General features: G+C 34.7%; 4 protein-coding genes across 4 annotated transcripts; all 4 read right to left on the bottom strand.

The window, feature by feature from the left end:
• Positions 1–12,736: 12,736 nt before the first annotated feature.
• LOC123543082 (zinc finger protein 782-like) lies at positions 12,737–18,025 on the bottom strand. The gene is made up of 2 exons (XM_053530877.1): positions 17,484–18,025; positions 12,737–14,846 (listed from the first exon to the last, which is right to left on the bottom strand). The coding sequence occupies exon 2, from the start codon at positions 14,625–14,627 to the stop codon at positions 13,740–13,742; it is 888 nt and encodes a 295-aa protein (XP_053386852.1). The 5' UTR covers positions 14,628–14,846; positions 17,484–18,025; the 3' UTR covers positions 12,737–13,739.
• Positions 18,026–20,858: 2,833 nt separating this feature from the next.
• LOC123542863 (zinc finger protein 665-like) lies at positions 20,859–27,885 on the bottom strand. Its single transcript, XM_053530876.1, has 2 exons — positions 27,747–27,885; positions 20,859–23,545 (listed from the first exon to the last, which is right to left on the bottom strand). The coding sequence occupies exon 2, from the start codon at positions 22,897–22,899 to the stop codon at positions 21,496–21,498; it is 1,404 nt and encodes a 467-aa protein (XP_053386851.1). The 5' UTR covers positions 22,900–23,545; positions 27,747–27,885; the 3' UTR covers positions 20,859–21,495.
• Positions 27,886–33,695: 5,810 nt separating this feature from the next.
• LOC128551304 (zinc finger protein 227-like) lies at positions 33,696–34,463 on the bottom strand. Its single transcript, XM_053532117.1, has one exon. It carries the CDS (start codon positions 34,461–34,463, stop codon positions 33,696–33,698), a length of 768 nt encoding a protein of 255 aa, XP_053388092.1.
• An 8,855-nt stretch (positions 34,464–43,318) lies between these two features.
• Positions 43,319–46,281, bottom strand: LOC123542860 (zinc finger protein 600-like). Its single transcript, XM_045328884.2, has one exon. It carries the CDS (start codon positions 46,118–46,120, stop codon positions 44,933–44,935), a length of 1,188 nt encoding a protein of 395 aa, XP_045184819.2. The 5' UTR covers positions 46,121–46,281; the 3' UTR covers positions 43,319–44,932.
• Between the last annotated feature and the right edge of the window lie 25,808 nt (positions 46,282–72,089).

A 72,089-nucleotide genomic window follows, 5' to 3' on the forward strand; every position in this document is an offset into this window, starting at 1 on the left:
ACATGTTTTCTAACACTGAAAAATATATAAAATGAATTATACATGCTTAGACGAAAACAAATACGTTTACCTAGGCTACGGCACTAGTAAAAAAATCTGCGGCCATTATTTAACGCACTTGTACCACCGAATGCATGTGAACTTGCCTTATAAACTGCTTTGCTAATTTCAGTAAGACAGTATGTTCAATGGATGTGTGAAATAGGTTTCTTTGTATGCTGATGTTATTTACCTATCACTTTTTAATCACTTCCACTGTGAACTTGTAAAACTTTCTGCAAGATATTTAGCGGAAAGCTCTATTCAGAAATTCATAACTTCAATAAAACGTCTGACGATATGAAATGTCAAAATCGTAAAATATTAAAGTCCTACGTTTACTTAGAACTAGGTACAACTTACGATTTAAACAATATACTGTGAAATCATTTAAATTCGCTGGCATGAAATTTCACGCAAACGTGAAGAAGGACTTTTTCACGCGGGCTTTAATTCGCGCATTTTCAATTTTAGAAAGGAAAAAATATAATAAAAAATAATAATAGCGTGGTCTTAAATTCGCACATCAGTCCTAGCGCGAAATATGTGAAAATTCGTACTACGCGAATAAAAATGATTTCACAGTATACTGAAGTACTGGTTGGGAGCCAGTTTCCAGACACATTTTCATAATTTTCGACTCCATTATCAGTCAGGGGTGTAACTGTTTCAAGTTATCACAGTTTATAACCCATTTGAGTTATTGCGTTTACTTTCATAACTTGTTTCAGTTATCATAAAATATTACAAAGCCCGCCTGTGTCAAATTCTCATTTTGAATGTGACTAATGCAATCATTTCCTGAATCCTTGGCCTTTTATCTTTCCAGCTATGCAGTAATTTTTTTTACGCAAGGCTGATAAAGTCATACACAAATCGTTTTAAAGATATAAAACTCTTAACATCCTATTATGCTCATCAGGTCATGATCAGACTAAAAGAGAATTTGATTAACCACAGTTTGCTACTAATTACACTTTAAAGGTCACTTTGTGAGAACAGTAAAAAGGCTTTTTTTGAATAACTTACCTGGGTTATCTATATTTTATAACTACTACAGGTTATAAAATGCTTGAGAAAGTAACTGAAATAGGTTACATAACTTAAAACGGTTACACCCCTGACTGATTATTCCCTAAAAAAATATTTGACATAAATGAAGCCCACACTGCACAAAGTTCAGCTCCTTCCGCATCCGATATTGAAATCAGCATCGCATTGTGATGTAAAATATGGGTTCCATGAGGTCTCAAATGGGGTCACTAAAAGAAGTCATTTTCCCTGTGAGGTAAACCAGCAAATGGACAAAGATTTTGGCTATGTTTTGCTGTTATTTTGATATCGAGATTTGTAATTAAACTATTTATAAATACACATTTATTTATCATGTTTACTATTAATCTCTCCAAAAATGCACATGAAACTTAACCCGACGTTCGATAGCAGCTACAAAAGCAATCGATGTTGAATGTAAGAAGTTGAATTTCATCTAACACAAATTCTTGATCATTCCAATAGATATAGAATAAAATTAGTGCAAAAATCTACAGCCCTGTATTTAATGTAACTATTAATGTGAAATTAAAAGTAGCACATGTTATCAGCAGACAATCACTATGTAGTTAAATTATTTCTTCCCCACTTTATACCTTGGCAAGTGTAAACTACTGCGCATGCACAATGCTATCTTCATGCCTCGTTAAGACAGACTGTCACAGAGAGTGGTTTTGTAATCATCGGGTTTAACGCCTTTTTCAACAATTTTTCAGTCATATAAATGACGACACAGGTGAAGTATCATCATAAAACTTAACATTATACAGCCATGTAATATACTGGCTTGTTGTAGACATGAAGAACAAACATCTAAATGATCTGGATGAAACAATTTAATTACGTGAGTAACAACGGAAAAATTATAAAGGTGGCAGGGGAGCAGTTTCGTAGTTTTGCCCCCGGTCGATTTTCTGTATAAACAGGACTGGGTAGATATAAAGGCATATCTATCTTACAGGGCTCCAGATAAGATGCGTATTAGCGTAAATTACGCTTTGAAATAATGCATATACGCATGTGCGATCATTTTTAAGCGTATAAAAACGTATAAGAAATTACAGAAACTCCTGCAATGACTTTTTACTAGCGTAAACAAACTCTGAATCATCTAAAGTCTTTACGTAACAAAGCACGGTCAGCATTAATTCTCCCACACGAAACGTACACACGCATTGAATGGTACTTTATAAGTTAAACTATATTATATACCCAATGCATTCGTAAGTCAAATAGTTGGGAAACAATATTGATGGTACGATAGTGTATTCTAAAGCGGTGAGATTGTAAAAAGTGAACAAACACTACGCATCTTTAAACCAACAAGAACGATCATTAAAACATATTTAAAGCTATATTGAGTATTCTATTGGATTCAGTAGCGGTATTGTAAGCCAGAGTAAACCAAGGGAGAACAAAAAGCAAAAAATTGAATGCTGAATTGAAACTGAACTGCAAACAAAATTCATGGGTGTTACACCAAATTAATAAATATGTTATAAAACCGTTTTCTTTTTTTTTACATTTACAAATTTTCAGGAGTAAAATTACTCCTAGTAAATTTCAGATTTTACCATTTTACTCATTCACAAAAATTATGATGAGTAAATACTCATAGGCCAACAAAATTATCTGGAGCCCTGAAGACTTACTGGTTATTTATCATTATTAATTCTTTAATATATCTGGGGAATGAGGAACGGTTAATGATTCTACATGGCGGGTGTTTTAAAATTCCTAGCTCCGTATTTCCAGTTGAGGCTAAAACATAAACATCAGAACAAAAAGACGGCCAGATGCTCGGCTGTCATCCACCCACATTTTTTCAAGTGAAAATTAGGGAAATAAAGTGGTGGTTGGCAGACACATTCCACACCACCTGGATATGCATCTATGTTCGCACTATACATATATGCTTAGCTATGAAATTGGATTTAAAAATATAAAATGGATGAATGGCAGAGTTCAAAGTGAGGCCCGGTTAGGCTAATTTTGGTCTATAAAATTTGGGTGATTTCACTACATCTGGCATGGAAAGCGACAGGCGCATAGGACCGGAGAGTCGTTTTTATGTAGTCTATACAAACAGCTATAAAAATAAATAGATCGGCAACTTGAAAGGCATATATAGAGCAAATCTCGCCAACATCCCGTGACAACTGAATGAGATCTCATTGTAAGCGTCTGCTGATCACGATTGATCAAGTCGGCAAACACTTTTAAGCAAGGTTACTTTCAGATCGTTCGTTTATAATGATAATGGTGCTTTTTAAATGTCATTAGTATTTTCTACATGGGGAAGGAATGAATTTATGACTGGAAGTCTGAGAAATCAACAGTTTTCGTTTGAAAAAGAAGACTTGATTAGGTTTATTACGTGCCGGGCGTACCGCCAGTTTTATATTTCATCAAGCGGCTGTTGATTTGATCACGATTGATCAAGTTGGGAAACGCTTTGAAATAAGATAACGCTCTACACGAGATGACGCGGGATTATCCCCAGTTGCCATTCTGTGTATTTTTAGTTCTTTGGTCTATCTATAGTCTATCTATAGTATCTGCAATGGTCCATAGTAGTTTCAAAGAAAAATAAGCAAAAACGAGATTTCTATGGATATTTCAACACTGGTACCCACACGTCAATGTGGAATTCGCAAATCTGCACTCCCCTGCCACCAAAGCAGACATTACACGTGTCCGGAAATTGGTCCTGTCCGGAAACCTACTCCCAACCAGTACACAAACGAAATCAGAAGCAGACAGAAAAGAATATCACATTTTATTGGTACTCAGCAATAATTGAAATGTAAAAAAAATGTAATAAAAAATGGTGAAAAAACTTACTGAAAATACTGCTGAAAAGTCTAATACAATTATAGAGTACAAATGGCGTGTTTTATCTAAGGGAATAAACTGTCGTGAAAAGGAACGGTTGCCGACGCCTAAATTTAACAAAAAAGTTAAAACGTCTTATGGGCCTTGACTTGATTAATAAACTAAACTAAACTAAACATATACAGTACATGGAGTTTTGAAATAAAGTTTAGGCTAGAAAATTAACAAATCTAATATTGTTTTAGTACAAACGTTCTCTTTATGATAGAGTTATAGGTTATTAGCTTTGTATCGGGAAATATGCACGAGTTCTTCAGCGGAAATATTGCGGGACTTTAGGAGAACATGTGCATATTTCCCGATGCAAAGATAATAACCTTTTTATTACATACACATTTACACGTATGAATATTATGTAAATGTCATAAATATGCACAAATTATTACATATTCGTTTCTATTCCTCGTTAAGTTACACTTGTACCGGAAACGTCAATATTTTTCCATACACTGACGCCTGAATTTCATATCGGGTGCGTGACGTAATTCAGTGTGTGTTGTTGCACTATTTTCTTCTATTTAGTTCAGTATTGTCAATTCTATTCAGGATATTGAACATATATATGATATTTACATAACATTTATACGTGTACATGCGCGTATGTAATAAAAAGGTTATTATCTTTGCATCGGGAAATATGCACTTGTTCTTCAGCTCCTAATGTCGCGCAATATTTCCGCTGAAGAACTCGTGCATATTTCCCGATGCAAAGCTAATAACCTATAATTATTTACTGTCCAGTGACAGTCGGAAATCGACGGTTGGGTGAAAGATGTAAATGAAGATAGAAACGCAAACAGAAATGTACCTGCCTGGAAATAGTAATCCACAATGAATTGAAGATATTTTGAACACTTAAGCTTATAGAGACGTTATTTTATATATGACACACCATCTATTATAGTATCAGTTAAGTAATAATAAGAGAGATAAAGATAAAGTTAAAGTTATCAAACCATTTTAAATAAGTATAATTCTAAGTAAAAGAGGTCATTGTTCATGAAAAATTGGTGCCAGAGTTATGGACCTTTTGTCATATGATGTGGGTGATAAGGTGGAACAACTATTTTAAGTTTGAATCAAATCCATTTATACAGTCCTTCCAAAATATCTGAGGAGGTTACTATAAAATCTAGCAGGGGGTTTATTAGCTAGGCAAGGGAAATAATCTGTATGTACTGTTAATATCCCATAAATCTCCATGGCCTGCTGTGCTGACTGACATTGCCAGCTATTTGACCTTATCTTACATAATATGACTGACCACTTGATTTATGCTTTTTCATTGAGTATTTTATGAAATACTTCATGGAATTACACGCCTCAGCACGTGTATCATTGAAGGTTCCATGTTCACTGCCGTTTGAATACATCTGCGGATGTCTCTAAATTGTTTTTTTTTTTGTACTTTTAGCATGTGTAAAATTTTAATGTTGAGTTCTGCCCAATCCGGGGCTAGAGGGCGTGGACGGTAGCGTACATTTCCACTACCGAATCAAACCGAGCCTGCAGCATTTTCGTTTTTGTTGTGTTGAGCGACCTGTGGACTTTCCACTTTTTCTATTTTACATTCATAGAGGATATTACATGAGTGTCTTTTCATATTGAATTTATTAAGCGAGTTGAATAAAAAAATTATCAATTTTGTTCAACGAGTTTAATAAATTCAATGTGGAAAATCACAAATGTAGTATTCTTTTTATCACATGTTAGCCTTTTTTGTCGAAACATCAAAAAATTGACTTTCCTTTACTATATAAACAAGACAATTTGACCGGTGTCGCATATACCTTAAAGAACGTCGACGTCAAAGCTTTATTACAGATGAATGTTTCGTATCACATTTTCCAATTTTACAGTGATATTGTGAAACATGATACAATACCAAATGTCTTACAAAGTTTCATCAAGAAATGTTCAGTTTTAAGAAAGATATGGACAGTTTACTGAGGTCACCTCCTGTCGATTTATATGCCCAGACTCAGTCCCTGTCGTCGTCAGATTGCATTTTTGTGTGTGAAAATTTCAGTTATCTGCATTTGATTTCACTTGGAAGCTAAAATACGATTCATTCCGTAAAAAATAGAAATAAGGTCTAATAATTTTGATCATTCTCTAACATTACAGAGATAAAAATGATCCCTTTTGGTCCAAAAGCTCAGATAAAAATGGGCACACCTGTTAAAAAAAGAGGCCAAAATTTAACAAAAAACCAAATGTCACGCTTATTTTTGCACGAAAACGTCTTTCTACATCATTTACAACTGTTACAGAATTGTGGCCATTTACATTACCTGTGATGGCTTCCGACGAACGTCATGTTTTAGCTCTATTATAGATTAGAGACCACCAATTGTTTTCCCATAGACTTACATTGTAACATTATGCCGTGTACGGCCTTCCATACATCGAAACATGTATATCTAATTACAAGTTTTTCAAGAACTATCTTAGTTCTACCAAAATATCGGACGAAAAACGTATGAATAGTGATACTTTATTTAAGTAATTTTCGTGTGAATGAGACCCCTGTTTACATCATTGACATGGCGGGAGAAATTCGTTTGATAAAACGTTTTTTCAATACACCAAAGCTCTTTGAATACACATAAAATTTTGTCAAAATGTATAATAAAATACTGTAAATGCAGTGAAAATAGATCAGTTTTGAAAAAATAATCACTTCCTGGGTTTGTTTACATGACTGACCAATCCGAACTCACAGACGTTACCTTATTCCCAGGTATACACTTACCTCATTCCCAGTAAGTTCCCTGTACTTTTTTGAATTGGTGGTCTCTGACCTACACTAGTGTATTATCATTTTTATTTAATGCCTTTATTACGCTCCCGCGACGTCAGACATGTGATAAATCTTGTTACAGAACTGGGAATGTTTTTTTTTTGTTTTTTTCTAACAGGTTATTAATAAATAGTATATTTTTTTGAATTTATCAATTATATTCTTGAAACAAAATGTATCTAGCTAAACAATTGGCATTATAGTTATTTTCGAGGAAGTTTTTTTTATTTAATAAAAAGTCAAACTAAGAAAATATTAGTCTCTACCCGTTTCACCAGAGGTAATAATAGTTTTACTTGTAACTTCCATCCGTCTGTCTGTCCATGCTTTACTACTTTGGTACTTATGTTGCCACAGGAGACAATACATAACAGTAAATGCAATTAATTCCCTAATTCTTAATTTTATTATGTGACTAAAACTTCTGTTAGGTGGCTTAAAGTCCGTCCGCCAGAACGTCCGTCTAATTGTTTCAGTAAGTGTACAAAAATGGATAATACAATAGCTTGAACTTGTTTGATGAAACTTTCTATATTTAATATGAAGAAAAAACAACAACAACAAAAAAACAAGTGATAAGTTTTAATGCATGTCATTTTTTTGCAGATTTTGAGCCCAGTTATACAAATGTAAGAATATTCTGAAATGACATAAAAAGTATATGGTAGGGTATTTCAACTTGCTATACTGACAGGAGGAACGTCATTTGATTTTTGAAATTTTTGTGCCTTGTTGTGAGAAAAATTTGATAAAACAGCTCTTGCAATATAAAAAAAGCATTTAAGGAAGATCAATTAAGAGGCCTTTGTTAACCGATGGGTACATATGCAAGGCATTTAATCATTCCTGTGGGAAAATTTTGAATATTGATAAAGGATCATCGATAATTGTAAAAGAGTTTTGGTTGTATATAGATAGGGGATATTGAGAAGATAATTTGGGGCCTCCGTGGCCGAGTGGTTAGAGTCGTTGACTTGAGTGGTTAGAGTCGTTGACTTCGAACCATTTGCCCCTCATCGATGTGGGTTCGAAACCTCATTTGGGGCGTAGAATTCTTCACGTGAGGAAGCCATCCAGCTGGCTTACGGAAGGTCGGTGGTTCTACCCAGGTGCCCGCTCGTGATGAAATAGTGCACGGAGGGGCACCTGGGGTCTTCCTCCACCATTAAAGCTGGAAAGTCGCCATATGACATAAAATTGTGTCGGTGCGACGTTAAACCCAACAAAATAAATAAATAAATAAATGAGAAGATAATTTCATTTTAAGCTCCACGTTCCTAAGAATAAGGAAAGCTTTCTTCTCATCTGAGTGTCGGCATCGTGTCGATGAAATGTTTTGGTTAAAGTTATGCATGCAAGTTCATATCTCCAATACTGCTGCAGGTATTGGATTTGAAACTTCACATATGTCTTCGCTGTCATTATGTCAGGTCACTGGCCAAGTCCTATAACTGTAACCTGTATATTGGCAGATTTATGCCCCTTTTAAATACCTTACCACGGGTGGTGGGGAGTTATAGGAATGGTCTCCGTCCGTTCGTAACACGTCGACCCGTGTCCACTCCATACCTAGAAGGATTTTCATAAAACTTTGGTCAAATGATCACATCATCAAGGCGATGTGCAGAACACATGAGTCAGTCATATCGGCTCAAGGTCAATGTCACAACTCAAGTTCATAGGTTTTAGCCTTCCATTTCGTGTCCGCTCTTTATCTTCTACACCCCCTGAAGGAATTTTATAAAACTTGGGTCAAAATGATCACCTTACCAAGACCATGCGCAGAACCTACGATCGAGTCAGCCATGCCGGCTCTAGGTCAAGGTCATAACTTAGGGTCAAAGGACCTTCCATTTTGTGTCTCTGCTCTGTATCTCCTTAACCCCTTTAAGGATTTTCATGAAACTTGGGTCAAATGATCACCTCATTAAGGCGATATACAGATCTCATGAGTCAGCCATGTTGGCCTAAGGTCAAGGTCAAAACACGGGGTCAAGGTTTGAGCCTTCCATTTGGTGTCCCCTCTGTATCTCATAATCATCTTGAAGGTTTCATATGAAACTTGGGTCAAACGACCACCTATCCACGACGATGTGCAGAACCCATGAGTCAGCCATGCCGGCTCAACGTCAAGGTCACAACTTAGGGTCAGATGTTTGAGCCGTCCATTTTGTGTCCACTAGCTGGAAGGATTTTCGCCAAACTTGAGTCAAATGATCACCTCATCAAGTACTCATGAGTCAGCCATGTCAACTCACGGTCAATGTTTGAGCTCTATATCTCCTAAACTCCTTGAAGGAGTTTCATGAAACTTGGGTCAAATGATCACCTCATCAAGTACTCATGAGTCAGCCATGTCAACTCACGGTCAATGTTTGAGCTCTATATCTCCTAAACTCCTTGAAGGAGTTTCATGAAACTTTGGTCAAATGATCACCTCATCAAGTACTCATGAGTCAGCCATGTCAACTCACGGTCAATGTTTGAGCTCTATATCTCCTAAACTCCTTGAAGGAGATTCATGAAACTTGGGTCAAATGATCACCTCATCAAGTACTCATGAGTCAGCCATGTCAACTCACGGTCAAGGTTTGAGCTCTATATTTCCTAAACTTCTTGAAGGAGTTTCATGAAACTTTGGTCAAATGATCACCTTATCAACACGATGTGAAGAATTTATGAGTCAGCCATGTCAGTTCAAGGTCAAAGTCACAACTTAAGGTCAAAGGTTTACCCTTTCACTATCCATAACAGTGGTAGGGGATCAAGCTGTCTTTCAGACTTCCTTGTTATACTTAGAAAATTAATTCAGGTTTAAGTTTTGTGTGCCAGTACATATCTCTGTGACTACTAAAGATATTCACACAATCATGTCTTCGGTGTCATTACGTCCCATAACTCTGACCTACACTTTACCAGAATTATGTCCTTTTTTGTACTTAGAAGGTGAAAGTTTTGCATGCAAGTACGTATCTCTGTAACTACTAAAGATACTTTCAGTACTGCAATATTTACATACTGATGAGAGTATGTTCCAACAGCCACCAGTTTTATGACATGACGTAACTTTTAACAGCTTTCAAAGAAAATGCTGGAAGAGCAACTAGTATCATATTGCAGTTTTTAACTTAGTGTCTAATCAAATAATATTGGTATTTAACGCATACAAGAACATAGTAATTAATGCTGTAATTTGTCTATAAATGTTTCTTCTCTACTTGTTTGCCTTTTGTTGATCCCTAATATAAAACAATATCTTGAAATGATTGTTTTGTTTGTTCAAGGTCCAGTAACACTTAGAATTAATTTACAGAACATTATATTTGTTGTTAATAGTTTAGAAATAAAACTGTTTCATTTTACTATAAAACATGAGACCATGCACTTTTCTGCGACAGTTTAGTTGTTTCTACACTGAAAACAGTTAACAAAAGACATTTCTCTCTTTTTTGCAATATCATTGAAAAAACACTGTGCTATATTTCTGTAGTATAGTTTCAACTTGAAAAGCAACACTAGATTTTTGTGAGAAAATAAAGGCCAATTTCATCAGAAAGGTAACTTTCTTGATAAAAGAAATGCTACTTGTAATTATTACATCCAAAGTGTTACTGGGCCTTATAACTTTCTTACCGTAACTCCAATATGGACTGCTAAATGTTTCTTTTAAAAGTGATAAAGATAAATTTGTTTGCATATTTTTCTTGAAGCAATGCAATAAAACCCATATACCTAATATTCATTTCAACATTCAAAGGCTGACCGTGGAGAAGGGAGCTGGTAATTTGATAGTGCCAATCTAAAGATGCTATCTGTAACTCTCTGGCATTCAATGCTATTATAATTTCAAGCCTATCATTAACCCTCTGATCAGAAATTCTGGGAGAAATTGAAATCGGACATTTTAGTTGGAGTGTATATAGTAATAGCTGAGATAGAGTGAGACTGCACCAAATTTTTAACATGAAATTCAAGCAAAAAGGGGGATAATTCATGAAATATTGGTGCCAGAGTTAAGGCGCTTGTGCCACAGGATGTGAGTGATGATGTGGAACAACTATTTAAAGTTTAAATAAAATTCATTTAGTTATATTAAACAGAGATAGAGTGAACGTGCACAAAAACTTTAACCTGAAAATTTATGTCAAATGGGGGATAATTTATGAAAAATTGGTTCCAGAGTTAGGGACCTTGTGTCATATGAGATCGATGATCATGTGAAACAACTATTTTTAATTATCACAGAAAAATGGCAACCATTAGAAAGACATGTCCACAAAAAGGTGCAATTTTAATCGAACGTGACCTGTATTTTATGGTGTTACACATGTGTATTACAATTGATCTAAATCTGCCAAGCCTTTTGTGATATATTGTCCATCAACCATGAATTTGACAAATTTTATGTTGGAAAGAGGTCATAACTACACATAAAATTGGTGGTTTGTAGCCAAAGTCGAACTTTACCTGTACTTTATGATGTTACACATGTGTACCAAAATCATTTAAATATATCAGAACTCACTGAAGTGTTTAATGACTCAAATGGTGGATGGATATTGCACAATAGCTCAGGCTGTGTTAAAAAAATTCAAATAATAAGAGAGGTGCAGGTAAAGTGTATCAAAACGCTTTATAAGTATAATTCTAAGCCAAAAAAGGGGGCACTATTCAGGAAATATTGGTGCAAGAGTTATGCTCCTTAAATTGTGTCATATGATGTGGGTGATAATGTGGAACAACTACTTCAAGTTTGAAACAAATGCATGTATTTCGTAATAGCTGAGTAAAATTGCATCAAAATTAACCTTAATTAAATTCTAAGTAAAATGGTGCATAATTCATGAAAATTTGCTTGTGTCACAGGATATGGGTGCTAAGGTGGAATATCTATATTAAGTTTGAATCAAATCCAGTTTGTAATAACTGAGATATAGTGAAAATGCATCAAGATTAACCTTAAAATCTAAGCAAAAGAGGGATAATTCATGACAAATTGGTGTCAGAGTTATGTGTCTCATTATGTAGGTGATAAGGTGGAACATCTATGTTAAGTTTGAATCAAATCCATTTAGTAATAACTGAGATATAGATTTCGGGACGGGACGCGAGGGGATGGGGGCGGGGAGTGGGGCGGAACGTTACGCGACAAAACTGACTCCTATATAGCCATCCCCTCAAGCATGTTTGGTGGGGGTTTAAAGAGAAAGTGCATCAAAAGTTTAACCAAAGTATGGACTTGGAAGGACGCCGATGCCGGGTCTAGTAGGACAGCTCTCCATACTCCGTAAAAATGTTGAGATGAGCAAAAACACGTTTTGGAAACAGCTTAAAAGCTTAGGGCATAGCAACAAGAACAAGAACTGTCGGAGGACCGCAACGTTCGAGTATTCAACAGCTTTGTCGTTTGAATGAATACTCAAGTCGAAAAAGGGGCATTCTTCTGTGAAAATAGGAATCAGGGTTATGGAACCTGCACAGATTTTAACAGCTCAAGATAGTGGACAAGTGCGTGAAGTTGCAATCCATTCCCATCAGTGGGTACTGAGATACCAGCTTACATATAAGAATTTAAGCAAAACCTGCTAAGTTGAAAAAGAGGCATATTTTTTTTAAATGCATTGTAGAATTATTGAACCTTTGCACTGAATCATGACAGTGAACAAATGTGTGAAGTTTCAATCCTTTCCCATTAGTGGATACTGAGATACCAGCTTACATGCAAAAACTTAACCAAAAACTGCTAAGTCGAAAAAGGGGCATAATTTAAAAAAAAAAAACATGCAAAGTAGAGTTATGGGACCTGAAAAGTGCACGTCAGATCATGACAGTGAACAAGTGTGTGAAGTTTTAATCCATTCCCATTACAGTGTGTCCAATCACGTGATCGCGCTACATCATTTTGAGCTCGAAAGTAAAAGTGGAAAGGTAAACAAAAATTATAAATCAGGGCGTGAGCTTTTTAATTCAATATATTGTGTTAATATCATGCATATGATTCGAAACCTATTTGAAAGTGCTACTCCCGGTTCTACAATTGACCCACCCAAACCTTCTCGTTTTAACGCTGTTCATGTTCAATTGACTTGCAGTGAGACACCTCAGAGCGCACAATGTCGAAAGTGGTTGGATACAATGCATTAGTGGATACTGAGATACCAGCTTAGATACAAAGACTTTAACAAAAACTTTCCAAGTCGAAAAGGGGGCATATTTTGTAAAAAAAGATCAAAATAGAGTCATGGAACGTGTGCAATGTAAGTTAGTTTATCACAGTGAATATGTGTGTGAACTAGATGTTAATACACAACAGAGCCGGGCCGGGAGGTGATATTCGGCCCGGAAAACGAAATAAGATAAATGAATAGGATTGCAATGAAAAGTGTTTGGTGTTCTGCTAATATAATTGTTGGTTATTATGATTCTGCGATAAGCAACAGTTTACAGTCGGGGAACTTTCCCGTTTGGGGAAGTTGGGGATTCCCCTTTTCACTTTCCCGATCGGGAAATATTGATTGAAAAATTTCCCGATCGGGAAAGAAAATGCCCAGTTTTTCCTTCTTCCCATGTATGTTGTTTCACATGCCTCTTTAATGTATATTTTGATTACATGCATAATCACAAACATCATTTATAAAGCGTTTATCTCCTGTATATAGTTTCATATGTCTATTCAGATGATTGCCGTCGTTCACAATCATTACATTAAAGCATTTTTCTCCTGTATGTATTACCATACGCTTCTTCAGATCTCTGACATTTTAAACGCATAATCACAATAACTACATTTAAAGCGTTTCTCTCCTATATGTATTAAATGCTACCGCATGTCTCTTCAGATAGCTTCTTGCATCACACGAACAATTACAAATAATACATTCATAATATTTATTTTCAGTTTGTGTTGTCACTTGTGATTTCTGATGAACGGTGTGGACCTGAAGTGCTTTCATCCTACATGCTTTCCAATGTGTGTCTTCAGACTACCTTTTGTCTTAAAGGCAGAACCGCAGATATCACAGTTATACAATCTGTCTCCTATATGTGTTCTTATATGCACTTTAAGCTCATTCATTGTATAAAATGCATAATCACAAATATCACATTTGAAATTTCTATTTCCAGTGTGTTTCAGTATATGTATTTGCAAATTATGTCTATGGTTACATGCATAATTACACAGCCCACATTTAAAGCATTTCTCTCCTGTGTGTTTTCTCATATGTATCTTAAGAGTATACTTCTGACTACATGCATAATCACAAATATCACATTTGAAATTTCTATTTCCAGTGTGTTTCAGTATATGTTTCTGCAAATTATGTCTATGGTTACATGCATAATTACACAGCTCACATTTAAAGCATTTCTCTCCTGTGTGTTTTCTCATATGTATCTTAAGAGTATACTTCTGACTACATGCATAATCACAAACATTGCATTTAAAGCGTTTCTCTCTAGTATGTTTTGCCATATGCCTCTTCAGTTTAATGCTATAGTGACATGCACAAACATTACATTTCAAGTGGTGTTCTCCTGTATGTTTTCTCATATGAGTCTTCAGACTATCTTTTCGATTACTTGCATAATCACAAATACTACATTTAAAAGATTTTTCTCCAGTATGTATTCTCACGTGTCTTTTCAGACTTCCGCTTGCATTAGATGCAAAACTACAAGCGTCACATTTAAAGCTTTTCTCTACTTTAAGCATTCTCATATTGTCATTGGTTTCTGCTGGAATATACCATGCATAATCATTTGCATCACTTTTCATATACTTCTTTCCTGTATGTATTGACAGGTTTCTCTTTAGATTAAGACGCATACTATTCATGTTTTAAAGTAGTTCACCCCCTTTGTTATGTGTTAAATGAAATAACTGTATGTAATATCAATATGTTTTCGAAACATATTTCACACCTGTAAAAAACAAATCTCTTTAGTACGGTTTTCTTCTGAATATTAATATCAGCACGTGATACTTCACTCTACCCTACATTATCCTTATGCTGGTGAATACGAAAGCTGGCATCCAATAAACGTCTGCATAGATCTGCAATAGATCAAATAGTACAGAATATTACAAATATATTTTTTATCAAAATAGCTAGGAAGAAACCATTATCATAATTCAAGCACACACATGGAAATTCAACAAATACGCACTTACACAATTTTTTTAGACTTTTTCACAGAAATTATAACTCAATCATTATTTAATGTGCATACTAATATCACAGAATTCATACTTAAAATTATTAATAACAAAACATACTGTGAACGTCGTGTGTTTTCTTTCTCTATGGATGGGGAGTCAACATTTTGGCCTGTAAAGACACAAAAACAAAAACTTGATAAATAAACTATCGAAGTATGAAAAACTTCAGGCGTAAACCATCAAGAATCTATTTTCAAGTGCAATTCAAAAATACATTGCCGAATTACATAAATATGATATGGAAAGATGCATGAATATTATGGCAAGACGAATGCAATAAAATTTCCTGTAAAGGCACTAAAACAGAACAGTGATAAATAAATTATCGAGAAAGAAAAAACTTCAGGCGCAAGCCATCAAAAACCTAATTCCAAGTGTGCATGCGTGTAATTACATCCGGCAAAAAAATAAAAAATTGAGGCCCCGCATGCAAATCTTGTTAAGACCAAGTGTTAGGAAATGTGGGATGGATGAATGAAATGAAAATGATATAGGAATTCATATAGGATCGGGCTGTCTAGAAAAGATACAAAATAATACCACATAACTTGAGACATTTCATACAATATACACAAGGAACGAGGACAGTACAACACATTGACACAATACTGATATTTAATGGTTTTGGACCTCGTGACCCTAAACAGCCTGAGCTAAAAGGTTATGCGCATACTGTACAAGTTTCGTAAAGATGTATAACTGTAAGACAGATTTTTCAAAACCAGTAAAAAAAATGGGGGGAATCCCGTCTGATATGCAAGAAAAAAACATCTCACACCCCGGGTTGTAAGATGAATCTCGTGCTTTTAATGACGTTTTACGAACTACATATATTATTTCATTGAAATAAAAAAAAGAATAAATATCCAATGCCTTGACAGCTCCTCTTGTTCCTGACAGCACATTTCTCGATTCAAAACATGTTAATTTACTAAAATTCATAACGTTACGCTCCAACTTATAAAATAAAACCAGAACTAAACATTGTAATTGGTCTTTGAAACGTCACTACGTCTTTCCTGTTTACGGACCTTGATTTCCCGCTTTTTGAAAAAAAAAAGCCGTTCGTTGGTTTTTTGTCACTGGTTATAGGTGCAGATGGGAATATCCGGCTCTCCAATTGACAGAATCTTATAATCTGTTAATATTTTATGTTAAAAAAATTGACTTGCATACACGTTTATAAGAGTACAATACCCGCAAAAACATAATTTTCAACTGGTACTCAGGTATTCAAAATAGTGATGATTGTTGCTTGTTACTTGTTCAACTAAATTCAAGTTCTATAAAAGTCTGACTTTCAAAAGTATAATGAATTCCAAGTAGAATAAAAAAAAAAAACCATCCCATACACACTCAGCGCCTTTAAATTCACCATTTATCCCTTTTGATACATTTGCATTATTGTGTATAAATTTCTTTATAAATGGCATTGCTTTTTCAAGGGGACAACTTTCTTTTGTGAACATCTTAAGAATTCGGTCGCATGGGACAGTACGTAAAACATTGAAGTAGGTTCTCGGTAAAGATGTTGCACTTTTCCGAAATATTTATGTGTTTTGCTGATATACCTTTTTACATATATGTAGCAGGCCGATTAAAGTATAAAATATTATGTGCATTTTCCTTGAAATCACAAGATTCAGTTATGTTTTGAAAAATTAACCTGACCCAAGAATTTTCGGTCTAATAATAGTACTTGTACATTTATCTTGAATAGTTTTATTAAAATCAATTGAAATAGGTTGCAGGAAATATTCTTCTATTTCTTTAGTATGCACCATAAAAGACTTAAGGTGAAGAAGGTGTAATTCAGCGACGTCTGGCGGAACGCCAAACGTTACGCTTCGCTTCGCAACGTCGCGTCATTACGTTCTATTAAGAAACGAAATGGCGACGAGCGATGCGGGAGGGCGATACACCGGAAGTTTATTTATTCTTTTTTTTTTTCATTCTTTGTTTCATTTAAATTGATTGTTGACGACGCTTAGCTCAATAGGTAGAGCGCAGATCTACGGACAGTATCGGGATCGTGAGTTCAATCCTCGGGCGGGGCGTATATGCTCTCTGTGACGGTTTGATACGATACGTTGTGTCTGAAATCAGTCGCCCTCCATCTCTGAATCATGTGGGAAAGTTGTTAATTACTTGCGTAGAACAGGTTTGTGTAGCGCATATTTTCTGACCTGGCGGAGATATTTATAGAAAGGTCATAAATGGGCCATTATATCATTGAGTTTACGGTAATCGGCTACATCATTAGATTTCGTTTCATTCCGTCAGAAAAATCCGATAGGCACCAAGTTACCTATTGAAAATATGCACTATATATGGTACATAATCCATGAGCACTGTTTAGGCTAACTGTCCTTCGTTACATAACTGAAGAAATGTTGAAAGACGATATAAAATCAAAAACAAACAAAGTAAACTGACTTTTAAATTTGAAATTCTTCAGAAAAAAAATATTACCTGCCTTATTGTCTCGATATCGCAGAAAAATTTGAAGATATAAAACGTAATCGGTTCTGTATCCGCCGGTCCCTAGTTTTTCCAGTGTTGAACAAATTAAATTGAATAACCGTAATTCAATCTTGTGAGAATAATTATTTGTTGCTTTATTAAAACACTTCTTCACCATGTGTGTACACTACCGGGAGAAAGACATTTATCTATTTGTACATGTTCGTATATTGTAAACGATGAAATAACTACTCAAGTGGTGAGAAAGAGAGGGAACGGAAACTGGGTCATAAATCGGAAGTGTTGGTATTTTATATAGCTAAAAGCTACGGAAGAAAAGGGTTAAGGCTCAATATAGAGAGAGTAAACCTAAACGAGGGGAAACTGTATTTCAATTCATGGTTCGTCTTGATAGATACTTCAGTAGATTGGTGGAAACAGCGGATGCCACAGACTCTTACTACGTACATAGAAGCTCACGGCGGTATAATTACGTACAGTAAGAGACCTAAACCTAATATAACCACAAAAAATAGTTTTGTCTGAAAAAGATTAGATAAATTTCAGTATTTATTTGAGACACATTGTACTGCCAAAACGTATAATCATGGTAGAGTTCTTTTCCATAATAATATATATATATTTTTATAATTTTGAGAGACAAGTAAAGCTTCTTCTTGGCATAAAGAAGATGTCGTCAGAATTACATGCTGAACAGAACTCCTTTCATACTTGTATTCATATAATTAAGTTAACATTTATGAAAATAAACACACGAATAGAAATTGAAAGATCAAACTGAAACTATGCCTTATATAATGTTAAAATCCAAGGTTTGCAGGCTACCAGAAAGTCGGGCAACTCAATCTTATCTGGGAAGAAGATAGAAATATCATTGCTCCAGATCTTATCAAACTTGAATACAACAACCGATGATTATTTTGAAATAACAACCAATGAAATTTCTGAATTACAACTCATCTCAACTCAGCTCAACTTATATTTGATCAAAGTCTTAACTTTGTGTACAATACAATATACAACTAAAACCAGTTACATAACACAAAGCCATTCCTTTTTAGGAATTATAAGAGACTATAAAAATCACTACTTAAAGTTCTATTTACAGTCTACCAATTTTGCATATAATAAAGGTAAAGGTAATGGTCTTGTTTATTATAGTGTCACCCCTATTGAAAGGGCCAGCCAATTTGACTTATGAGACATCTTTATTGTGCATACCAATTACTTTCCAACTCCTACACTATGCCAGGCGCCAGGCGCAAGGCGGATAGAAGTCGGTAACCATTCATTTAGCTAGCTCTCGGCTCACGAACCGGCTTTGTCGCTTTCCATGCCAGATGTAGGGAAAATCGGCCAAATCACCCAAATTTTATAGACCAAAAATAGCCTAACCGGGCCTCACTGTGAACTCTGCCATTCATCCATTTTATATTTTTAAATCCAATTTCGTAGCATATATGTATAGTACGAACATAGATGCATACCCAGGTGGTGTGGAAAGTGTCTGCCAACCACCACGTTATTTGCCTAATTTTCGCTTGAAAAAAAAGTGGATGGATGACAGCCACGCATCTGGCCGACTTTTTGTTCTGATATTTATGTTTTAGCCCCAACCGGAAGTACGAAGCTAGGAAATTTAAAACACCCGCCATGTAGAATCATTAACCGTTCCTCATTCCCCAGATATATTAAAGAATTAATAATGATAAATAACCAGTAAGATAGATATGCCTTTATATCTACCCCGCCCTGTTTATACAGAAAATCGACCGGGGCCAAAACTACGAAACCGCCCCCCCCCCCCCTGCCACCTTAAGTTTTTTAGAAGTTTATATAAAATAAAATGTAACCTGTCCTAAATCTTAAGACACTTATGCTGATATCAACCGAACAGAAAATGTTTCCGTAACTTACAAGATAGCCAGTGAATAAGCCAACAAAAGTGCCCACCCCTCCACGCAAAAATCAGCCAAAATTTACATTCTGAATCAAAGTAACCCCGAAAAACTATTAACTGTTTTTAAAGTTAATTTAACATGATATTTACATTGTAAAAACGATACACTTTTAACATAATTTTGGTATACAAATGCAGATTACCGTATTTAACCTATCGGGACACCCATTAAAGGCCACCCATCCATCCTTTGGGGCCACCCCAGCCACTATATAGCTTGATGGCATTGCTAGATATAGACACATGTGCTACTTTTAAACAAAATGGCATATATAGTCGTTTTTAGGTACTACTTTCTTCTTTCGGCCGTTTTATGATACGAATCCTACTGGCTGGGGGTCCTTAGCTTCATTGTTATATGGCCACCCACTGCCATTTTGGGACTCGCCGGGTCGAATTTAGTGCTCAGAAATGAATAAAAAAAAACCGCTATATAATACAATTCATTCCATAATGGGTTTTTATAAATGCAAAAAGTCAATATTTGAGTGGTTTGAAATTTTGTCTATTTTCCTTAAGGTGACAGGGGAGTGCAGATTTGCGAAATTCACATTGACGTGTGGGTACCAGTGTTGAAATATCCATAGAAATCTCGTTTTTGCTTATTTTTCTTTGAAACTACTATACAGTATTGCAGATACTATAGACTACATAAAGACGACTCTCCGGTCCTATGTACCTGTCGCTTTCCACGCCAGATGTAGGGAAAATCGGCCAAATCACCCAAATTTTATAGACCAAAAATAGCCTAATCAGACCTCACTTTGAACTCTTCTATTCATCCATTTTATATTTTTAAATCCAATTTCGTATCATATATGTGTAGTACGAACATAGATGCATACCCAGGTGGTGTGGAAAGTGTCTGCCAACCACTACTTTATTTGCCTAATTTTCGCTTGAAAAAATGTGGATGGATGACAGCCGCGCATCTGGCCGACTTTTTGTTCTGATATTTATGTTTTAGCCTCAACCGGAAGTACGGAGCTAGGAATTTTAAAACACCCGCCATGTAGAATCATTAACCGTTCCTCATTCCCCAGATATATTAAAGAATTAATAATGATAAATAACCAGTAAGATAGATATGCCTTTATATCTACCCCGCCCTGTTTATACAGAAAATCGACCGGGGCCAAAACTACGAAACCGCTCCCCTGCCACTTAAGCTATTCGACGAAAAGTGCTAGACTATTCTTCGGATAGTCGTCGCGCTAATAAACTAGAAAAAGACCTACACACACTTGAAATATATAAGATATGCTATTTTCCGAGGTAAATTGTAACATTAGCAAGGTGGTGTAAACTACCTCCCTAACCGATGGTTACACCTCGCACCGCCCACCAAAACCTGACAAGATGACTTCTGCGGTAGAGTACGCAATTGCAATGTCACACAAAACGCATTTCTATTCTGTATTTATTCTCACATGTTTTTAGATATCCTCTTGTATGCATGCATACTCACACCAATCATACTTATAAATTTTCTACCATTGATGTTTCCTCATAATGCTTTTTTAGGTAGGCCTAAATGCATATATTACATGCAAAATCACTTGTAAACATTTGCGTTCTTCCCATGTAGGTGGTTTCATTTTTTTTTTTCAGAGCAAACTTTTGATTAGTACATGCATAATCAAAATTATGACATACTTATTATAAACTCTGTTAAGTTTCATTGGAATCTGAAACGGCAGAACTTTTTCATACTGACGACGTTCAAAATTCATATCGGGTGTGTGACGTCATTTGTCACGTCAGATGCATGTAAGTCGTCACGTTTAGAAATTCGTTAAAGTGTTTCTCTCCTGTATGTATTTTCATATGTCTCTTCAGATAACTGTCACCGTTACATGCATAATCACAATAGTTACATTTAAAGCGTTTCTCTCCTGTATGTATTACTACATATTTCTACAGATAGCTTCTTGCATTACACGAACAATTACAAATAATACATTCATAATATTTATTTTCAGTTTGTGTTGCCACTAGTGATTTCTGATGAACGGTGTGGAAATCGTACCTGAAGTGTTTTCATCCTACATGCTTTCCAATGTGTGTCTTCAGACTACCTTTCGATTTAAAGGCAGAACCGCAAATATCACAGTTATACAATTTGTCTTCTGTATGTGTTCTTATATGCACTTTGAGCATATTCATTGTATAAAATGCATTATCACAAAAATCACATCTGAAATTTCTATTTCCAGTGTGTTTCAGTATATGTATTTGCAAATTAGCCCTTTGGTTACATGCATAATTACACATCCCACATTTAAAGCATTTCTCTCCTGTATGTTTTCTCATATGTATCTTCATATTATTTTTATGAATACTTGCATAATCACAAACATCGCATTTGAAGCGTTTCTCTCCAGTATGTATTGCCATGTGCTTCTTCAGTATACTGTTATTATGACATGCATAATCACAAACACTACATTTAAAGCGTTTCTCTCCAGTATGAATTGCTATATGCTTCTTCAGATTGTCGTTATGGTTACACGCATAAACGCAAATATTGCACTTAAAGCATTTTTCTCTTGTATGTATTCTCGAGTGTCTGTTTAGGCTATGTTTAATATAACTTGCATAATCACAAACATCGCATTTGAAGCGTTTCTCTCCAGTATGTATTGCCATGTGCCTCTTCAGTATACTGTTATTATAACATGCATAATCACAAACACTACATTTAAAGCGTTTCTCTCCAGTATGTATTGCCATGTGCCTCTTCAGTATACTGTTATTATGACATGCATAATCACAAACACTACATTTAAAGCGTTTCTCTCCAGTATGAATTGCCATATGCTTCTTTAGATTGCCGTTATGGTTACACGCATAAACGCAAATATTGCACTTAAAGATTTTATCTCTTGTATGTATTCTCGAGTGTGTGTTTAGTCTATGTTTAGTAGAACTTGCATAATCACAAACATCGCATTTGAAGCGTTTCTCTCCTGTATGAATTGCATTGTGTATCTTCAGATTGCTGTTCAGGTGACACGCATAATCACAAATATTGCACTTAAAGCGATTTTCTCTTTTATGTATTCTCGAGTGTCTGTTTAGTCTATATTTAGTATAACTTACATAATCACAAACATCGCATTTGAAGCGTTTCTCTCCAGTATGAGTTACCATGTGCTTTTTCAGATTATCATTCTGGTGACACGCATAATCACAAAAATTGCACTTAAAGCATTTCTCTCCAGAATGTTTTGCCATATGCCTCTTCAGATTACTGCTATAGTGGCTAGCATAATCACAAACATTACATTTTAAATAGTTTTCTCCATTATGTTTTTTCATATGACTCCTCAGACTACTGCTTGTATAAGAAGCAAAATCACAAGCAGGACATTTAAAGTTTTGCTCCACGTTATGTGTTGTCATATTGTCATTGGTTTCTGCTGGAATACTATGTATAATCATCTACAACACTTTTGATACACTTCTTTCCTGTATGTATTGACAGGTTTCTCTTTAGATTAAGGCGCATATTACTCATGTTTTAGAGTAGTTCACCCCCTTTGTTATGTGTTCAATGAAATAACTGTAAGTAATATCAATATCTTTTTTGAGATATTTCACTCCTGTAAAAACAAATTTCTTTAGTACAGTATTGCTCTGAACATTAATACCAGCACGTCATATTTCACTTTACTTGTTCGGAATACCTGCACGTGATATTTCACTCTACTTGTTCTGAATACCAGTACGTGATACTTCACTCTACTTGTTCTGAATACCAGCACGTGATACTTCACTCTACTTGTTCTGAATACCAGCACTTCACTCTACTTGTTCTGAATACCAGCACGTGATACTTCGCTCTACTTGTTCTGCATACCAGCACGTGATACTTCGCTCTACTTGTTCTGAATACCAGCACGTGATACTTCACTCTACTTGTTCTGAATACCAGCACGTGATACTTCACTCTACTTGTTCTGCATACCAGCACGTGATACTTCACTCTACTTGTTCTGCATACCAGCACGTGATACTTCGCTCTTCCCTACATTATCATTATGCTGGTGAATACGAAATCTTGCATCCAAAAAACGTCTGCATAGATCTGCAAAAGATTAAATATTATAGAACATTACAAATATTTTATTATCAAATTAGCTAGGAGAAAACCATTATCATAATTCAAGCAAACACGCACGTACCCAAAGTTTTTAGATTATCTCATAGAAATTATAAGTTAATCATTAGTTAATGTAGTGTTGTGATCTGAGTGTGAAAAAAATCTCTCATTCATTCGCTTAATAATGAACAGAATATTGATTAATACCTTTCTGAGATTAGTCTGAAATGTGCATACTAATATATTAGAATTTATACTTTGATACTATTTATGATAAAAAAAATACTGCGAAACAGCCTAAGCTAAAAGGTTATGCGCATACTGTATAAGTTTCGGAATTATGTATAACTGAAAAATGGATTTTTTCAAGCAACAGTAAAAATACTGGAAATCCTCGTCTGGTATGCAAGAAAAATCCATCTCTCACCCCGGGGTGTAAGATGACTCTCGTGCTTCAAATGACGTATTACGAACTATATATATATTCAAAAGGGGAGTAACATGCCACTCCAATACCTCAAAATTTAGACCTAAATGCACCAGAGACCACCATTTTATGCATGTATTTAAAAAAAATCCAGGGGGAGTCAACCTGATCCGCTCCTGACCCCCTACCTAACATGGGCAAAGCCCCCCGCCCCTCCAAAAACTTGCGCCTCAGCGTTGATGTCTTCATTCGAGACACCAGTTTGTGACTTTTATATTAAAATTTAAGAAAAACTAAGCGAGCGTGTGAAGTCATTGTATAATTTTACGATATTTTGTTCCCGTTCCGGGTTCTTTTTTATTTGTTGTATAAATAAAAAAGAACCCGGAACGGGAACAAAATATCATAAAATTATACAATGACTTCACACGCTCGCTTAGTTTTTCTTAAATTTTAATATAAAAGTCACAAACTGGTGTCTCGAATGAAGACATCAACGCTGAGGCGCAAGTTTTTGGAGGGGCGGGGGGCTTTGCCCATGTTAGGTAGGGGGTCAGGAGCGGATCAGGTTGACTCCCCCTGGATTTTTTTTAAATACATGCATAAAATGGTGGTCTCTGGTGCATTTAGGTCTAAATTTTGAGGTATTGGAGTGGCATGTTACTCCCCTTTTGAATGGGGGGTCAGGTCTCCCCCTGGACAATTTTGAAATACAGGTATGAAATAGTGGCCTCTGGTGCATTTCTGCGTCTAATTTTTGAGGAGATCTTTGATAAGAACAAATTACTTCTCGGCCAACTGGTAGCGGGGACGGCCCCCCTCGGCTGGGCCCTGGATCCGGGCCTGTTAGATATACATTTTTCGATGTATGGAAGGCCATATAAGCCACCTGTGGCCGAAATGCGACTATATGCGCTATATTTTCTACCCCTATAGAGTCGATATGCGACTTTACGCGCGTTATCAGGACTCCCCAGGACGGCGATTGACGAGTATAGTCGCGGCACTGAGATCATGCTGATTGCGTTACGTACTTGTTAATTTTTTATTGAACTGACAAAGCAAAACTATTAGACGAACTAAGCTGCGTTTCGTTCAATGAAATACTGTTCATACTGATTTTGAAAGAGTAAAATAATGGCCAGAGATCTTTCTTAAAATGAAGAAAATATTCATTATCATGCTGATTCTGACATATCAGCTCCGTCGGGTGATGACACCGGCGATGGAATTCCATTATCAGAGAAATGAATGGTCGGAAAATGTTAAGTTTTAGAAGGCTGAAATATTCGTACATTTAAATTGCATATGATATAAATAGTTAAAAATGGCACACCAAAACATGTTCCATAAAATACAAACATATGTAAAAATGCATGTTTGTAAATTTAATAATTATTCAAAAATGGATATAAATGTTGCAACTTAACTTTTTCAGCGCGTGTCACACAAAATTTGTGTACATGTTTAGAAATAGATTATACATCAAAATAAACCATCGATATTCGCACAAAAAACGGGTATAAATTTCAAGTAATACTGATTTAAATATTCTGTCTTAATAATATGAGCCGTGCCATGAGAAAACCAACATAGTGACTTTGCGACCAGCATGGATCCAGACCAACCTGCGCATCCGCGCAGTCTGGTCAGGATCCATGCTGTTCGCTAACAGTTTCTCCAATTCCAATAGATCCATGCTTGTCGCAAACCCACTATGTTGGTTTTCTCATGGCACGGCTCATATATCTTTTTACTGGAATATAATGTGTTTATGTGCGAAAAAAAAAACTAAAAAAAAATCAGAAATGTTTTTATGAAACGCAAGGTTTTTTAAATTGTGAATATTTCAAAATGAAAATATTATTCTTTTTGGATATAAGCTACGGACGAAATGTGATATAAAATGTTTATGTTCCCCTGCATGATTTCAATTGACTGCATGCGAGCGTGATGATGATAAGATCAGATTAGGTCTTCGGCGTCAGGCATGCTACGAAATCGGTCTCAGGGAGATAATGTTATAATGTAAGTCTATGGGAAAACAATCGGTTATTCATTAAAAGAATTTTATAAACCGTACAGATATTATGTTTAAAACAAAATTGACTTGCATACTTGCTGTAAATTCACTTGCATACTCATAAATTTTCAGATTACAAAGACTGCAAAATCATAATATCCAACTTGTACTCAAACTTACCAAAAATGTTTGGTTGTTGCTAGTTCAATTTAGTTTAAGTTCGGAAACAAAATCTGAATTTCAAAAGTATGTTAATGAATTCCAAATAAAATCAAAGACAACCTCCCCCAACTCCATTCCATACACATTCTCCTCCACTCTTGGCGCCATTAAAATTCACCATTTTGAAAGAACTGGCATATAAATTCCGTTCCGAAATGTCCGGTTCGTGAGCCGCGAGCTAGTTAAATGAATGGTTGCCTGGCGCCTGGCATAGTGGTAGGAGTTGGGAGGTAATTTGTACGCACACTCAAGGTGTCTCATAAGCCAAATTGGCTGGCCCTTTCAGTAGGGGTGACACTATAATAAACAAGACCTTTACCTTTACCTTATTCCCTTTTCATGCATTTGCATTACTGATTATAGATATCTTTACAAATATTATTGCTTTTTCAAGGGGACGACATTTTTGTAAACATCTTTAGAATTCGGTCGTACGAGACAGTACCTTTAACATTGAGGTAAAGATGTTGAACTTTCCTGAAATATTTATGTTGTGTACCAAAATACTATTTAAAAAATATAGTAGGCCCATTTAAGTATAAAATAACATGTACATCTTCCTAAAAATCACAAGATTCAGTTTTATACGGTTTGTTACGAAAATGAATCCGACCCGAGAGTTTTCTACATTGCGTTTATCTACATTTTGTAATAACAGTACTTGTACATTTCATCTTGAAAAGTTACATTAAAATTAATTGAAAAAGGTTACAGAAAAAGTCTTTCTTTTCTTAAGTATACAACATAAGGCCTAAAAGAAAAAATCTTTGTTTCCGGTAACATGCTCAAAAAAAATAGGGTAGGTAGGTCGGAATTATTTTTTTTTTTTGGGGGGGGGGGGGCATTTTTTTTTTATTAAGGCAGACTTTTCGGAAATTATTTTTTTGTCAAAACATGATTACAAATAAGGGGGTTATGCCTTTAGAGCATCAGTAAGTTGATTTCTAACATCACTGGCCATGTTTAAAGCATAAAAAGTGCAGTTTTGCATCTTTTTGTTAAAAAATTGAAAAAAATATTCTCCAAGGCCATAAAAACATTTAGGTTCGGGCCAGAAATTTAGGGTAGGTCGGGATACCGGAAACAAACATTTTTTTCGCCTAAATTATATTTTCATAACACCAAACTGACTGTTGACCCCGCTTAGCTCAATAGGTAGAGAGCAGACTACGAATCGTGGGTTCGTGAGCACTAGTACGATCATCGGGCAGGGCGTATATTCTCTGTAACGATTTGGTAGAAGAAATTGTGTCTGGAATCAATCGCCCTCCACACCTGAATCATGTGGGGAAGTTTACAGTTACTTGAGGAGAACATGTTTGTACTGGTACAGAATCCAGAAACACTGGTTAATAAGCTAACTACCCGTCGTTAAATAACTGAATTACTGTTGAAAGTCTTCGTAAAATCCAAAAAAACAAACATACTTTTAACTTAAAATTTCTTCAGAACTTTATAAAAACCTTCCTTGTTGTCTTGATATCGCAGAAAAAATTTAAGATATAAAATGTAACCTGTTCTGTTCTGTTTTGTATCCGCCGGTTCCCTTATGGCAAATGTTAAACAAATTGAATCGAATAAACGTAATCCAATCTTGTCAAAATAACAATTTGTTGTTTTATCTAAACACTACTTCACGATGTGTTACATAAACTATACAGAGAGAGAGTGAGAGAGAAAGGGAGAAATGCTTCTATTTTATAAACGATAAAATAACTACTCAAGTGGCGAGAGAGAGAACGAAAACTGGGTCATTAATCTGAAGTGTATTAAATTATTCAGACACGTTTTTCATCGTCTGCTAACTATTTTTGTCTCCAGTTCCCGGTAATAATTTTTACCACGTTTTCTGCTTGCAATTCACGATTTTCTCGTGTTTTCTGTGCACTATATAAGTGACTGTTAATGAAATTTTCATCGAGTGAATATTGACAGTACAATTTTGTATTGTTTATTCCTTCACACTACAGACATTTAAGTTTTTATTTGTCTAATTTATTTGACCTGTCAAAAAATGGCCCGGCTTTCATTATATTCTGTTCGAGCCTATAATATTATAAGATTAACACGAAAGCCGGGAACATATTTTGACAGGTCAATTAAATAGTACAATAATAGTTATTGCTGATGGCTTGTAGCAGTATTCGAATATTAAAGGCAGATTTGACTTTTGATTTTGATTTAAACAGGATTGATCATTTAGTTCTAGAGAGATTCCTCAGGCCAGACAGTACGTCTCCTTTATGTTCAGATAGAAAATAAGGTTCACAGTTACGTACCTTATATTTCAAGGGTCTTTAGACATGAAAAGTTCCTTGATATTTACTGTTGAGAATTCATGTATTACTAGAACTTTAAAGGCAGATATACATTTAACATTATATGAGAGCATTTGAATTCTTCATGCCAGACTCGGTATCTAGAAAAGTGACATTCACTAGTACGCATTTAATTCTATATCAATAAATTTTATGCTGTTTTTCCCCCTGCAATGTTATTCTTTCGTTATCAAATGTAATTTGCCGTTATCCTCTTTTGAGTTAGTTTTCATTTTATTCTGATTTTACCTTGAAAGAATGTTATGGTTTACACACTGCACATGTTTTTCTTATTTTGTGGTTGTTCAACGAAGCTGCGAGAGACCAGAATTGCCATCTTATATGCTGTTAGTATTCCAGATTAGATAAGTTCAAGTTACTACATTTGGTTCATACAGCACCTAATAGAAAACACATTTTTATGCCCCCACTTGGGGTTGGGGGGGGGGGGGGTAGGGAGCGGGGGGCATATAGATTTGCTCTTGTCCGTTCGTCCGTCCGTCCTTCCTTCCTTCCTTCCGAGAATGTTGTGTCGCGCCTAGCTCCAAAAGTATTTGACACGGAGTCACAAAACTTTACAGGAATGTTGGTCAGCATGTGTAGCTGTGCACCTGGGGTTTTGCGCCAGGATTCATTCAGTCATGTAGAAGTTATGGCCCCTGACTTTGTAAAAAATGGTCATGTTAGTGTTGTGTCGTGCCTAGCTCCAAAAGTATATGACATAGAGTCATAAACTTTACAGGGATGTTGGTCAGCATGTGTAGTTTTGCACCTGCGGTTTCGCGTCCGGATCCATCCAGTCATGTAGGAGTAATGACCCCTGACTTAGTAAAAAATTGGTCATTTTAATGTTGTGTCGCGCGTAGCTCCAAAAGTTTTTGACCTAGAGTCACCAAAGTTTACAGGAATGTTGGTCAGCATGTGCAGTTGTGCACCTGTGGTTTCGCGTCCGGATTCATTCAGTCCTGTAGGAGTTATGGCCCCTGACTTAGTTAAAAACTGGTCATTTTAATGTTGTCGTGCATAGCTCCAAAAGTATTTGTCCTAGAGTCACCAAAGTTTACAGGAATGTTGGTCAGCATGTGCCGTTGTGCACCTGGGGTTTCGTGTCCGGACTCATTCAGTATTGTAGAAGTTATGGCCCCTGACCTGGGAAAAAATTGTCATTTTAATGTCATGTAGTGGGGGCATCTGTGTCCCATGGACACATTTGTAGTTACAGTTTAGATTTCCATGTACATCTGATTATATTTTTGCCTTAGATGTTGATAGTATATTTTCAGGCTGAGTGGTGTACAAAGATAAAGATAATCACATTTACCCCACTTCTACTGGTCGATCATCACCACATTGCACAACATTGTACCATCTGACATTTGCAAGGAAAATATATTCGTACTTTTTTATTTTTTGTACATTGGAATGCTGTCAAATACTAAGACCTAAATCCTATATTTTGTTTGTTGTTTTTGTAGTTAGGAACACGAACTTAGTGAATTATTGATTTACTCACGACAAAGAGTGAGTAATGGTATTTATATTACAATAAAATGTTCATACAGACGGAACAAACACATTTGATTTTATCCAGGAAATGCTGAACAAAATAAGTAACTTCCGCAGTGCTTTAAGTGCAGATACACATAAATATGAAATCAAAGGTTGAGTTAACTTTTATATGTAATGCAAAAGTATTTCAATGTGAATTTGTGTGGAAAATTTAACCGCTCTACGTTTACGGAAAACTGAATAAATGGTTGATCATCACACATTAAAACCCCAGCATCGGGGACTGTCTTTTGTAACTGATGCATTGATCGACAAGTATGTTGATTTTGGCCTGCATGTGGAATATTGTTCCACTCCTGAATTTAAGTTTGTATTAGTTCATTGCCGTTGGACGGAGGGCGACATTTGACATGCTGGTCCAAATTATCCCACACAGAGGTATTTAACAGGATATCGATCTGAGTTCTTGGCGAGGCAGTCATTAATAAATGCAACATCATTTTTCCTGTGTAAATTTACAGTATCTCCAGCTGTATAGCTTGTGCCATTATCCTGTTGAAACAGAATGATATCTATACTTTGAAACTTGCAAGAATCTCATTTCGATATCGCTGGACAATCTATTTCGCATTGATCACGACGGGAGGTGTGCGATAACCATGCAAAATGTCTGCCCAGGCCAAGACGGACCCTAAACCTCCAAAACGATCTCGTTCAAGTATACAGCAGTCGTCATAGCGTTCATTTTTTCTACGGTACTCTCGAACCCTGCCATCATTTAGATGAATGGAAAATCTCGATTCGTTGGAGAGGAGAGCGCTTTTCCATTGTTGCCTTTACACGTGCCCAGTAAAAATGATTTACGCGGTGACGTCGCGTCATAACACGGCCAACGTAAGGACGAATTCCAATTAGTTTGAGGTGTCATCAGCAGTGACAGTGGCAGTTTTGTAACGATGGCATAGGCCTGTGTTACTGATACAGTCGTCTTGCCTAGGCGTTGTGTGGCGTGGAAGTCCATTGTGTGTTTTAACAGTGACAAACATATTAGAATACTAGTATATATGACAACTATAGAGTCATTTCATCTTACTTGTAAATATTTAAAATTTCTTCAAAACCTTAAGTTTACTTCTTAACAATTCTGAAAACAAAAGTTGAGCTAAAATCTGGCCAATAAATATGTCACTACAAAATAAATTTCTTAAAAAAAGCTGGACAGGACAATTGCCATAATAATACGTCATACCTGATTAATCAAATAATGAAATACTTTAACTCCAAGCTGTTATTTATAATCGTCTGAAAGCTTAATTCAAATGTGCCATATGTATTTGTTAGACAAAAGTTTTCCTGTCAAAAATGACACTTTTCAAAATTTGCATGGTGTAAGAAAATATTGATAATTTGAGACGCACCATGAGAAAACCAACGTAGTGGCTTCCGCGCAGTCTGGTCAGGATCCATGCTGCTCGCTAATGGTTTCTCTAATTGCAATAGGCTTTGAAAGCGAACAGCATGGATCCTGAATCTGGTCTTGAATCATGCTAGTCGCAAAGCCACTATGTTGGTTTTCTCATGGCACGGCTCATTTCTATATTACTTAAAGTCTTAATAATAACATTATATTTGAAAATTAAGCACATCAGTTAAAACATTATATCAACATTAACACATATTAGCTTGATATTGTTATTTACCAAAAAATATTATTTTCATTGCTTTATTTTTTTATTTATTGTGTTATACCATAAACACGGTTGCATCTAATATAGTACAACATTTCTTATACCGTCATGTAGTGACTTCTTAGGTAAAGTATATTTATTAGATTTATAAATATACTAAAATATCAATCTTGTTTGGCACTCAACCGCTTAGCTCAGTAGGTAAAGTGTTGGTCTACGGATCGCAGGGTCGCGAGTTCGATACATTGTGTCTGGTTGGTCTCATTATTATTTCAACTCTGATTTTCATGTGAGGAAGTTAGCAGTTACTTGCGGAGATCAAGTTTGTACTGTGCTTAGAATCAAGCAACACTGGTTAGGTTAACTGCCCGCCGTTACATGACTGAAGGGGGCAATACATGGTATTTTCTGAAACCCCTCGAAAATGAATGGAAATGCCATTAATCTATTCTGCATTCCGCAGGTTACAAGTAGTCCAAGTATAAATAGTACTAATCTTTTTTCCTTTCCTAGTGCATTTTCTCGGCAGCAACGTGCTTACTTTTACCCTACCGCGTTTCAGTATGTATCACTTTGCATTCTATTGAAATCGTCATGTTCCTATCGCATGCTAGGTAAAAATGGCGGCGTAAGAATTTAATGTCTCGAAAAGAGAAACTGAAAGAAGCAAAAGGTAGTAAATTTAGCGGGTTGTATTTAACGAACTGTAGTTTCCTTATATAAAAGTTAACACCCCATTTTCTTTTTGTTTTTCTAAAATAGCGATCTAGTTCTTTATGAGAATAAGTCTCTGAAAAACTGATGTGCCAGAAAATGTCGAAAAACCGTTATGAAGTGTGTGAATTTTATATGAAATAAAGAACAGCTGGATTCAGTGGTGTTCAGCCTGAAACATAGTTGAAAAATGGCGTCAAAGCCGCCAAAAACAAACAATCTTGGTAGGGTTTCAGGACAGGAAGACCAAATTCTAAAATTCCTACAGTGAAAATCTAACTTGTACTCAGCAGCCAGTGGATAAGTTATTAAAAGTAAGTGTTAATTTTCATTTTCATTGCAGAATCTGAAAAAGAAAGATGCATTAGAGGAAGCATTGAAAAGAAAATAAGAATAATTTCAAATCATAATAGATTTTTTTTCATATGACATTTTTTGTGTCTTCAGATTACTGCTTTTATTACATGCATATTTCAAACAAGTTACATACTTTTACTGTTACATATCTCTCCTTTATATATCTCGTATGTACCGGCGACCACTTCATTGGATGCGTGGTAAAAAAAGGTCAATTTTTTTATCATTTCTTTGTCTGGTTTGTTTTCTCATATGTTTATTCAGACTACCATTTTGTATAATATGAACGGTCACACATACCACAACTAAATATTTTTCACCCCTTGTTTTTATTTTTTTTTATTTTATATTTTTAATTTTATTATATTTTTTATTTTATTTTATTTTTGTTTTTGGTTATGCTTTTTGGGCTGACAGCTTGAAGTACATTTTATAAAGCACAAATATCACATTAATTCTGTTCTCCAGCATGTAGTTTCATATGCTTGTTCAAGGTAAATGTAGCTCTTTGATAACATGCATAATCGCAATCATTATATTTAAACTATTTTTTCACCTGTATGCATTGCCATATTCCTGTTCAGATGACTGATATAGTGAGAATTAAAATCACAAACATCACATTAAAAGCGTTTCTCTCCATTATGTATTGTTATATGTCTACTCAGACAATAGCGCTGGTGACATGCATATTCACGAACGTCACACTTACAGCGTTTTTTTTTCCTGTATGCTTTGCCATATGGCTTCTTAGATGAGTGCGCATGTTGCACGCAAAATCACAAGCATCACATTTAAAGCGTTTCTCTCCTGTGTGCATTGCCATATGTCTCTTCAGGTTACTGCTATAGTGACATGCATAATCATAAACTTCACTTTAAAGACCTTCTCCTCTCCTGTATGTATTTTGTGTCTTCAGATAAGCTCTTGAGTTACAGGAATAATCACAAATATCACATTTATAGGATTTCTCTTCAGTATGTATTGTCATATTCTCTTTTAGATGATGGCTCTGATAACCAGCATAATCACAAAAATCACAGCTGAAGTGTTTCTCCCTTATATGTGTTCCAATGTGTGATGTCAGAATACTTTTCGAGCTAAATGCAGAACCGCATATATCACAATTATAGCATTTATCTCCTGTATGTATTCCCATATGTAATTTTAGCTTATACATTGTGTAAACTGCATGATTACAAACATCACATTTAAAGCTTCGCATTCCTATGTGTTTAAGCATATGTCTCTTCAGATTAGTGGATTGGTTACATGCAAAATCACACATTTTACATTTATATAAATATTCTCCTGCAAGTATTCTCATATGGATCTTCCGGTCAGTGTTTACAATACAGGCATAATCATAAAATGTGATTTTAACAAGAATTTTTATATCTACTTCCCTATGGAAGATGCTTGAATGAACATAATCACATATCTTGCTCTTGAAGGGTTTGTCTCCTGTATGTTTACTCTCTCTGTGTATCTTCAGATTACACTTTGCACTAAATTTGTAATCACAAATATCACATTTATATCTCTTCTCTCCGGCATGCTTTCTCATGTGTTTCTTTAGATTATCTTTTACGCAGCTTGAATAATCACAAGTGTTGCATTTAAAGCTTTTCTGTACTTCGTGCATTTTTATATCTTCGGTAGTTTCGGCTTAAATATAATCTATAATTTCAAAACATTCTCTCCTGTATGTATATTTATTATGTTTCCTAGATTCTACGACTTGTTCTGTGTTTCATAGCATAATCGTAATTTAATTTAGTCAGTATATAGCACACTCAATACGTGCGTACATCTAATAGGAGAGATTTAAGGTTTCGATGGAGGCCTTGAGAAACAAAAATCAAACAACACCAAATCATAGAAAGAAAGAGTTGTTTGACATGAAAATTGAACAGCATGTAAAACATGTATATTACTTTACGAAACAAGTGTCAGTATACTGATATAAACATTGAATTCCGGAAAAGGGCTGCCTAAAGGGGCTCCACTTCCGGACAGTTAAACGCCTTTAAAAACTCACCATTTTCAAAGAACTGTTACACATGTTTGTTTTGATGCATTTGCAATAGCGTGCGAGTGGTGAATTTTCACGTAACAAGGTGGAACATAGTTTTCAGCAATTGTTTATCTTTTTTTCTTTACAAATGGCATTCATTTTCAAAGGGAGACAACTTTTTCTCAAAGATTACTTAAAATAATCGGAAAAAGTTGTTTCCCTTTGAAAATGAATGCCATTTGTACTTAAAATAATTGGGAACAGTTGTCTCCCTTTGAAAATGAATGCCATTTGTAAAGAAATAAAGATAAACAATTGCTGAAAACTATGTTCCACCTTGTTATGCGAAATTTCACCACTCGCACGCTATTGCAAATGCATCAAAACGAACATGTGTAACAGTTCTTTGAAAATGGTGAGTTTTTAAAGGCGTTTAACTGTCCGGAAGTGGAGCCCCTTTAGGCAGCCCTTTTCCGGAATTCAATGTTTATATCAGTATACTGACACTTGTTTCGTAAAGTAATATACATGTTTTACATGCTGTTCAATTTTCATGTCAAACAACTCTTTCTTTCTATGATTTGGTGTTGTTTGATTTTTGTTTCTCAAGGCCTCCATCGAAACCTTAATGTTGACGTTATTTACATGACCAAATAAGAAATTTCACTTTTCTACAAAAAAAAACTCTCTTATGTAGTCTGTAGTAATGGTTTTGTTCTGACTTTATATACCTGCACGTGTTACTTGATTTTGTTCTATATTTTCGTTATGTTGGTGCACACGAAAGTACGCTGCTATTCACCAATTGTCTGCAGTGAGCTGCAAAACATCAACAACGCATTAGACATGCATATCATAAAAAAGATTTTCACGGCAGACATACAGATTTCTATAACAAGGACTGTCACAAGAGAATGCGCGCTCGACTATTTCGATCTGGATACATCTGAGGTAGCTGGAGCTGTGGATGAAGAAATCAGACAAAAGCTTGATTCTGTGTCAAAAGTATAAAATTATAAGAGGGCTAATGTGTAGTAAAACATTCAATAAGTATATTTTAAAGCATGAAGGGGCATACTACATGCAGTATTGGTGCAAGAGTGATGCATTTTGTATCATAATCATATGATGTGGGTGATGATATGGAACAAGTATTTTAACTTTGACACTATCTCAATTAGTAATACTAGTAATTGAGAGTAAAAGTACAACGAAAAATTTAACCTGAAATTATAAGTAAAAAGGGGTCGTAATTCGTGAAATACTTATGCTAGAGGTATTGTCCTTGTATCATAATGTGAGTGATGATACTGAACAACTCTATTGAATCAAATCCTCTCTTTAAGAGCAGATATATAATGAAAATGCAAAAAGAAATACTTAAAGGTCTAAATAAAAGGAGGCATACTCATGAAAAATTGATGCCAGAGTTATGAACCTTGTGTCATAATGTAGGTGATAAGGTGGAACAACTATTTATGGTTTGAGTCAGATCAATTTAGTAATAACTGAGATTGTCAGATCGATTTAGTAATAACTGAGATACAGTACAACTGCACAAAAAATATAACCCGGAATTCTAAGTAAAAGGAGGAGATCATTTATAAAATGTGAGTGTGAGTAATGACTCTTGTGTCATATTATGATGGTGATGATGAGGAATAACTGTTTTAAGTTTGAAACAAATCCATCAAGTTATTACAGATATAAAGAAAAGTGCATAAAAGAGCAGCTGCAATTACTGTAGTAGCTTCAAATTTAAAGCTAAATGAACTTGTCCATCTTTCAATTTGGACAGTTCCATTTACTGTTAAAAGGGTTGTTTACCAAAAAGATACTGACTGAATGGCGAACAGTGCAGATCATGGTCAGACTGTGCGGATGTGCATGCTGATCATGATCTACACTAATCACAAAATGCAGAATTAATCGTGCCCAACGGATGAATGTGCATTACCTTCTCTCCTTTCTTTAATGGGAAGAGGTGTCTTTTCAGATATTCTATTTTTGTGATGATTTGCAACAAAAGGTAGACGATTTGCTATATGGAGTCTGAAAAGATATTCTATTTTTTTTGTGACGAATTGTAATAGATTGTAATAGTAATGCTGTAGATTTGCTACACCACTTCATTTAGCGGGAAAAGGATATCCTATTTTTTTGTGATGAACTGTAATAGACTGTAATAGAATGCTATAGATTTGCTACGCCACTTCATTTAGCGGGAAAAGGAGTCTCTCAAGATGCCCGGTATTGTAATGAAATGTAATTGGAGGCTGTAAATTTGCTACTAGACTACCTTTAGCATGGACAGTGTCTTTCAAAATATCATATTATTGCAATGAAAATTGTAAGCTGTTAATTTGCTACTCCACTTCCTTTAGCGCGAAAATGTGTCTTTCAAAATATCCTATTATTGCAATGAATTTTTATGTGAAGGTGTAAATGTGCTACTCAACTTACTTTAGCGGAGAAAGGAGTCTTTCTAGATGTCCTATTAATGTAATGGACTGTAATGTGAAGCTGAAAATATGCTACTCCACTTCCTTTGGCGGGGAAAGGTGTCTTTCAAGATGTCCTATTATTGTAATGAATTGTAATGTGAAGCTGAAAATTTGCTACTTTACTTCCTTCTGCGGGAAAAGGAGTCTTTCAAGATGTCCTATTATTGTAATGAATTGTAATTTGAGGCTGAAAGTTTGCTACTTTACTTCCTTCTGCGGGAAAATGTGTTTTTCAAGATGTCCTATTATTGTAATGACTTGTAATGTGAAGCAGAAAATATGCTACTCCACTTCCTTTAGCGGGATAATGTGTTTTTCAAGATGTCCTATTATTGTAATGACTTGTAATATGAAGAAGAAAATTTGCTACTCCACTTCCTTTAGCGGGAAAATGTGTTTTTCAAGATGTCCTATTATTGTAATGAATTGTAATTTGAGGCTGAAAGTTTGCTACTTTACTTCCTTTAGCGGGAAAATGTTTTTCAAGATGTCGTATTATTGTAATGAATTGTAATGTGAAGCAGAAAGTTAGCTACTTTAATTCCTTTAGCGGGAAAATGTGTTTTTCAAGATGTCGTATTATTGTACTGACTTGTAATGTGAAGCTGAAAATTTGCTACTCCACTTCCTTTAGCGGGAAAATGTGTTTTTCAAGATGTCCTATTATTGTAATGACTTGTAATGTGAAGCTGAAAATTTGCTACTCCACTTCCTTTATCGGGAAAAGGAGTCTTTCAAGATATTCTACTATTGTAATAAATTGTAATGTGAAGCTGAAAATGTGCTACTCCATTTCCTTATGCGGGAAAAGAGTCTTTCAAGATGTCCTATTATTGTAATAGATTGTAATGTGAAGCTGAAAATTTGCTACTTTACTTCCTTTTGCTGAAAAAGGAGGCTTTCAAGATGTCCTATTATTGTAATGAATTGTAATGTGAAGCTGAACATTTGCTACTCCACTTACTTTTGCGGGAAAAGAGTCTTTCAAGATGTCCTATTATTGTAAGGACTTGTAATGTGAAGCTGAAAATATGCTACTCCACTTCCTTTAACAGGAAAAGGAGTCTTTCATGATGTCATATTATTGTAATGAATTGTAATGTGAAGCTGAAAATTTGCTACTTTACTTCCTTTATCGGGAAAAGGAGTCTTTCAAGATGTCCTATTATTGTAAGGACTTGTAATGTGAAGCTGAAAATATGCTACTCCACTTCCTTTAACAGAAAAAGGAGTCTTTCATGATGTCATATTATTTTAATGAATTGTAATGTGAAGCTGAAAATTTGCTACTTTACTTCCTTTATCGGGAAAAGGAGTCTTTCAAGATGTCCTATATTGTAAGGACTTGTAATGTGAAGCTGAAATATGCTACTCCACTTCCTTTAACAGGAAAAGGTGTCTTTCATGATGTCCTATTATTGTAATGAATTGTAATGTGAAGCTGAAAATTTGCTACTTTACTTCCTTTATCGGGAAAGGAGCCTTTCAAGATGTCCTATTATTGTAACGACTTGTAATGTGAAGCTGAAAATATGCTACTCCACTTCCTTTAACAGGAAAAGGAGTCTTTCATGATGTCATTATATTGTAATGAATTGTAATGTGAAGCTGAAATTTGCTACTTTACTTCCTTTATCGGGAAAAGGAGTCTTTCAAGATGTCCTATTATTGTAAGGACTTGTAATGTGAAGCTGAAAATATGCTACTCCACTTCCTTTAACAGGAAAGGAGTCTTTCATGATGTCATATTATTGTAATGAATTGTAATGTGAAGCTGAAAATTTGCTACTTTACTTCCTTTATCGGGAAAAGGAGTCTTTCAAGATGTCCTATTGTTGTAAGGACTTGTAATGTGAAGCTGAAAATATGCTACTCCACTTCCTTTAACAGGAAAAGGAGTCTTTCATGATGTCATATTATTGTAATGAATTGTAATGTGAAGCTGAAAATTTGCTACTTTACTTCCTTTATCGGGAAAAGGAGTCTTTCAAGATGTCCTATTATTGTAAGGACTTGTAATGTGAAGCTGAAAATATGCTACTCCACTTCCTTTAACAGGAAAAGTAGTCTTTCATGATGTCATATTATTGTAATGAATTGTAATGTGAAGCTGAACATTTGCGACTTTACTTCCTTTATCGGGAAAAGGAGTCTTTCAAGATGTCCTATTATTGTAAGGACTTGTAATGTGAAGCTGAAAATATGCTACTCCACTTCCTTTAACAGGAAAAGGAGTCTTTCATGATGTCATATTATTGTAATGAATTGTAATGTGAAGCTGAAAATTTGCTACTTTACTTCCTTTATCGGGAAAAGGAGCCTTTCAAGATGTCCTATAACTGTAATGAATTGTAATGTGAAGCTGAAAATTTCCTACTCCACTTCCTATTGCCGGAAAAGGAGTCTTTCAAGATGTCCTATTGCTGTAATGGATTGTAATGTGAAGCTGAAAATTTGCTTCTCCACTTCTTTTGGCGGGAAAATGTGTCTTTCAAGATGTCCTATAATTGTAATGAATTGTATCTGGAGGCTGTAAATTTGCTACCCCACTTCCTTTGGCGGGAAACTGTGTTTTTCAAGATGTCCTATTATTGTAATGGATTGTAAATCCAGAGGCATTATTTGAAATACCTTCATAGAGGACCATTACATGGTGTCATATGCCAAATATCGAGGCTCTAAGCGGTTCTGGACAAGAAGATTTTTAAGTTCCTGTAAGTTGCCATGGCAACCAGAGTTATGTGTGGAATTCAATTCCTTTAACAACTTTAAAAGGGGGCACCCAAGGATCATTCCTTTGAAGTCTGCTGTAAATCTGCCGAGTGGTTTTGAAGAAAAAGACTTTTTCAGAAGTTGTTGACGTATGCATGATGCAGGCCTTACGACGGACGGCGGGCATCAAGCGTCACAAAAGCTCACATTGAGGCTTTGGCTCAGGTGAGCTAAAATTCTTCTAATGCTTCTAACACTTTTGTACCCTAGCTTCCTATATGAAAAAGCACCCTGCCCCTTTTGGATAGCTCTTCAAATAAAACTAGAATTTCTAATAAATGTTAGCTAAATATATACTTATCATTGAAAATATTTTCCAAATATAGTGCATTATCTCTTTTACTGTTAAAGCTTTAAAATTTGTTTGTTTCGGGAATTCCAACCTACCCTACATTTTTGGGCCGACCCTAAATGTTTATATGTCCTTGGAGAATTTGTGCTTCAACTTTTTAATAAAAAGTTGCAAAACTGCAATTTGTATGCTTTAAACATGGTCAGTGATGTATGGTTAGAAATCAACTGACTAATGCTTAAGACATAAAACATGACCCCTTTACTTGTATTCATTTTTTGACACACAAAAAAAAATACCAAAAACTTTCCATTAATAACAAAATCAAAGGCCTGAAGGGCCTGAGTCGGCTAATGATTGATGTACTGACAATATAGTCTACCAGTTTCAGTTTGTTTTTAGTTTTTTTCTTAAAATTTCATAACACAGCTCGATATTTACCCAAAATATTATATCCGGATACGATTACACTTTTCTCCAGTTTCAACAATATATTTTACAAATTGTGATGATACGAAGACATTTAGCAGCAATTGGCAGTATCTGACATTGAAGTTTACGGTTAAATTACCTCTTATTTAAATCTTTTCATAAAAAAGTTGTTTCGTTTCGTCAGGAAGGTCTAATACGGGGAGTAGAAACTCCGTATAAATCAATACATTTATCTGTATTATGCTGTCGTCCATACCTGTAAATATCGACCAGTCGTTAGCGATCGATATTTTGTTTTCGCCACTATCGATTAGCGTGTAATTAGCATATTACCTCATGTTAATCATGGAGCTATAACACTTATTGTTCAAAGGGTTTACCAGTCACATGTTAAGTGGCGATAATTAGATGATCAGAGATGGATCTAAAGGGATTCTGAAGCAAAAACAGCATGCGACTGCATGTGGTGATATGCTTAATTATTATGAATTAACTCGAGCTCACTTCCCTGAAGAAATGTTTTACCACGTAACTTCAAACCTTTATCAAAGGGCCGATTTTTGTTGGATTTGAATAAAAAAAAATGGAAAATAACAGAAAGCTGACACTTTTCTTAATCTTGTAGAGCCATAATTATAATTATTGTTTATAATGTCAGATTTCTACATACAGAAACAAACATTCTTCTTGAACGTAGGGAATGTTTCAAACGAAATTGTTGTTTAAACTCCAAAAATTAGTTTAATAAATTTAATTTTAAAACTGATGTGTGAAAAATACAATGTATTTAAATTAAAATAACAATATTTTTTTAAAAAAAGGCCGACAACGAAGTTACATTTAGTATTCCGAACTTTTAGATAAAACTGCAGAAAATCATCTAGGTTTAACACACATTTAAATGGTGAAGAACAGAGCAATATCATAAACAAATATTTTCAGGCAACAGTTTACAGTTTTGACTTGCTATTTTCATTAAAATATGTCCTAATTTTTTGGTTCTAAATACTCTGAATCAACAAGGCAAATATCATGTAAAAAACGACATCTTTCTCTCTGGGTAAGACAAGTCTAGATTTAGCCATTTTCACAGGGCGAAAAGTAACATTAATGTAGATATCTTCCATTTAAAAACAGATGCAGGCAATAATTTCATGGCAGAACTTTTGTTTTCAACAAAAAATTTAACAAATGCTTTCCCAGATTTTCACTGAAAGGACGAGTTAAACTGTAAGGCGTAAGTGTTTGAGTAATAGCAGAATAACCTACGGCATACGCTTCGATTGGACGACAGCATAAGATAAGATAAATGCCAGTTTCCAGTCCCCGTATCAGTTGTTCCAGGTTTCGTGAAAGCAGCCAAACATAGACGATCTACTTTCGATTTCAAAAACTACAAGAAAATACAATCTAATGTTTCGCCGATTTGTTTATTTCTCGAAAAATAAGAATTAAAATCATTTTTAATATCAGTAGTAACTAAACAAACCAGTAAGAGCTTCTTCTTCCGATAATTTATCCGTTTACTGACTGCAAAATTCAACCCGCGCAAAGTTTATAGAAATCATACGATGCGTGTTTACGTTCAATGTGGGAGAATTAAGGCTGATCGGCTATGCTACCTAACGCATCCAGACGATTCAGATTTTGTTTTTAAAAAAGCATTGTGTGCGTTTATGTAATTTTATATACGTTTTTATACGCTTAGAAATTATTAGACATGCGTATTTGCATTATTTCTATACGTAATTTACCTTATCTGGAGCCCTGTGGAACTATTTTTTGTCTTTCGCTGGATGTTACCCAAGCTTTGTAAGCCTGCGCAATTCTTAAAATGCACATTTATGCTTAATGAGTTACATTCGAGTATTGCACAATTACAAGTCATAAATATGACATCGTATATTGGTCATAGCAAAGGGAATTGACACAACTTAACTTCATTCATGCAGTGAACTGTTTGAAGTTTGAGAAATCTAATGGAACTACATCCCTTCACGTGTTATTCTGTCCATTTAGAGAATCGCTGAACAGCAAGGACTCGTCAAAAGGCTTTCGGCTTTTAGCCGACTAAAAAATAAAACAAGAGCTGTCGGATAACAGCGCGCTTGACTATTCGAAGAACTGATTGAAGAATGCCATTCTGAATGGGGTCAAAATATTACCAAAGATTTTCACATAAAAGAAAACAATAGATTAGACAAGCAATGTTTGTGTACTTGTGGATTTCGATAAGTCTTGCACTAAATGGCAATGTGTGACTATGATGGTAATGATGTGTTCAAAGTTTCAAAGTCAAACAGTTTAAATAAAATATGGAATGGTATGAAATATTTCCAAGTCAAAAAAGTGCCATAAATAGTTGTCAGAATTGTGCACTCTTGCTTACATACGGAAATCATGATGATAAACAAGTGTTCAAAGTTTAAAAGCCATATGTAAAAAAATTTTGACAACACGTGGACTTTTACGAAACCAAACCAATTTTCAAACCAAAACGGGCCATAATTCAGCCAAAATAGATGATAGAGTTATGTACTCTTTTAGATAGACACTATAATACTGAACAAAGTTTCAAAGCCATATGTCAAACACTTTTACACAAAATATGAACCGGTACGAAAAACTTAACCATGATTTTTAAGTTAAAAGTGGCCACAATTCAGCCAAAATCCTTGATGGAGTTATGTACTCTTGCCTATAACTGGACATGGTGATTATCAACCAGTGTTGATTCTGTTGAAAGGTTCAAAGCTTTATCTCAAAAGACTTTGTCAAAATGTGGACTGGTACGAAAAATTTAATCAAGGTTTCTACGTCAAAAGAGAACATAATTCAGCCAAAATCCTTGATGGAGTTATGTACTATTGCCTATAATTGGATATGGTGATGTAAAAAAAGTGTTGAAAATTTCAATGTTTTATCTCAAAAGATTTTGTCAAAATATGAACTGGTTCGAAAAACTTAACCAAAATTTCGAAGTCGAAAGGGGCCATAATTCAGCCAAAATCCTTGATGGAGTTATGTACTCTTGCCTATAACTGGACATGGTGATGCTTAACAAGTGCTGACAGTTTCAAAGCTTTATCTCAAAAGGCTTTGACAAAATGTGGACAGGTACGAAAAACTTAACCATGATTTCTAAGTCAAAATGGGACATAACTCAGCCAGCATCCTTGATGGAGTTATGTACTCTTGTCTATAACTGGACATGGTGATGGTAAACAAGTGCTGAACGGTTCAAAGCTGTATCTCAAAAGACTTTTCAAAATGCGGACTAGTAAGAAAAACATAACCAAGGTGCGACGCCGTGATGAATAGGAAAGCTTTACTTATTCTTCGAATAGTCGAGCTGAAAATCCGACCTACATTCCCTATTTCTTAAGCATGTTACCGAAAACAAAGCAAATAATTAAAATAAGTGTAAATGGTCGGCGTCACACCTTGGTAATGTTTAAATATCTGCGAACAAGTTTTTCCCCTACATCGAATGTTAACTACAGTCATATTTGTTTTATGGTACATTATGAAAAAGAAAAGTGCATTTACGGAATCTTGTAAGAGACATATTGAATAGAACTCAAGAATAATTTTAAATTATGTTATTTTTTTCTTATGTGTGTTTTCAGATTACTGCTTTATTTACAAGCAAGTCACAATTAAAACATTTCTATACCGGAGTCTCCTGTATCATGTATTCTCACATGTACCGATGTCCGCCTCTTTGAATGCATAACCACAAACGTCACATTTTTATCAGTTTTCTCATATGTTGCTTCAGACTACCTTTTGCATTATATCATAACTATCTCATTTAAAGACTTTCTCCCCGTTTTGTTTTTGCATATGCTTTTTGGGGAAACTGCTTGAGTGACATGTATGCAATTTACCATTTCAGATTATTGCTATGGTGACATACATAATCACAAACACAACATTTAAAACAGTTATTCTCTCCTGTATATATTTTAACATGCGTCTTCAGACAACAGCTTGAATTACACGAATAATTACAAATACTTAATTATCTCCTGTATGTATTGTCATATACGCATTTAGATCACACAGTCATAAAAATCCCAGCTGAAGCGTTTCCCTCAAATATGTTTTCTAATGTGAGATGTCAAAGTCCTTTTCGACTTAAATGCAGAATTGCAAACGTCACATTTAAAATTGTTATCTCCTGTATGCTTTCTCGTATGCACTTTAAGCCTATAACTGGTATAGGATGCATAATCACAAACAGCACATTTAAAACCTTTCTTTCCAGTGTGTCTCAGTGTATGTCTCTTCAGATTACTGCGGGTGGTACATGCATAATCACAAATGTTACATTTAAAGCATTTTTCTCCTGTATGTATTCTCATATGGATCATCATTCTACAACGTTGATTACATGCATAACCACATATATTGCATTTTAACTGTTTCTCTCCTGTATGTTTTCCTTTATACTTTTTTAGTTCAAAACTCATATAAAATGCATCACTACAAACATCACATTTAAAATTTTTCTTTCCAGTATGTCTCAGTGCATGCATTTTCAGAGTATAATGTCTGATACATGCATAATCACAATCATCACATTTTAAACATGTTTCTTCCATATGCATGTTCATATGGCTTTTCAGAGCATTACTTCTGTTACAGGCATAATCACATATCTTGCATTTAAACTGTTTCTCTCCTGTATGTTTTCTCATATGAACTTTGAGCTCATACCTCCTATAAAATGCATAATCACAAACATCACATTTAAAACTTTTCTTTCCGGTGTGTCTCAGCATATGACTCTTCAGATTACTGCGGTCGGTACATGCAAAATCACAAATCTCACATTTAAAGCATTTGTCTCCTGTATGTATTCTCTTATGGCTCTTCAGAATACTGTTCCAATAACATACATAACCACATACTTTGCATTTTAACTGTTTCTCTCCTGTATGTTTTCTCATATGTATCTTCAGGTAACTGCTATCATTATATGCATAATCACAAATGCCACATTTAAATATCTTCTCTCCTGTATGTTTTCTCGAGTGTCGTTTCAGATGATCACTTCGGTTACATGCATAATCACAGACATTACATTTGAAGCATTTATTGCCTGTATGCACGGTCATGTGATTCTTTAGGTAAGCTTTTCGATTACCTGCATAATCGCACAGATTACATTTATAGGGTTTTTCTCCTGTATGTATTCTCAAATGACCCTTCAGACGACTCAATGTTTGAGATGCAAAATCGCACGTATCACATTTAAACCTTTCCTTCACTTCAGGCATTTTGTAGTAAAGATTTTGTTCTGACTTTCTCTGTTTGCATTGTTATATAGATCCTCCTAATGATGTTGAAAACTGTAGTTGATATTCACCACAAGTTTTCACAGATCTGCAAAATAGTTGATATTCACCAAAAGTTTTCACAAATCTGCAAAATAGTTGATATTCACATGTTTTCACAGATCTGCAAAACATTAACAGAAAATTACACACATATATTACATAATACCAGATACTTATGGTGCCGTTTTCATGGCATACACATTCAGAAGTGCTCAACTGGAAATAAGTGATTAGTTTTACTTTGACGGGTCATCCAAGGTGTTAAGATCATATCTTTATTCTATGTCATAAATTATGAAATATACTTAAACGTTATCTTTCTTATATTAATAAGCATAATTATGAAATATACTTAACGTTATCTTTCTTGTATTAATATGCATAATTATTTATTTGAAGATTTTCATAAAATTTCAGTCAAAGCATTTTATTTTATATTGATTATTGTAAACATGTATTTTGACTGTACGAGGGTTGTCCCAGAAAATTGCGATTTTTTAATCATTTCAAAAATAAGCAACGAATGAAATAATTATTATAACTGATGGTGTTTCAATGTATACATGACATGACTATAGAGCTTAAGATTAAATACCTCTCATATTATTTGAGTACTTTTTAGATAATGGACGGTAAACAGTGCTAGTCGGCGCACGCTCAGTTTTGCTCTTACAAAAAGATATGCGGCTTCCATTTAAACTCATGTAACTTACCCGATATATATCTCATAGGTTTGAAATTCATATCGTTGATAATGCCAACGTGTGGTGCGTAATTATATTTCGATTCAAGTCTTTGACATAACTTGCTTTAAAATGATGATGTAATTTTGAAAGTAACGGTCGCACACACTTTCAGAATTTGCGGCATCAGGTAAGTTTACGGCAAATACTTAACCAAGTCCAAATGGGGGCATAATTTGCCCAAAATACATGTCAGAGTTATGGGACTTGACCCAGTGAGGTTGTAAAATTGATCTAGGAAAAGAAAAAATAAGTATCAAATCTATATGCCTTTTAGTAATAGCTGTATGTACTTGCACGCAAAACTTTAACCAGAATTTTCTAAGTCAAAAAGGGGCATAATTTGGCCAGAATGAAGGTCAGAGTTATGGGACTTGGCGCTATCAACTAGTTTTATAACTCCGAAGACATATGTGAAGTTTAAATTCAACAACAACATTAGTTTTGGAGATAGTAACTTGCATGTGAAACTTTAACCAGAATTTTTTAAGTCCAAAAGGGGGAATAATTTGCTCAAAATACATGTCCGAGTCACGGGACTTAACTCAGTGAGGTTGGTTATTGACCTAGAAAAAGAAAAACTATATGCCTTTAAATGATAGCTGTATGTACGTGCATGCAAAAACTTAACCAAATCTACTTCCTGCGAGCAATCAGTTAGTAAATAAATTTGATGAAAATGCCTGTTTTTCAGATATTTTTCATTTTCCTTTTTTTTACATTCAGACATCGATAGGACATAAACATGGGTGTTTACGACAACAAAAAATCCATACCATTATATCGACAATGCTCACAAAAGTCAGATCTATCAATTATATTTTTAGAAACGGTGACTGAATAAAATGTACACTTCAGCAATTTTAACACAAAAATGTGTTTTGTGCATAAGAAAGAAGACCTACCTTGAGGAGAAAATAATTTTCAGCGCTTTACGTAAAGTACGGTTATAGGGCTGGATTCAAAAACGTTTAATTTATGCTTAATCATTATCAAACGTTTAGCTTATGAATATAATTCAGAATGGTATTGTGTATGGAAATGGTTTGAATAAATTTGAAGTATTTTCCATCGGATGTTGACATGACTGTGTAATCAAAAGGTCTCCTGTTTGTTGACAAGTCAACTTGCTCTGGTAGGAATGGCAAGTACAAGTTTAATTATGAATCAATTATTTTGCAACGAGTTCAAAACAGGGCGGATAATCAGACGTCTGTATTTACACTAGTAGTAAATCGATCAGAATGAATCCTTGTCATAGCAAAAAAAAAAATAGTTCATGTACTTTTTGTTCAGGACATGTAAAGTGTATTCATTAAAATTGACATAAGTGAAAAAGCAGTACAGCTAGCCCTAAATCTCTTTCCTATGGAAGAAGAGGGTCAGAAAACATGTAAGACTGATTTGCCGTGAGGCTGACTCAGCTTGTCAGCTATGAATAAAAAGCCAATAAAATTTCTTATAGTAACGTAAATAAATATTACTTATTTCATTCTTCTTGTGTGTGTGTGTGTGTGTGTGTGTGTGTGTGTGTTTCAAATGACTGAAAACCTGCAATTGAAATAACTGATGGTTTAGATTTGTAAACTGTTCGAACCTGTGCTCGGCGCGCAAAAATCTCATTCAGCAAGGAATGCATGACGGCGACCAACGATACAGAAAGGTAAATGTCAATATTTTATATGCAATATTTCTGCAAGAAAAAAGAAGCGATGTCTGTGAGTAATCCAAAGAGAGAATACCTCTGCATCACATGGAGAAATATGTTAAACACACAATAATCATAAAAGTAGTGCTAAAGTACTTTTGAAAGATTGGTTAATAGCTTCTACAAGATTAAATGTGTTACAGTCAAAATGCATGTGATATAGGACGGAATGTGCTGTTTAATATAAAGTGATCTTTGTTAAAAAGCCTGTCCTACCTAATGCGAACAGCTTGGTATTTTCTTTTTGATAAACCAGAGTGTATGTGGCCTAAAAACTAAAACAAAAATTCACCCGAGGTGAGGTTTCAAAAGGCTTTACAAGAACCTGAATAGTTCTAAATCCATTATCAGAGATGTATTGCAATCGTTACAAATAGCCTAAATTGTACATTTACCAAAAATGTTCTCAATAGAGATTCTCTAACAGAAAAAAACTGAATATGCAGAATAGGGCCTAAATCTGGACGTGATGGAACAGCGACATTCGGCATGAAATTCAAGATCTCCCAAGACTAGACTAGCCGATAGACTGATACTAAATATATTTCTAAAATTTTCTCCTATTTCGAGGAATTCAATTTCTATGCGACAAAAGGCCCTTCTGTTTTAGAGATTTTCACAGGGTTATGATGTTGAATTTATCATTATTATATGATATTGGACATAGGATATAGACTGTACGCCTGGTAAACTACAGAGCTACCTCTTTAAGAGGTATATACGGTAAACTGCTCTGTCGCAACTTCCGAGGTAGTGCACGTCGCGATAAAAGAACATCAACAAAGGTAAGTGTCATCATATATTTTGCATTGTTACAAGCAGTGTATCAAATATCAATTAGAAATGTGTCAATGGGACGCAGATACCCCCACTACATGACACTAAAATGACAATTTTTTCCCAGGTCAGGGGCCAGAACTCCTACAATACTGAATGAATCCGGATGTGAAACCCCAGGTGCACAACTGCACATGCTGACCAACATTCCTGTAAACTTTGGTGACTCTAGGTCAAATACTTTTGGAGCTACGCACGACACAACATTAAAATGACCCATTTTTAACTAAGTCAGTGGCTATAACTCCTACACGACTGTTTGTTTGTTTGTTTTGGGTTTAACGCCGTTTTTCAACAGTATTTCAGTCATGTAACGGCGGGCAGTTAACCTAACCAGTGTTCCTGGATTCTGTACCAGTACAAACCTGTTCTCCGCAAGTAACTGCCAACTTCCCCACATGAATCAGAGGTGGAGGACTAATGATATCAGACACAATGTCGTTCATCAAATAGTCACGGAGAACATACGCCCCGCCCGAGGATCGAACTCGCGACCCCGTGATCCGTAGACCAACGCTCTTACCTACTGAGCTAAGCGGGCGGGCTGAATGAATCCGAACGCGAAACCACAGGTGCACAACTGCATATGCTGACCAACATTCTTGTAAACTTTGGTAATTCTAGGTCAAATACTTTTGGAGCTATGCGCGACACAACATTAAAATGACCAATTTTTACTAAGTCAGGGGCCATAACTCCTACATGACTGGATGAATCCGGACACGAAACCCCAGGTGCACAACTGCACATGCCGACCAACATTCCTGTAAACTTCGGTGACTCTAGGTCAAATACTTTTGGAGCTATGCGCGACACAACATTAAAATGACCAATTTTTTACTAAGTCAGGGGCCATAACTCCTACACGACTAGATAAATCCGGACGCGAAACCCCAGGTGCACAACTACACATGGTGACCAACATGCCTGTAAAGTTTTGTGACTCTAGGTCATATACTTTTGGAGCTAGACGCGACACAACACTAAAATGACCAATTTTTACAAAGTCAGGGGCCAATACTTCTACATGACTGAATGAATCCGGACGCGAAACCCCAGGTGCACAACTACACATGCTGACCAACATTCCTGTAAAGTTTTGTGACTCTACGTCAAATACTTTCAGAGCTACGCGCGACACAACATTTTCGGAAGGACGGACGGACGGACAGACAGACGGACGGACGGAAGGACGGACAAGAGCAAATCTATATGCCCCCCCCCCCCCCCAAAGTGGGGGCATAAAAATCGGGGAATGGTAGGCGATGTAGATATGATTTCACTTATAGAGAACTTTAAATTTGCTTATTCTGTCTTAATTTGTGACCGTGGTGATGTTTACCAACAAGCTGATCTAGCAGTAAATTTGGCAATTTCGTCATGAAAGCACTTTCATTGTCAAATATTTACATTTTAATTTAACTAATATTAAGAAGCAAACCGTGTAGGCATGAGATAGCTGTAAAATATACAATGCATTTGGAAATAAAATATGTACCGAAAATGGTTCGAGAGTAAAATTATTCACTTTTTATTGTGAGAGATAGCTCTGTCGTGAAGGAGATAGTCATGTCGCTTTAAGGAGATAGCTCTGTGTTGCATTAAGAGTTTTGAGCAGTGTTGAATATATCCGGATAGTAGTTATGTCCACTAACGAGATACAATTCAGTTATCACATTTATATATTTATACATCATTTGTATAATACATATTGCTTATATTTTCTTATATTTATTTTGCTTGTTTTGTATTTAGTGCCGTTTTAACAAGTATTTCTGGATTCAGCACCAGTACTAACTTGTTCTCAGCAACTAACTATCAAGTCCTCCTACAGACACATTGTAAAATAGTCAGGGGGTTCAAACTCAAAGCCCATGATCAATAGATCTGCACTTTCACTATTGATCTAAGCAAGCGGGCTATATTTTCTTAGAATCGGCATGTGCTACTTTTTCTATAAAAAAGATAAATTCAATTAGAGAATAATTAATGCGTGAAATTATCTTGCCTGTAACGTTAGTGGAAGTGGCTCTGATACTTGTTTACACTACCTAATACACTATATTACATTCAGATATGATTTTACAAGGCTTGTAAAATCATATCTGAATATAATGATACCATAATTGCTTTTCGTTGAGGACACGTCCAGTTTGTTTGTACGTACCGGTAAATAAAATATACTTTGCACAAATATTAGAGTCGCTGAGACTTTACCAATGAACGAGCACGTTCAAATGCACTAATTAATCTAAAATCTGAAAGTTTTAAACAGTCATGCTGATTTACCAGCTAAATCAAATTTACATTTATTTATTTATTTTGTTGGGTTTATTGTCGCACCGACACAATTTTAGGTCATATGGCGACTTTCCAGCTTTAATGGTGGAGGAAGACCCCAGGTGCCCCTCCGTGCATATTTCATCACGAGCGGGCACCTGGGTAGAACCACCGACCTTCCGTAAAAATCAAATTTACAGGACAACTGTACGTGGAGGCTAAGCATAATGCATCTAGTGTTTTAATGATGTAAGCATTTAATTAGCAACCTCAATTAAACATACAATTACTGACATAATTACTGCAGTGATCGAATTCTAAATTTAAGAACTTTCTTTATAATTGAAATTCTAATATTCTCGGCTATTTTCATTTCTATCAATTTACTTTTTTATCTGAACCAATCAGACGCATTTGTCAAAAGGGGCGTGCCTTCAGATTTTAAGTAAAATTATCTTTGGCCACACCAAATTGATGTCCTGTTCTTCGGATTTTTTTCCAAAATATTTGGGGCGAGCGAGCGAAAAAAAAAATTAAAATATTTTTTTTTTCAAATCAACATTTATTGATGCGAGCGAACAGCGATGAAATAAAAAAAAAGTAATTATCGCTTGTGTCATGTTTAACACCAAATAAAGTGTACTTCCATCTTTATTGTATTACAAGCCGAAACAATCTTAATTTTTGTTCAGCAAAAATGTGTACAACATAACCTTATCGGCTGATGTTCAAACAAGAGAAAAGACTCTTCACTGAAATGGGACTTGGGCGTAGTAAGTTGAGTCCGAAAATACATTTATTACTGGATATTTTATTGTTTTCCTGTGTAAAAGGCACATGTGGCTGAATCATTTGTCCCATACATACTTTCAATGGGCCTTTTTTATTAGTATACTTAAGTGGACATGAGAATATTGCCAGGAGTTTCATGTTTGATTATTATCTTTTGAGTTAGGGTGCCTGGTTAGAACTTTATTCAAATTAATTTGACTTGATCCTCGGAATACTGAGATAAGCTTTTCATGTGCGCAATATCTTCCCTCGGTTAGGTTGCCCGACAGAAATATAGAACAATCATTTTATGTGACCGTCAAATTATTTGGACTGGTTTGAATTTTTTATCATGTGTTAGCATTTGCAGGGGACATCAATCATTATACATTGAAAATGCAGTTTGTTTTAAACAAAATTACTAACAATAATTGTGATATTACTTATGTTTTCCTTCTCTTACCCCTTATACTTCAAAGGAAAATACTCTTAAGTACTTCAAAGAAAAAAAAGTTTTTACAAGCTGATACTCACTTTTGCTCTTCCATTTCGCCATTTCTTTGGTGTCTTTCCTTTTTATTAATTGTTGTTTTTTTCTGGCAGTCCCACATAAATTTGATCGTTGTCCAATTATATACAGACAACAAATCTCATACATGTGATACGCCAGATTTTTCAACATCTGGATAGCACTGTTAGTGAACGTCATTTTTCATAGTTTTACGTGATTATTCCCAATGTTGAGCTGTAGCTGCTGTAATTTCTACTCAGCTCCAATTCATTTACAATACTTGTTATCATTACCAACTTATTCCAAAGATTATTGTCTGTTAACTAGTATATTTTTTCTAATTTAATTTACACCATTTCATTCATGCAGACTGTCATTTTTCATGCGTCTGCTCACTTTGATGAAACGAAACCACTACCATACAGTTAAATTTGTATTGACAGTAGCAAATATGGACGGTCGGCGGGTAAAACGAAAATAATTTACTGAAAATGACTTTTATTTTTATTTCGTTTTGTCAAAAATAGGGTCTGCACTCCAGTAAACTAGAAAATTAAAAAATGCTGGCCTAAATTACAAGCTAGGTGCGTTTAGACTCCGGAATTTCCACTTTTTTTTGTTCCCACTGATTTAGACCCAACGCAAAAAATACGCCAGGTGCGGGCGGTCAAAAAATAATTATTTTTTTCATTTCCCGTCAAATTGGTGCGGGAAATCCGACGAACAGGTAATCAGTTTGGTGTGGCCTTTGCTTTAGAATTTGAATTTTGTCATATTATGACAAAAGAGCATTAGCATTTTTAAATTTTGAAGTTATGAAGAAAATAAAACATGCCCGAGCCGGTTATCGCATTTCCTTATTCATGTACTGTGAAATCATTTAAATTCGCTAGCATGAAATTGCGCGCAAACGACAAAAAGGCAGTTTCGCGAGGGATTTAATTCGCGCATTTTAATTTTTTTTTTCATTTATCGCCAGCATCGCATTTGTCCGGTATAAAATACAGTTCCAATTGCAAATACATTTTTTTCTTTTATTTTTCCCAGTGGCCTAGTTTTTGATCCAAGATAACCCATATTAAAGTTGACCTAGATTTCATCAAGGCAATCATTCTGGCCAAATTTCATGAAAATCAATTGAAAAGTTTCAGTCTCTATCACATATTCAAAGCTTTCCTTTGATTTAACCAGCTGACCTAGCTTTTTATTCCAGTTAACCCATATTCAAATTTTTCCTACATTTTATCCAGACAAACATTATCATCAAATTTCATAAAGATAGAGTTAAAATTCAGTTCCTATTGCATAGATAAGGTATTTCTTTAATTTGACCTAGTGATCTAGTTTTTGACTCCAGATAAAACATTTTCTTACTTGACCTAGATTTAAACAAGACAACCATTTTGACTAAATTTCATGAAGATCGATTGAAAAATACCGCCTCTACTGCATACACAAGCTAAATGTTGACAGAGAGACAGGCAGATGACTGACGGCGGCATCGAGGGATTACATGTACAATAGCTCACCTGAGCAAAAAAAATAAACAGAATATACAGCTATTTAAAATTTACAATTATAACATCATGAAAAACCTTTATCAAAACAACACTTGGAAAATTCATACATATTTATATCAAATTGAACAGTAACTTTATATTATTGCAAATGAGGACAACCCAAAGTAAATATTAAAACGTTTAAACTATGAACACAGAGCTCTGTTAATGCAACACACAGCTATCTCTTTCGCGACATGACTATCTCCTTCACGACAGAGCTATCTCTTACAATAAAAAGGGAATAATTTTACTCCCGAACCATTTTCGGTACATATTTTATTTCCAAATTTATGCATTGTATTTTTACAGCTATCTCACGCCTACTCGGTTTGCTTCTTAATATTAGTTATAATGTAAATATTTGACAATGAAAGTGCTTTCATGACGAAATTGCCGAATTTACTGCAAAGTCAGCTTGTTGGTAAACATCACCACGACCACAAATTAAGGCTGAATAAGCAAACTTAAAGTTCTCTGTAAAGTTAAATCATATCTACATCGCCTACCATTCCCCGATTTTGATATTTGATACACTGCTTGTAAAAATGCAAAAAAATATGATGACACTCACCTTTGTTGATGTTCATTTATCGCGACGTGCACTACCTCGGAAGCGACAGAGTAGTTTACCGTATACCTCTTGAAGAGATAGCTCTGTAGTGCGTGGACTGGCTCAGTTCAATCATAAAAATGTAAAAAGGTGTACCATAGTCTAGGAGCTTGTCTATCCCAAGACCATCTTGTAATACCTTAGAAGACTCTTCTGCATAGCAATATTAGAAAATTACTAATGAAACATTTGAAACTGATACAACAGAAATTGGAGTATAGCTTACACAAAACGTGTAAATCCAATACAAATGGCGTATATTTATCGAAGGGAAGAAACTGCTATAAATATCTATTTTAAAAAGAGTAGATCTACATGAAAATGTAACAAAGAATAAGGTCTATTCATTATGATGGTATATTTCTGACACTAGATAGTTAGAAGCTAATAATGTAAACTTTCCGGGAAATGTATAATTATGTGTGTGTGTGTGTGTATGTGTGTGTGTGTTTTTCCTGAAAAAAAACAATCCGCATATGCCAATAAAATATATTTTGTGAGAATATTTTTGAGCAAAATTGAAACTGTCACGAGATGCTTGGTAGATCTAGCTATCACGATAATATTCTATACTTTCCAGGAAAGTTGTGCAATTTTCTGAAAATATTATTGCGATAATTAATTTTTTCCAGATGTTCTTATTTTCTGAAAACTTTTAAGAGCAAAATTCCGTTACTGCAATACCACGGTTGCTAGATAGCTATAAATAGAACACGATGTACTGCAGTTCAGTGTTAAATTACAGGGGTTCGACAGTGTTCCAAACGAGTTATTTATAGATATCAAAATGGCAGCTCTGGGCACTAAATGCAAAAACAAAACAAAAATCGAGGTAATATGATAATATGGTTAAAATATTTCCAGGAAACGTTTAAGAAAAGTTCGAAATATCAAAATTTCTTTTTCTAGATAATGAATGGTAATGTAAATTATCGCAGCAATATTTGCAGAAAACTTCCGACTACTGTTAAAATCTTTTCAGAAAACTTCGCTTTATGACGATAATTCTTTTAATTATCGCGATAGCTACCTTGCTATCTCGTGGCAGAAATATGCCACCAATAATTTATGAATGTAATCACAAAAATAACAAGAAAAATATTAATTATCAATCTAATATTGCTCTTTTGAAAAAGTTAACTTTATGACGAAGTTAATGAATTAAACAAATTATTCCCAAACAAGAGACAAAACACAATAAGAATTTTACTTACCTTGAAATATTAGTTAACAATAAAGAATAAACTGCATCAATACGGTCGACATTAAAGCAGCATGCCTCAAGATCGTTCGACAGAAAAAATATTTTCAGATATCTTGAAATAAATGCTATATTTCATAAGGCTTATGGCTTTAAACTTAATAACTGACAAACTTTGTTACGGAAGAAAATTGAAAAGCGTTTGTCACGCTTTAACTCCAGGTAAACTGTCTCGATTATAAATATCTATATATTTTATATTATTCGCTACTTCAGTTATAGCGTTATTGGTTACGACGACGGAAAAATGTCTTTATTGCCGCGGCGGTCCGGGGTTCAATTCCCGGCGCGGTCATATTTTTTCTTGAATTGGAACTTCTAAAATATTTTAGAAACAAAAATTCATATTCTAATGTTCATAATATGACCAAACCTTCAATTTGAAAGAAAGGTTATTTTTTAGCCAAATCTGGAGGCATGGTGCTTTAATACCTTATCACAAGGTAATTGCGATGTCGAAATGTTCTTGGATTCATGAAAGCAACAACCTTTATTTAGCAGAAATGTTACCGTCCGCTTATTCTTTCTAGCAACGACAAAAGGAAAGCTAAACAACAGGTCTGAAATCTTACGATTTTGTATCTTTATGTAAATATGAACAAATACTTATATTATCATTGACACCTGTGGTTAAGTACAGAGATGTGTATGTGACCTTGTCTTCTATATTAATGTAACAGAGGTTAAAGTTTTTGCTGCATATATTATCTTTCTGTGAATCAAGCATGTAGCTAAATGCTTAATTTTCATGCACGAGGTAATAAATCCTGATTTTATAGAATTAATGTTATACGTTCTTTTCTGTGATGAAAATTTGGATTTTACTTCTCCTTTTTTCACAATTTTGTCACAATTTTCTTCCCTTTTGAGGATTTATGACAATTAACACGACTGTGCTATTATTATGTTAGGCAATATTATCAAGATTCTACATCTTTGAAAACGTTTCATGAAATGCATTGCCAAGGAGAGAAAAAGCCTCTTTCAACTTGATTTTTACTCACAGTGAGACTGCACATATCAGCTGTATGATCATAATATTAAGAATGAACAGAAGGATATTACCGTATGTTTCATGAAATTCCATCTTAAATCAAAGTTACTTGGATAGTGTAATATATATTTTAGGCAATAACTGAAAGAAACTTTCTTCTAACTTACTAATAACAGTTTAAATAAATCAGTATATGACAATTCAATTTCTTCTTAAATGTCTTTTTTAAAAAGCAGTGATAGTGGGAACGTATTTTAAAGTGTGTTACGGAGAAAAATACATTGTCTGACAAGAAAAGAAGCATATTGTATTGTCATAGTACAAAATAAGTAATATCAATTATGTTTCTGGAATATTTTCTTAATAACTGCTGCAATACCTGTTGAAATGGTAAAGTGTTAACTCCTATGTCTGTGAATATTATTGGCCACATAAAATTTGTTATTTCATTGATAACAATTAATTATACAAAGATTTTATTCAGTTTTAGGGTTCCCAAAATTTTATTCGTTGTCTGCGACACTGGTTCATTTTATGCAAATTAGCGGAGCACATCCATTTTTGAGTAAAGATACCACAGGAGTAACAAAATAATATATTAAAAAGCAATGAGAGACTTTGAAACCAGATCAAAGCTGATTGGTCTATTTAAATTGATTTGAAACTTAGAAAATGTTATTTATAACAAAATTGTGTCATTTTGTTACATTGCCATGGAAACAGTGAAATCATATTTAGTTAAAAAAAAAAGTGTTGTTGTTTTTTCCATGGGAATATTTTTTATTGAAAGAGTTGGTTCTGCCGAACAATTTGGTTTTATTGAAAAATAAAAGTTCATATTATGATTAAGACTAATGCAAGGTTCCATCAATCTATATAAAATACTTTTTGAGCTAGGCGCGTCTCAAGGTTAAAATGTGCATTTCAGACTATTTCAGACCATTACTCTGGGAATAAGGGGCAGATCGAGACGAAAAATAGGCAAGGTGCGCAAGTTGTTGTCATGATAAAAGTCACGAACTTCGGACAGATGGACGGAATGGACAGACGCACGCACGGACAAGACCAAATGTATATGCCAACACAACTAATTTTGACCACAAAACGGCACCACCTTTAGTGATGATACTTAATATTTGAACCTCCTCTCAATGAGCTCTATCATTGTCTGTAACTGGTGTAGTTATGCTCCGTGTGGCCAACGGAGAGAGAGCCAGGTGGACTGGCAAGGTTTCGACTGTCTCCCCCACCCCCACCCCTCTCGGGGAGCATAAAATGCTTATTTCATCAAAGTCAAGGTTTCTAGGGGTCCAGGACTAACCATGGGGGTGTAAAATGAGTTTCTAATTTGAGGCAGGTGTCTGCGACTTGCGCTTGACACCGTCTAACTGGAGCAAACATTTATGCCGACAAAAGAGGTTACATTGTTCATGGCAAAGTGACAACCCGGAAAAGCTCCAAATAACTTTTAATCCATAAGTGTGACTTTGACCTTAGGATAAGGTCCTGGGGTTTTGCGCGTGACATTCGGTCTCATTTAGGTGAACATGTCAGCTGAAATAATATTACTCCATACTTACCACTATTATGATCCTGAAAAGGTCTAAATTGACCTTTGACTCCTAATTGTGGCCTTAAACTTTGAAATATAAATCTGAGGTTCATGTGCGACACTCTGTCTTATTAATGTTAATATTTATTCCAAATATAAACAAAATTCCTCTATTCATGTCGAATTATGGTTTGGACAAGACTTGACATGGTAGTTGACCTCAAAGTGAGACACTTATCTTTGAGATATGAACCTTTGGTTTGCGCATGGCACTTCATCTCACTGGGGTAAACATTCAGCATAGGTTGGTCAAGAAATCGTTTACTAATATTCTGTGACACGTGTGTAGCAATGGAATGAAAGACATTTATATATACATAAATGTTGAAGAATGTGTCATGACCCTGGATCGCTCACCCGAATAATATAATCTATATGATTCAATGCCAAACTGATGCTAAGATATTAAAAAAGTAGGTTATATCTACCGTCAATGAAAGCGAGTTTAAAGATCAGTGGGCAAAACTGTATACTAGTGTATCATGCAAATTTTACAGCTGTATCTTAAAAATACAAGAAACTAGGTCAGCAGATCAAGGTCACAGTCAAGTGACCCCTAATTTCTTGTGTGTGTGTGTGTGTGTGTGTGTTCGGGTTTAACGTCTTTTTCAACAATTTTTCAGTCATATAAACGACGGTGTCTACTTGTAGCAGTGAGCACAATGCCCACCAGGTAATTATAATTGAACAGTGTAGGAAATATGATACGATAATGTTTCCTATATAAGTTTAAAAACAAGTGACCACGGGTTGAGCCTCATTTTACCCCATACGGCATAATTTGAACAATCTTGTTAGCGAACCACTATCCAATGCTACATACCAAATATCAAAAGCCTAGGCCTTAAAGACAAAGAGAATTTAGATGTCTTTTCCCTATATAAGTCTATGTAAAACTGTGGACCCCCTTGGCAGAGCCTCCTGTCACCCAGTGGCATAATTTGAATAATTTTGGTAGAAGACAACAAGGCTATGCTACATACCACATATCAAAGGCCTAGGTCTTAAAGACAAAAAGATTTTAGATGTCTTTTCCCTATATAAGTCTATGTAAAACTTTGGACCCCCTTGGCAGAGCCTCCTGTCACCCAGTGGCATAATTTGATTATTTTTGGTAGAGGCCAACAAGGCTATGCTACATACCACATATCAAAGGCCTATGTCTTGTGGTTTTAGACAATTGTTTTTTTTTAAAAATATCCCTGTTTTAAGTCTTTGAAAAACATAGGACCCCCAAGGCGGGCCCCTTTTCAAACTAAAGGCATAATTTGAACACTTTTCATGGAGGATCATTAGATGTTATATGCCAAATGTCGAGGGTGGCAGCGGTTTTGCACAAGATTTTTTCGTTGTTCCTTTCGATGGCAATGGCAACGAGAGTTCTTCAGAAGATATTTTCAGAAATTGTTGACGGACGCATGAAGAACGACTAACAAGGGACTATGGGCATCGAACGTCACAAAAGTTCACCTGGAGCCTTTGGCTCAGGTGAGCTAAAATGTTTCCGATGCTTTTCCAATTCTAATTTCTCTTCCACTATGAAACAGCATCCTGCCCCTTTTGGATAGCTCTTGAAATAAAACTAGCATTTCTAATAAATCTCAGCTAAATATATACATGTTATTGTATACATTTGACAAATATAGTATAATAGCTCTTAGACTAATAAGGCGTAAAAAATTGTTTCCGGTATCCAGACTGACCCTGAATTTTTGGCACGACCCTAAATGTTTTTATGACCTTTGTGAATACTTTTTTCAACTTTTTAACAGAAAGTTGCAAAATTGCACTTTCTATGAACTAAACATGGTTACTGATATTAGAAATCAACTGACTGATGCTCGAAAGACACAAACTCTTATTTGTATTAAAAGCCACCCTTATTAAAAGTTCAAACAAGAGGGTCATGAAGGCCCTGTATCGCCCACCTGACCTAGGAATCATCAAGATTAAAATTCTGACCAAATTTCATTAAGATATGGTATAAGTGTTAACTAGCTTTTTCTTTGTTTTGACCTGGTGACCTAGTTTTTGACCCTACATGACCTAGATTCAAACTGGACCTTGAGATCATCAAGATTAAAATTCTGACTAAGTTTCATGAAGATACTGTCATAAATGTGGCCTCTACAGTGTTAACAAGCTTTTCCTTTGATCTGACCTGGTGACCTAGTTTTTGACCCCAGATGTCCCAATATCAAACTCGTTCAAGATTTTATTGAGGGTAACATTCTGACAAAGTTTCATTAAGACTGGGCCAAAATTGTGACCTCTAGAGTGTTAACAAGCTTTTCCTTTGATTTGACCCAGTGACCTAGTTTTTGACCCAGTGACCCAGATTCAAATCTGACCTAAAAATCATCAAGATTAACATTCTGACTAAGTTTCGTGAAGATACAGCCATAAATGTGGCATCTACAGTGTTAACAAGCTTTTCCTTTGATTTTACGGAGTGACCTAGTTTTTGATTCCATCTGACCCAGATTTGAACTTGACCTATATATCATCAAGATTAACATTCTGACCAAGTTTCATTAAGGTATGGTCATAAAGGTGACCTCTAGAGCGTTAACTAGCTTTTCCTTTTGATTTGACCTGATGACCTAGTTTTTGACCCTACATGGCCCAGATTCAAACTGGACCCTGAGATTACAACTTAGTAAAGAGTAACATTCTTACCAAGTTTCATTAAGATACAGTCATAAATGTGGCCTCTACAGTGTTAACAAGCTTTTCCTTTGATTTGACCTGGTGACCTAGTTTTTGACCCCAGATGACCCAATATCTAACTCGTCCAAGATTTTACTGAGGGTAACATTCTGACCAAGTTTCATGAAGATAAGGCCAACATTGTGACCTCTACAGTGTTAACAAGCTTTTCCTTTGATTTGACCTGGTGACCTAGTTTTTGACCCCAGATAACCCAATATCAAACCCGTCCAAGTTTCATAAAGATTGGGCCAAAATTGTGACCTCTAGAGTGTCAAACAGTCAAATTGTTGGCGACGACGGACGGACGACGACGGACACAGGGCGATCACAAAAGGTCACCTTGAGCACTTTGTGCTCAGCTGAGCTAAAAAACTGACCTACCTACTCTATTTTAGCATGTTTACTGAAAAAAACAAGTCTAGCTCTTCTCAGTATCTTGGTTAGGCTACCTGGACAGGAATACCAAATTCTAAAAATTCCTCCGATGAAAATCTTTCTTGTGCTAAAAGATGTCATTGAACACAAACAATTAAAATAAGTGTAAACAGTCATTTGTTACTTTAAACTAAACCGATCACTTGATTAAAATCTGATTAACCCCCTTTAAATATCTGCGAACAAGTTTTTCCCCTATATCGAGTGTTAACTACAATCATATTTGTTATATGGTGTATTATGAAAAAGAAAAGTGCATTTACGGATGTTTGTAAGAGACATATTGAATAGGACACAAGAATAATTTTAAATCATGTTTTTTTTATATACATGTATATCTTCAGATTACTGCTTTATCTACACGCATAATCACAAGTCACAATAGAAACATTTCTTTCCCAGAGTTCCTGTATCATGTGTTCTCACATGTACCGATGACCGCTTCTTTAGTTGCACAAACCACAAACATCACATTTTTATCAGTTTTCCAAATGTTGCTTCAGATTACCATTTGTACTCATCACATCTATCACATTTTAAGGTTTTCTCCCTGTTACGTTTTTGCATATGCATTTTGAGGTAACTGCTTGAGTGACATGTATAAGCGCAAACATGACATTTACTTTATTTTCCAGTGTTTAGTTTCCTATGCCTGTTCATTACACGCAAAATCACAAACACCATAAAAACATTTCTCTCAAGTTAGCACTGCAATATACCTGATCTGGCATAAAATCACGAACATCATCTTAAAAGCATTTCTCTTAATTATGTTTTGCCATATGCCTGTTCAGATTATTGTGATGTTAACATGCAAAATAAATCACAAACATCACATTTATTAAAAAGAATTTTTCTCCCGTATGCATTGCCATATGCCTCTTCAGATTACTGCTGCAGTGACATACATAATCACAAACATAACATTTAAAGCAGTTTTTCTTCCTTGTATGTATTTCAACACGTGTGTTCTAATTACACGAATGACCACAAACACAATTTATGGTAATTCTCTCCAGTATGTATTGTCATCTGTGTCTTCAGACGATGGATCTTATAACCTGCATAATCACATCAATCACAGTTGAAGTGTTTCCCTCAAATATGTTTTCTTATGTGAGATGTCATACTACTTTTCGTCTTAAATGCATTACCGCAAATGTCACATTTAAAGGATTTCTCTCCTGTATGTTTTACCTTATGTATGTTAAGCTTATACATCGTATAAAATGCATAATCACAAAAATCACATTTAAAACCTCTCTTTCTATTGTGTTTCAGTGCATGTCTTTTCAGCCTACTGCGGTCGGTACATGTATAATGACAAATCTTACATTTAAAGCATTTTTCTGTATGTATTCTCATATGGATCTTAAGATAACCACTTATATTACATGCATAATCACATATACTGCATTTAAGCAGTTTCTCTCCTGTATGTTTTACCTTATGCATTCTAAGCCTATTACTCGTATAAAATGCACAATCACAAACATCACATTTAAAACTTTTCTTTCTAGTGTGTATCCATGCATGTCCCTTCAGACTACTGCGGTCAGTAAATGCATTATGACAAATCTTACATTCAAAGCATTTTTCTCCAGTATGTTTTCTCATATGGCTTTTCAGACTACCACTAAGATTACATGCATAATTACATATATTGCATTTTAACTGTTTCTCGCCTTTATGTTTTACCTTATGCTTTTTGAGCTCACAACTCGTATAAAATGCATCTTTACAAACATTACATATAAAACTTTTCTTGCCAATGTGTCTAAGTGCATGCTTTTTCAGTGCATGGTGTTCGATACATGCATAATCACAAACATCACATTTAAAGCATTTTTCTTCCACATGTATTTTCATATGGCTTTCCAGAGAATAACTTCTGTAACATGCATAATCACATAGCTTGCATTTAAACTGTTTCTCTCCTGTATGTTTTCTAATATGAGCTTTGAGCTCATACCTCGTATAAAATGAATAATCACAAACATCACATTTAAAACTTTTCTTTCCGGTGTGTCTCTGCATATGCCTCTTCAGACCACTGTGGTCGTAAAATGCCAAATCACAAATCTCACATTTAAAGCATTTTTCACCTGTATGTATTCTCTTATGTATGTTCAGTAATGAGTTTCGATAACACACATAATCACATACTTTGCATTTTAACTGTTTCTCTCCTGTATGTTTTCTCATATGTATCTTCATGTAACTACTATCATTACATGCATAATCACAAATGTCACATTTGAATATCTTCTCTCCTGTATGTATTCTCGAGTGTCGTTTCAGATTACCACTTTGGTTACATGCATAATCACAGACATTACATTTGAAGCATTTATCCCCTGTATGTACTGTCATGTGGCTCTTTAGGTGAGCTTTTCGATTTCCTGCATAATCACACAGTTGACATTTAAAGGGTTTCTCTCCTGTATGTATTCTCAAATGAAGCTTCAGACGACTAACTGATTTAAATGACAAATCACAAGTATCACATCTACAGCTCTTCTTAACTTCGGGCATTTTATTCTTCAGTTGTTTCTGCCTGAATGTCATTCATATCATAACTGTTAATAATAATAATGTAAGAATGTTCACTCCTGTGAAAAAAAAATCTCTCACATGTAATCTGTAATGTACATGTAATGACACAGATTTTGTTCCGACTTTCTGTGTTTGCGCGTTTTACTTTAATTTGCTCTTAATTCTCAAAATGTTGAAAAAACAGTTGTTGTCACCAAATGTCTGCACAGATCTGAAAAATATTAGCAGAACATTACACATATGTGTTACATAATACCAGATATATAAGGTGTTCTTTTCATGGAAAACATTTTCAGACGTATTTCATAAAAACGGAACCGACTCATGACTACTGGGACAGATCGAGAGATCTCAAATCTCAATCATAAATGTCACAGCTATGATGGCAGGCAAATACTACAGACAGCTGTGCCCAGTCTTCAAATGGAGTTTCATGGTTAATTTATATCAGATAAAAATTCAATGGACTGAATAATATTGAAGTAAATGGTGATTCTATAGAATTTGAACTGATAAAGACTAACAGATTTTTGGCATAACTGCTGCTTAGCTTCAAAATTGGCTGTAGTTCAGCTCACAAATCCGATGTGACTACCCATATCTAGAAAATCTGTCTTTTGGCAAAACAAACTAACAACAAGAGCTGTCCATAAAACAGTGCACTCGACTTTTCTCAGTGCTTGACTCTGAATTACAGCTTAAAACTTTATAAAATTTTATTCAAAAGTCTTAGTTAAAAGGGGAAATAACTCTGTCAAAAAGAAGTCTGGTGTAGACTTTGATAATAAATAACTGTTTTAAGTTTTTATGGTATGATTGGGTCAAAATGTCAGTTTGACACGAGTTGCACAGAGCAGTGCTGATTTATATCAGGTGCCAAAATTTAACAACCATTGTCCAATTATATTCAATAAACGCAAATGTGAATAGGACTTATAACGTACTGAAAATATATGAAATAGCATTGATATGCAAATGTAAACTAGAGTTGTCACAGGGGTGACGAATTATACCCCCACAATATGGCCTTGTCACAAAACTAAGACAATGTCAAAGCAGAACATGCTTGACCTTAGACATGTTACACTTATTGACCTCAAACTCAACAGAGATCATCTGCTGGTCATGAACGACCTAAGTTTCGAGATCCTAGTCCCAAGCGATCAGCAGTTATTGTCCTAAAACCATTCAAATATTCCAGGTCACTGTGACCTTGACATCTGACCTACTGACCTCAACATATAGGGTGCATTGTTGCACAAGAACCAAAAAATCGCAATTGCAAATTCCACATGTTTTCATACTTTAATTACCGCTTATGTCCAGCTAAATGATAGTGACACTTTCCACTCCAAAGCGTTTTCACACCATTATGAATAGTGTGAAAATTTAGATGATACAGATATTCGTAAAATCGCAAATTAAACAAGTTGAAAACACATCTGTCATACAGGGCCCTTATCATTCAAAGGGTGTTGGGGTCATGACTTGGGCTCACAGGTGGTACCGGTTGATTTTTATAGTCTTGGGGAAATTAGCCGGGTTCGAGCTCCTGTGAGATTCTACCGAGTGTTATAAATTTAAAGGAACCTCATTCTGACAGACTCATAAGCCTTTGGCTTTAGGCTTGACCTTTTGATAACTGTCCACACTGCAGATAAAACACAATGTAACTGTTTATGAAGTTTAATTCAGGTTTCCCATTTAGATGATAACAAGCAACAAAGATGTAACAAAGTTCCAGTGGATACAAATTCCCAATGTTAAAGTTACAACAATTCACAAAATCCTGTATTTAAATAACAAAGTAAAGCTTAAGTGTTCCTTCCAAGTTACATAGGCTGACTCAATATAAGTCATTGATATGCCTCTATTTCTGGCAAGGGATGCCAGGAACTTTTAAAACATCTTTACACTTTTGTGTCTAAAACTTAACTCTTTGAATAGCAGCAGAAACTGCATGATCAAGATTTGCAAATCAAAATAATTGACCAATGAAAAGAAATATACTTTTATCAGTAGCCAATCAAATTTAAACTTGAAAGGGCCTGGATGACCCTCTCACATCTAAAGCCAGGGCCTGTATAAAACGCAGACGAATAACGCAGACCATATAGTTATAGAGGGAAAACGCAGACGACTTTTTGGAAAACGCAGACAGGCTAATAAAACAATATTTAATTGCATGGAAGAGGTGTTTTTACAAAGGATGTTCAACAAAATGATAATAATCGATAAAATTATTAATTCATTTGTATATATATTAACTGAGAAAAGATAATTAGACATACAAAGATTCGAGGGAATTTTTAAGGGGGCAATTTGGACACGGACTTCGTTTTCTCCTGAAGCAACGTTGTATATTGTATTTCGAATGCAAAAATAAATAGAAATCTAGCGTTTATTTTAAAAAAAGAAACAACAAAACATGAAATATGAATTTTTAATAACACAGGCCTATGTTTGAATGTACAAATATTAATCAAATGAACTTGCGGAAAATATATATAATTTCTAGTCAGTGTGTTATCGTCTGCGTTCTCCCTAAATAACTATATTGTCTGCGGTTTCTAACAACATAAAAACATCTACTTACTCACTTACTTACTTATATATACATAGATTCTATCGTCAGCGTTTTCTCTATATAAATATTTTGTCTGCGTTTTCTAACTTACATAAAACATTGACTTACTAACTTATTTACTGATATATGCACATCATCTGTGTTTTCACTATGTAACTATTGCCTGCATTTTTAAATGACATAAAACATTTAGTTACTAACTAACTTACTTACTTACTTACTTACTGATATATGCACTATATTGTCTGCGTTTTTTAAGTTACATAAAAACATTTACTTACTCACTCACTTACTTACTTACTTACTTATATATGCACATAGTCTAGGCCTATCTCTGCGTTTTCACTATGTAACTATATCGTCTGCGTTTTCTAACTTACATTAAACATTTACTTACTCACCTATTTACTTATTTACTTACCTATATACGAACATACTCTATCGTCTGCGTTTTCCCTATATAACTATATTGTCTGCGTTTTCTAACATACATAAAAACATTTACTTACTTACTTACTTATATATGCACATACTCTATCGTCTGCGTTTTCACTATGTAACTATATCGTCTGCGTTTTCTAACATATATAAAAGCATTTACTTACTCACTCACTTACTTACTTACTTACTTACTTACTTACATAGTCTAGGCTTATCGTCTGCGTTTTCACTATGTATCTATATCGTCTGCGTTTTCTAACTTACATTAAACATTTACTTACTCACTTATTTACTTACCTATATATGAACATACTCTATCGTCTGCGTTTTCCCTATATAAGTATATTGTCTGCGTTTTCTAACATACATAAAAACATTTACTTACTTACCTATATATAAACATACTCTATCGTCTGCGTTTTCCCTATATGACTATATTGTCTGCGTTTTCACTATGTAACTATATCGTCTGCGTTTTCTAACATACATAAAAGCATTTACTTACTCACTCACTTACTTACTTACTTACTTACTTACATAGTCTAGGCTTATCGTCTGCGATTTCACTATGTATCTATATCGTCTGCATTTTCTAACTTACATTAAACATTTACTTACTCACTTATTTACTTACCTATATATGAACATACTCTATCGTCTGCGTTTTCCCTATATAACTATATTGTCTGCGTCTTCTAACATACATAAAAACATTTACTTACGCACTTACCTACTTACCTATACATGAACATACTCTATCGTCTGCGTTTTCCATACATAACTATATTGTCTGCGTTTTCTAACATACATAAAAACATTTACTTACTTACCTATATATGAACATACTCTATCGTCTGCGTTTTCCCTATATAACTATATTGTCTGCGTTTTCACTATGTAACTATATCGTCTGCGTTTTCTAACATACATAAAAGCATTTACTTACTCACTCACTTACTTACTTACTTACTTACTTACATAGTCTATGCTTATCGTCTGCGATTTCACTATGTATCTATATCGTCTGCATTTTCTAACTTACATTAAACATTTACTTACTCACTTATTTACTTACCTATATATGAACATACTCTATCGTCTGCGTTTTCCCTATATAACTATATTGTCTGCGTCTTCTAACATACATAAAAACATTTACTTACGCACTTACCTACTTACCTATATATGAACATACTCTATCGTCAGCGTTTTCCCTATATAACTATATTGTCTGCATGACATATATATTTGCATTAATTATCAGGTTGCAAAACTTTACAAAAGCTTCGATAAAGGAAGTTACTCAATACGAGTTTGAAGTTATGAAAATAAGCCAATTATTTATATTGTAATTATTGGGTGATCAAAGGCATCAATAATAATAATACAACAAGTTTGTTGCTTGATCTGTTAACATTCTACTATTGAATTTAATGACTTGGAAAAGAGATGTTCTGTTCTTCTGATCTGAAATGCAGTTAAGGAATAAATTATGATAAACATATTCTTCTTTTGAAATGACGTTCTAATTTATCAAGGAAGTTGTAAGAATTAAAGAAATGCTGAAATATTTTATGTTTACCGCTAACTTATTGATTTAATTTCTTAATAACTCTACACAATATCGAGTATCTAATTAAAAAGCAAAAATAAGACCTATGTAAAATTGACGTTTATGCCAAATAAGTATAGAATACATTTTATATTTGTAGTTCTTTATTTTGGTAAATACCAATTCAAAATGTCTAATTTACTTTGATAGTACTTTGATAGTAACCTGTTGAAATGCACTGCATCAGCTGCGTTATAGTTTCTCCTATATGTTGTATATTGTCTGCGTTTTCACACTACCCGTCTGCGTTTTCCCTCTATATCTATATTGTCTGCGTTATTCGTCTGCGTTTTAATCCGTGCCCTAAAGCCATAAACTAATACCATTATTCAATATTCAAATTACATCTACATGACAACAAGCTTATTAAATCAAGTTTAAATCAAGTTTATTGGCAAAATTCAGCAATATAAAATTGCCTTTGGCCATTTACAAAACATAATACATTATGGCAAAGACAGGTACAAATACAAAAACATTTCATTTGCAATATATACATGTAATAATCACAGAAACAGTTCATTGTTCAAGGGTATTAATACGGATATTCATAGCTTCTTTTATATATTTGGCTATGTTAACTAGTTTAGTTTTATTATTAGTTGACATCAAAGAATAGTATTTCTGTCTACTAGGCCATGATACATTACCTAGATATTTCTTTCTAATATCATGATATTTTGTACAACATAACATAAAGTGGTATTCAGATTCAATCATATTCTTATTACACAAAGCACATATTCTATTTTCCCTTGGTATGTTGTTATATCTACCAGTTTCTATGGCTAAGTTGTGTGAGCTAAGTCTTATACGAGTAAACCATTTTCTAAGTTCATCATTTGATAATTTAACAATATAACTTTCAGAACAAAAAGTAGTTTTAAAGTTACAATAAGTATCTAGCTTAGCACTTTCATTTACGGATGCATTCCAATCTTGCATGTATTGATCGAATAATCGTGTCTTAAACATATCAAATTTATGTATATCAACATTAAAATTAACACGTACATTATGATATCCTAAGTGGCCAATTATAGAGTGTATTCGCGTTGTCCAACAATTTGAATTAACGTTATTACACAAGTCAATATAGACTGTATGGGTAGGTGAGTTTACATTTTTCATGATTTTAAACCAGAATTTCAGTGCTCTGGACTTACATATTATTGACAAAGGAAACCTTCCAAGTTCCCCATATACAGCACTGTTTGGGGTTTGTTTCTTAACACCCAATATATATTTACAAAAGCGCATGTGGAGTTTATCAACATCCTTCAAATTATACACACCCCAAACCTCGGATCCGTATGTCAATATTGGAACTACCATAGTGTCGAATAATCGAAGTTTGGTCTTAACATCTAAATTCACTTTATCAAACAATAATAATAAATTACTATAGGCTCTTAAAGCTTGATCGTGTAGCGCCTTGACAGCTTCGTTCATAGATCCAGTGCGAGTGAATTTCACACCCAGGTATGTAAAATGCTCAACCCTTTCAATTATTTCATTGTTTATATAAATATCAGCATAATTATTTTGCTTACGTTTCGAAAATACACATAGCTTAGTTTTACTAACGTTAATTTTTAAACCCCACCTCTCAGAATATTGGTATAGACTATCAATTTGCGCTTGTAAACTAGTAGGATCAGTGGTGAACAAAACAATATCATCTGCAAATAGGATTAAATACATTGATAGAAGTTCAAGATCTTTCTCAGTCAATGCATGCATATTTATATTATCAACAATATCATTAACAAAAAGTATAAATAACAAGGGAGATAATGGTTCTCCCTGTTTTAGCCCAACAGTTACTTCGAAAAAATCCGAAAGTTTCATAGAGCTACATATTTTGACACAAGATTGGACATTATTATATATACATTTAATCATATTGGTCATTTTACTACTAATCCCCGTTTGAATCAGTTTATGCCAAAGTGCATTCCTATTTACGGTGTCAAAGGCTCTTTGGTAGTCCACAAACAAACACCATAAAATGGATTTTTTGGACAAAACTTTCTGAATAATGGCATGTAATATGAAAATAGCATCAGCCGTAGAACGGCCATCGCGAAAACCATATTGAAAATCATTGTAAGTTTGTTCAGCCTCGCACCATTTGTTAATACGATTTCTAAGTAGCAGTGAAAAGATTTTTCCAATAACATTAACAAGAGTAATCCCACGATAATTTGCGGGATTATTTCGATCACCTTTTTTGTATATAGGTATAATTACTCCTTTCGACCACGCCTCAGGATAAATACAATTATCAAAAATATGGTTAAACATAGTACATAGATATGGTGAAATAAATGAATTTGAATCAATAAAAAAGTCAGCAACGTTTTGCTCAAAGTCGCAACTTTTATACCTATTTAGCATCGATATAGTTTTTTGTACTTCCTCTATTGTAATAGTACTATCTAAACATTCAATATTGACTGATTCAGACTGAGAAGTCGACGCATCATCAAAATTGAGCTGACTATTCACATCATTCGAAAGTTTCGAAAAATGATCTACTAAATCATTTAAACCAATAGTACTTTCACTTTTGTCATATTTTTTAAATTTATTTATATATTTCCAGAATCTACGAGGAGATTTTTTACTCATATGTGATATCTTAATTTTTTCAGCTTTAAAAAAGTTCAACTTA

This window comes from Mercenaria mercenaria, chromosome 19, assembly GCF_021730395.1.
Source record: "Mercenaria mercenaria strain notata chromosome 19, MADL_Memer_1, whole genome shotgun sequence".
NCBI classification, from domain to species: domain Eukaryota; kingdom Metazoa; phylum Mollusca; class Bivalvia; order Venerida; family Veneridae; genus Mercenaria; species Mercenaria mercenaria.

What these genes read in the sequence shown, in the direction of transcription:
- LOC123542860 (XM_045328884.2), bottom strand. Translation starts at nt 46,120, where the DNA reads ATGCCTGAAGTGAAGGAAAGGTTTAAATGTGATACGTGCGATTTTGCA.
- LOC128551304 (XM_053532117.1), bottom strand. Translation starts at nt 34,463, where the DNA reads ATGCACGAAGTACAGAAAAGCTTTAAATGCAACACTTGTGATTATTCA.
- LOC123542863 (XM_053530876.1), bottom strand. Translation starts at nt 22,899, where the DNA reads ATGATTATACATAGTATTCCAGCAGAAACCAATGACAATATGACAACA.
- LOC123543082 (XM_053530877.1), bottom strand. Translation starts at nt 14,627, where the DNA reads ATGAATAGTATGCGTCTTAATCTAAAGAGAAACCTGTCAATACATACA.